Source organism: Pyrgilauda ruficollis, unplaced genomic scaffold (genome assembly GCF_017590135.1).
Source record: "Pyrgilauda ruficollis isolate IOZ18807 unplaced genomic scaffold, ASM1759013v1 scaffold22, whole genome shotgun sequence".
Taxonomy (NCBI): domain Eukaryota; kingdom Metazoa; phylum Chordata; class Aves; order Passeriformes; family Passeridae; genus Pyrgilauda; species Pyrgilauda ruficollis.
In genome coordinates this window covers 625,744-696,971 of record NW_024521428.1, presented here as the reverse complement: position 1 = coordinate 696,971, position 71,228 = coordinate 625,744, and the positions used below count along the sequence as shown (strand labels likewise).

Sequence of the window (71,228 nt, the reverse complement as noted above, 5' to 3'; positions counted from 1 at the left end):
GTGTGGATGTGGTGAGATTCGTGATGTTTTATGCATATCCCACAATTAGCAAGCAGCCCTGTCTTGGGGATGGGTTAATGGGATAGAATACGAAAAGCAAAGGCTGCTCTGCTTATTGCTCAGCGTTTCAAAGCCTCACCTGTGCAGTTGTTTCTTGGGAAGAATGGCCCTAATTAAAGCACTTGGCAAAGTCTTGTGCTAATATGTCAAACCTGGAGGTGAGGGAAGGAAAAAGACTGATTTTGTAGCTGCCTTGGGATGCAGGTACAGGACGGCTGCTGGCACACAAACTAGCCTGTCTCAAGACTGCCTTATCTTTCCCGTGCCTGACTTCTCCTGCAGGCTTCTCCAGCTCTCCGCCATACCTCTGGAGAAAAGCTGTGGCATTTGCAAAGTCAGGCTGAGTTTGGGGTACAGAGGTGCCATCCTGAGCGAGGTGAGCCAGCTCTGCTCCCAGGGTCAGTACCCTGATGTCCTGGGCAGGATCTCACCAGCCTTGACCAGCTTTCGCTCCAGCTGCAGTGCAGCCACATTAGAAAAAACATGACTTAGATAAACATGACAGTGTGGTTCAGGTGTCCATATGTATTGTGGGTAACTTGTTTCTTCAGATGTTCCAACAGCCACTTGCTTTCATAGTGGGTGGTAGATGCTTCCAGGCCAGGATTCTTTCTGCATTCCTGAAAGTGGCCGAGTTGTCAGTATTTGTGCCACTAGCGTCAGTCGGTCGCGACTGTGCATAGCTCTATGTCTTTCGGCCCCACACAGGTGCTCCGGCTGGGCCGCCTCTTTGGCCAGGTAAACAGAGCAGTTGCGTATTTGGCATCTGTTCTGCTGAAGTTGTCAGGGAGCGGGCCAGCTGCCCTGCTGGTACATGCTTCCGAGGATATGAGCTAAGCTACACCCCTGGCACAATGAGAGATTTTGGGACAAAGTCAGACTAGAGCCTCTGCTTGCAGAAACTTGCAGAGATGAAGTAGCAGGAGGTTACCTGCAGTGGCATGTGGTTGGCCAGCACCTCCCGGGAAACACTGGTGGCAGCAGAGCCACCAGTGCCACAGCTGGTGGCTCAAGCATCCTTTCACAGCAGCAGGAGCAATCATGCTGCCTCCTGGCCAAGCAAATCCTCCCGTGGCTGACAGTCAGCCTGGAGTCCTGCTGCTGGTGCTGTGCCCTGAATAAAAACTGTTTGTCCAGTAAAGACTGGACGTGGGGCCCCTTGGCTAAACTGGCTGGCTTCCTCTGTTCCTCTCACCATTCTTTTGGGGTGAATGGTTGTGTGGAGGACAAGGGGCTGTGCTGTGGTCAGGGAAGTGGAGGTGCTATGTGGCACACTGTCACAGAAGCTTGGCTGGAGGGAGCAGAGGGAGGTGCCAGCCAGGACAGCAGGGCTGCTCATCAGGCAGGGTGGCACAGTGGCTTGGCTGAGCTCCTTCGGAAGAGCTGTTTCCAAATCATCTGGCTGTGGGGGTTTTCTATAGACAGTTCCAGTCCACTGAAGTCAAAGCAAAGGGGTAGGGCTCTTGAAAGATGTACTTTGATTTTGTAAAATATAAGGAGGGAAAATTAAAAGTTGATGTGTTTTCTTGTTTTCGCTCTTTGGGTTTAAAAAACCCACTAAAAATGTGACTATTCAAACCTACTTCTTGACAAAATGTAAAGTGATCTCAAAGGCCTCCACAAGCTGAAATTCCCAAGGAGTTTTGTATCTTGACTTTTGGATCCGATTTAGAGAGATAAAGTAATCTGAGTTTTGGTGAAGAAAGAAAAAAGGAAAGAATGGTCTGAGGTCTCTCTAGATTTAGTACAAGGAAAAGCGGCAGACATCTGGTCAGCAGGTATGCACAAGGAAATACTCTGCTTTTTAACTTTCTTTTCCCCCCCTTCTTTGTTTTATGGAGGCCTTTTGAACTTGAGTCACTCCTGTGGCTTTTGTTTTGCAACTAGAGGAACTTGGAGCCTGGTGCTGTCGCCATTCCACCAAGGAAAAGCGGCAGACATCTGGTCAGCAGGTATGCACAAGGAAATACTCTGCTTTTTAACTTTCTTTTCCCCCCCTTCTTTGTTTTATGGAGGCCTTTTGAACTTGAGTCACTCCTGTGGCTTTTGTTTTGCAACTAGAGGAACTTGGAGCCTGGTGCTGTCGCTCGAACAGTCACTGAGGCACAGCTTTCTTGCTCAGAATCACGCTGGGAGACCAGCCTGTCCTGGAAGAGGGGGATTTGGGTAAGGAGGGATGCAAGAGGGTCGATGCTGGGTAGTGGTGGGCTGTTCAGGATTGCTTGGTGCGCTGCCTGGGGCTGATAGCTCGTTGTGGCAATGCCTGCTCACTTTATAAATGTCCTCTGAGTTTTGTGGGCAGCTTTTCAGCTGGTTGTGCTGAACTCATCGTGATGTGTTATCATTGGAATAAGTTTCATATGTGGTTAAGAGAAAAACATTAGTTTCTCCATTCAGAGCCATTATTATCTTAAGCTTTTGTAGTTTCCTAGAACAAAGGGAGTTTTTCTTTGTAGCAAGAAATACAGGCCAGCATGCAGCAAAATACTGGAAAAAGCCAGGTCCTCTTTACTCCAAGTATAACTACACTTGAAAAACTAGTACAGACTCATTGGATTTACAGTTCTTATTCCACTGTAGGCTGTGAAGCTGAAAAATGGGGGCACTTCATGGTGTTACTGGCTTTGATAGGGGATTCTAAATAAGAAGCTAAATGTGGTGCTGCAGTTTGGTCTCAGTTGTAGTGCACAGGTCTTTTTCTTAGAACTTGCTCCATACAGTTGCTGCAGGGGAACTACTAATGGTCTGCAATATACAGAGGGTGGTTTGCACAGTTAACAAATTCTTTTTCAAGTTGCAGTGAAATATTTATTATTGGAGCACTTAAGGCAATCTTTTCAGCTCCTGCAATTGTGGCTTCATGCTGTGTGTTAGGTTACACATCCTGATTTGTCTGTGCTTTGTTCTCCTCCAAAGCCCAGTTCAAAAGTTTTTCACTCCATAATGCAATCTCTTATTACTTTTCAATGTAGGGAAGCTTTAATTATTAGCTGTGCTAAAAGCAGCTTGATAATCAGTGGGGAAATTACTCATGTCAAGCCTTTCCATGATGGGAAGTGCTGATGGCAAGGAAAATGAAACTGACAGTCACATTTTCATAGCCAAAGCCTTCCCTTGTCTAAGCTCTGCCTAGTGTGAGCCAGGCAGCCGTGTACGTGGTCTGCTGTTCTTGTTGTGTTGGGATGTGCTACAGAGCACGTCACCCTTAACAGCCTGTGCAGAAGTGCTGCTGTTGGGGCAGAAAGGGTAAAAGGTCCTAATTCAGTCTGACAATTAGGGAAAATGTAGCAGGGGACTGTGCCCTGGGGTTAATATTTTTCTTCCAATTAGGATGCTTCTTTGCAATTATTTCAGCATTTTCCTTCCTGTGGTGTGTAAGTCTTTATGAAGATGCTGGCTTCTGTTTTTTAAGGAGATAGAAGCAGGGGGGGAAAAAGTCAGGATACTGTAATTTCCTTGTAATTACTATCATTTTGTGTACCATAGCAACTCTTTATGTCAAACAGTTTTCTGAATTTGTCTCAGCATCTGGAGGCTGTCAGCAGTATTCAGGATGCCAGAAACTGATGGTGGCCAATGACAAACTATGGACAAAGTGGACCTCCTCTACAGCCTGAAACCATGTTCCTCTGCCAAAATGGCATAGTCTGGAGCACCCTATAGTGCATGAAAAATAGCATTACAACATGGTTGGCACCCAGGAGGAGGTTTTATGCTCTGGATTTTTCATATTGATTGCTTTTTTTTTTATATGTTAAATAAGAAGTTCTTGAATTCCAGCTTGGGTGATCCTTCTTTTCATTGCTTTTTGATTTATTAAAAAAACCTCCCCAGCCACTTCTGTCGAATTCAGTAAGAAGGTGGGTCCTTAATCATGTGGATTTAGGGTTGTTTCAAACACTGCTTGCATTAAATAGTTTGAAGAACTGAGAACACACTGGTGGTTTTTGTCTGTGTAAAACCTAAACTGGTGTTAGAGTTAAAACTGGGGGGGTATTTCTTGCATCATGGGTGGGGAATTGATGTGGATCATCTGGGGAGCTAAGGCATTGTAATGACTTTATGAACATTTCCTGGGTGGCCAGAGCAGCGTGGGGTAGCTGCTGTGCTCAAAATTAGAAGGGTTTTCTGTATTAATATGTTGTTTTATTGTAGTTGGGGGCATTGGGAAAGACCGCAGCAAAGCAATGCAGTAACTCCTGCAAATATTTGGGAGGCAACAACATGGCAAAACTGGCTTCAGTCCAGGCCCCACACTGACATTCAACAGCTGTGGGATTGATGTGGGGAGAGGGAGCCATGCAGAGAATTAGTTTCAAATCCACCCTGGGAGGGAGAAAAGGGACCTTGATGTTTTGTAAGGACTCTTTTGTGGGGGCCTGGCTGTCCCCAGCAGGGCTGGGTGCTGCCTGGCCAGGGCAAGGAACTGGCTGTCAGCCTCCTGCCTCGCAGAACCACAGCATCCCCACACAGTCCTCCTTTGGTGTCTCCTGGCACACCCCACCTCTGATTTGGGAGTGAAGAATATGCTTGGCAAGCTGGGGAGCAGGGGATGCCACCAGCACTGCCGGGCAAAGGTGGCCCCCCGCGGATTCAGGGCTGAATTGGCACAGCAGCCTCTGCTTGCAAAACCCTCTGGTTTTTGTGAGGAAATGCTTGCAAATAGGCACATATTGCTGAGCTTTGCATATGTTCTCTTCTGAACTGTTGGTAGCAGTACAGACTTATGTTTCATGGCAGAGAGATGCACATTTGTGCTGTATTAAGTAACTTATTTTTGCTAAGGTCTGCACTAAGTGGGCTGAGATTCACTCGGCAATGGCCATCTCCCAGAGCCAACTCTGGTCAGTGTTATGATTCAGGACAGGTCATCTATGGGCCATGCCAGGGCAGCTGTTCTTCCCATGGGCAGTGATGGTTACAGAGATGTTTTAATTAGGCATGTTGGCTGTGCTACAGTTGCCTGGGGTGACCCACACATTCCCGTTCCCCAGCATTTCTTGTGCCAGCGCTAGGGACCTGAGCCAGCTGAAAACCTATGGTGATTGGTAGATACATGGATTTAAAACTGAGTTTATCTTAATCTGCATCGATTCCTTGATCTTGTGGGTGGCAACGATGTCCATGGGAAAGAACTTGGGAAAGGTGGCAATACCCATTTCAGCCGAGAGCAGTGTGGAGTTCTGTGACAAGATGTTGGAGATTTGAAGAAAGAGGGAGCAGTGTTTGGTGGTGGTCTGGGTTAGGTCTGGGGATTGCTTGTGGCTGCCCTGGCTGCAGTATCAGGGTTGGGAGTCCATGCTCTGTTGCACTGGAAGAAGGATCACCTACCTGCCTGCAGGTGTTGCAGAAAGATTGTCTGGGCAATTTTGCTTTCTGTTGTGGAAAGTGCAGTTGAGTGTGTTCTCTCTGCAGCTTGCTGTCCCCTCCTACTGCTCTGCCTGAAGGGAGACCACCCCAGCAGTGGTTTTGTCACAGTTCTCACTGAATCGGTTTGCAGAAATTCACCTTCAGAGGATTCAGAGGAAGGAAATCTCGTGTCCTACCTGCCTGACACGTAGTTTGTGGTTAGAAAGAGCACAGAGAACAGTGACACATCTTGATGCCTGTTTAAATCTACCTGGCATTTGTTGGTATGACAAGACTTCATGATCTGGAGATGCCCATGGGCTTTCTTCAGCCATTGCTTTCAGGTCCCAGAGGAACTGGATGCTGTTTGTACCTGCTTGTACTGTCAGAAAAAAAAAAAAAAAAAAGGAACAAGAAATGCTGTGAGGTCTTGCAGGCTGAGCTCTGGCATGCAGAGACAGAGCTGTGGGGCAGCCACAGCATACATGGCTGCTGGCTTTTTCTCAACCACTGTGTCCTAGGGACAAGGCAGGTTGTGGGAGAGTGGCTTGTTGGGAGGTGTCAGTCAGCCTCACTGGAACTGAAAAAAGGACATGCACTTCTCTAATGAGACATTTTTGTAACACTTTAAACAACCCAGAAAACATTTTTTCTCCTTTCTGTACTTCCTTTTGTGAGTCTATGCAGTTGCAAGAGTGGGGCAATATTCTGATTATATGAAAAAGGATTTTAAGTGGAGCATTTTAAAGCTGCTGCTCTTAAGAAAAAGCGGAGTTTTGAATCTTTGTTCCTTTGTTCACATTTTTTTCCTTTTTGTTAGCCAGTCTCAGGAAATGAGAACATTCTTTTGGCTTTCTGTGCCTGAGTCACATCTTATATATATATCTATCTATATATAAAAATATGTTAAAACATCTGGAGATGTTTGTTTCAGAGAGATACTTGTTTTGTATTAGAGTGTCTGAACTTTAAGTGTTTATACACAGTTAGATGTTTCCAGAATTTCCCATACTTCTCTGGTTACAAGGACATGTATATTGCTCTCAGAAAAACAAAGGGAAATGTCCTGATAACCTAGGGAATATACAAATAAGTAAAAGTAAAGCCTTTCAAGAAAGTGAGAATTTGCTATTTTTTTTCCAAAATTAAACTATCAGAGCTATTGTTTGAGTTGCAGCCAAATATGTAGTTGTTTAATGTTTGTTAAGTATGTATTAAAAAAAAAAAGGTGTGAGGAGGAAAATCAGAAAATAGCAGTATATTTTGCCTTGTTCTTTTTCTTAAAAAAAAGGGGGGGAAAGGAAGTATTTAAAAGCTTATTACACCCATCTCTGCTACTGAGTGGGCTGACACTCACTGGGCTCTGGCAGTGCTCTGAGTGCACGGTGGGGTCTCCCTGCCTCCCTCCGCCCTCCCACCGGGGTCACACGGAGATCGTGAGACCGCTCTGAAAGGAAAAACAAAAATCCATTTAGTTTAAACCAAAGGCCAAATATTTAACTTTAGCGGGGGAGGTGGTGGGATTTAGGAGAATGAGTAAAATTTCCACCCTTGGTTGTTTAACATAGCGGCACTGAAAATGATGGGAAGCCAGGGATGGTGGGTGCTGGTAGTGTCCTGTGCAGGGAGGGATGCAGGGATGGCACTGGGGTGTGAGGATTCCCCTAAGGGGCTCCATCTGCCATGACCACATAATCTCCAGGTGTTCACAGCAGCTTCTCCTCCCACAGCTTCCACTGAAATGCCCTTGAGTTTATGGCTTGGATACAAAACCGCTCACTGATCAAATATTTTGATTGCATCCTGGCCTTCCTGTTAGTTTCTTTGATCTTTTCTCATTAGTGGATTATAGCGGACTTTCAAAAGTCTTGTTTGTTGAAATAGTTGTATAAATATGATCCTCGGGGTAGGTGTTATTTAGAAAAGTACTTATCTCCCAGAAAAAAATCTACTTCCTTTTGCCCCTTTAGTGGGCTCATTTGTTATTGTGCGTCAAAGAAGTGTGATTTCTGTAATCATATCCGAGAATAGCAGTTTATTGTTAATTGTTTGAAATAATCCGAAGGCCAGTGGGTCTTGTTCTTTTGGCTGATTCCCTGCTCATTCAAACACTGAATAACTGTTTCAGGTTCCCATTAAGAAAAAGAAACTCACAGAGGCAGGACAGTCTGGGGTGGGGTGGAACGGAAGGGCTCGCTGCCCTGGGATGAATCCCCTTGTGCTGAATTCTCTCACAGTTAAATTTTTTCTCTTTTCAAAGTAGAAAGGCTCCCCTTCTCCATGGGCATCCTGGTCAGGTGATGCGCCTTCTGAAATGGCTTTGTACAGCCTCACTTAATGCCATACTGGAAGCTGGATGTCTTCAGGCACAGGGCTATCTGGTCACCACGAGGGGTTTAGCTTTGGGTGGTGGAGAGATGTGTTGTGCTGTAGCTTTGCAGTGAGATGAAGTGAGGGAGGAGGGCTGGAATATTGCTGGTGGCTACACATGGTGTAAGCCTGAAGGTCAAAATTTCCAGACTTTGTCTAAGACCGAAAGCCACATTTTCCTTATTGTCACGTGCAGGATAGGAATTATCAAACTTCACTCCAGAAGGACCTGGAGAGGATCCGAGGGTTTTCAAGGGTGGTGGGGTGTTCAATGTGTCAGGATTCTCAAGGAAAGGTGGGATTCTCCTTGGTGTCAACTCATACCCAAGGCAAATCTTACCCTGCAGCTGCTGCTCTTCAGACGCATCCAGTTGAGGTGAAGATGTCCCTGCCCAAGGCAGACCTGTCTTCCAACTCAAAACATTCTCTTATCCCCTCCACAGCCTGCATTAAAATCTGCTGCTGGACCAGACCTTCATTTTGAAAAGTACAGGGCAAATGAAGCACTGTTTTCAGGTGTCGTGTATTAATGAGGCTGCTTCATTTTGATGTGAGTGAAGCTCTCTGCTTGTGATTGCTGATGCACTGTAAGGGGGAAATAATTTGGACTTCTTGTGTCAAATTGCATCTGTCACAAATGTGAAAATCAATATTTTTATCATTACCATGCAGAGGTGGGCAAACAGTACAGTTAAGAGGATCCTTGACATCACCCTTGGGAGAATTACTAGCAGATGGCAAAGGATCCAGGAACAGTAATATTGCATTACTGCTCAGGTTTCATGAGAAATCTTTCTGCTCACCTTGGGCTATTTATTAATTTATGAATAGCTTTGTCAACTTGTACTTGAAAGAGACACTGAAGAAATTTAATGACATTGCATGATACTGGTGTCTTTTCAGGGCAGTTTCAGGCAGGACAGATTCCCAGTGAAGGCAGGATTACATAATGAGTATTTTGTGTCATCTGAGGTAAAAGTGGTCTAATAATTTTTACCTGATGGATTTTAGTAATGTTTAGCTCTGTAATGCTTTGATTTCAATAATGGATTTTCTGTTAAGTCCAGTAGCGCACAGTTAAAAACATGCAGCAGTGTTACTTCCATGCATGTACAAAAACAAGCACTGGAGTTCACGGACGGGATGGGACGGGATGGGATGGATGGGATGGGATGGGATGGGAATACTGCTGGGATCTCAGTCACTGTGTGCCCAGCAGAGCAGCTGTAGCCATCACAGCCATCACTAGGGTGGCTGAGGTGGTGGTAATGTGGCCTGGGAGGTTTTCTGTGGGAAGGAGGACTCTGTTCTCCCAGAGGAGGAACTGTGCCACTAAAAGCTGTCTTCTAGTGTCCAGCTTGTGTAAGCATGAAGGGTGTTGATGGTACAAATGTCAAGCAGAGGATTTTTCTCTTATATATTGAGTAATGTTCCTTGCTTGGTTTGCATTGTCAGGTATTTGCCAGTTGTTCATGCCACAGTGGGAGGGGAATATAGTGAAAAGCTGCTGTGTCCAGATTTTTTAATCTATCGTCAATCCTTTGTCATGAAAGCAAATGCAAAATGAGCAGAGCCTTAGTTCCAAGTGAAAAGGTTTTTCTAGCTTGGAAAGAATAATAGATCAGCTCTGTGTTCACGGTTTAAATAGTAATGTTGTTGGAGCTGGTCGTGGAGATGCAAGGAAGGCAGGGTCTACCTGAATTAATTGTGAAGAAATCCATCATTTAAAAGATGCTTTTCTTTATACCACAGAGGTCTTGTGGTATCAAGTTCATGTGGATTTAAAGCTTAATAAGGCAAAAGCATTGGTGCTGTCAGTATCCAATATTTTATGTTTTGGTTCTAAATTGGTGTGGAAGTGTTGCGAGGGCATTAACAGAATTGCATTAACTGAAAACTTTTTCCTATGCTTTTTTCCTTATGATATTAAGCAAAGTCAGGGAGGACAAGGAGATCATATTTATTTCAAGTATTCTTGCCTTAAAGTGAACATTAAAAATGTTGAAAAGGACATACTTGCTTTTCAGAAATTGATAGTGAAGTGCATCTAAGTAAAAATAATGAAGTTAATTTATTTAGTCTGAAGACAATACAGTCCTCATGCTCATGCAGAGCCCTTAACTTCCTGAGTTTGCTCAGGTCAAGTTACAAGTTTAAATTCTAATTTCCTTGAAGCCAAGAACTCAAGTGGAAAACATATGTCCTCAGTTAGCAGGACCTGGGTTCATCCCCTCAGTTCATGGCTTATGTGAGTGTTGAGTGCATATGTGTTCTGTATTCTTTATAAGCTTTTTTATAACATACATCTATCGTGAAATATTTAAACCAACCACACACGTAAGAAGAGTAGCAGAAAAAAATACAGTTTGTTTTTTTTTAAGTGATTCTGCCATAAATTTTTCCTTAACTCTGTTCATTATGTACAAGCAGGTGTTGCAAAAGGGTGTTGTTTCCAAATTACTATTAGCAATTGCCTGGTCAGGCATATAAGCAAACACAGGGTGCCCCTTCTGAAGTCTTTCTTCCAAGGCAAGAAATGCACCATCAGGAATTAAGATTTTGAAACCTCAGCAGATGATGGTGTGGCGCCAAAATCATTGTGGCAAGGAGTGCTTTGGTGCCTGTCACCTCCACAAATGGTCTTTTGACGTTTTTGTCCTGGATGCTGGGAAGTTGCACCTGCCCCTCGTTAGGATGCTGCATCCTGGAGCTGATGGTGTGGCATGGCACAGCTCAGCCAGGGGAGGAGTCCCAAATGGTTCCTCGATGGGAGGTAAAGGTTACAGACCTTCCTGCCCTGTCCATCCTCGTGGGCTTCCTGCGCTGGCATGCAAAGTTTGCTCCATGTAAGTAACAAAGGAGTTGAGGAAACGAGTAGCAGCATCGGGAAGCATCCAAACACAAGGCAGTAGTTGGCAGCCTGTGTAGTAACATGGGTGTGGGAGCCTTCCTGGCCACCTCACCAGGTGGTAATTCTGCCTCCTATCTTTTCTCAGCACCAGAAGAGGTTTTTCTTATGTACCTTACAGTTTTTTTATTACCTTATTGTGGCATACTATGATGTTTGATTTCCTAATAGCTCAGGTATATCCTGTTTCTTTGCTTCTGTAAATAATGCATTTTCTGTGCTAAAAAATGTGTACTTTTACAGAGGACACACATCTTCAGTGCTTCATCAACCTGCACTGCAGCAGTGGCTTTCTCTTCATCACAGAGGCGTGATGCTGTGCTGTGAACCAGTTGCACTCATAACTTATGTGCGGGGGGAGAAGAGAGGAAACTGCTGAAGTCAGGGGTTGCTGGCTTATTCAGTAGTTACGAAGAGCCAAACTGAGCTCAGTTTTAGCTAGCTGGCCAGGGTGCTACTACTTGCTTCACTAGAGCTCTCTGCATAGCTACTGCCTGCATGACTCCTTACAATCAAGTTCCTTTCAAATCTGCAGGGGTGTGTTATTAACTTCAATAGAAACAGATTAATGTGAAGCTTTGTGACAATTCCTCAAGACTGTATGCATATAAATGGAGAATTCTGCACCAGTTTGATTACCTTCAGCACATTGTTAGGGATGAAGAAATGACCGTATGTTTGACCTCTCACTGTTTAATGTTTCTGCTAACATGCAAATTCTAGAGGTTAGAGTGTTAAACTAATACAGTTAAGACAGCAAGTCTTAATCAATTTTCCTCAAAGCAAATTGAAATTCCACTGCCCTATTTATTGGAGCTTGATTTAGTCTTAAGGGTCCATAAGTGGAACATCAATGGCCAAATAAGACAAAATAATACTTGGAAACTAGTTCTGTCAGCTTTGAAACCTTGCTGCTTTGTCTGAGGTATAGGTACAAAAGCATCACTGTTTTGAATTAGCTCTGTATGGATGGTGCAGTAAGGTCAGCCTTGTAAGAGGAGGATATTTTCCTAATCTCTGATTTCTCATATTTAAAGAAGAGCAGCTGATCATTACACAGATGAGTCCAGCATGCCTGGCCAGTGTCACATCCCTGTGCCTATAGATAAATGTCTTCAACTGAAGTTGTCATACACTGGATTTGATACTTGGCAAAGTATATTTTGTGTACTTTATATCTTGTTTTTATAAATACTAAGGCTGTTTCAACTTTTTTTTTTAATACAAATGACCTGAATTGAATTACAAAAATATTATTGTAACGTATATATATGTGTGTGTATATATATATATATGAGACCGTGTAGTTTTACTTAGAGCATTTTTCAATAGATCTCTGTGATGCCTTTTTTCACTGCAGTTGGGTTTGCATGGTTTGGCAACTGGCCATGCAAATGTAAATGTGTGAAAGAAAACAAAAAATGGAAAAGCAGAGTGAGCCAGTGTCACCACAAGTCTGCTTGCTCGTAGGGTCAGAGCCCAGATGAGTTTGGTTTCAGTCTTAAGCAGTAGAGTGTTACGAAGTTGTGTATTAACCCAGTGTACTGCTAACTGGTATAATTTAATTTACAATTTTAGCCCAGTAACCACTTGGTGGTGGCCTGCATGTTGTTCTTTGGTGCAAACAAAGTGGTTATGGATGGGGAAGCAAGGAGGAGGTTCCTGTTCACTGGGGCTTTTGTGAATCCTCAGTCACACCCTTCTGAAGTGTGAATTTTACAGCGAGCTGTGTTCATGAAAGGGAACTGAGCTCTGGGTTGGCAGTGGAGTTTCTGCTGCATGTGGGTAGGGTTTGGAGTGGGCTTGGTGTCCATGGAACTGTGGATTGTGGGGCTCCTGGTGACCTGCTGAGAGGCAGGCTCTGCCTCTGGCAGAGGTGAAGTCGGGGGATCTCTCGGTCCACTCCCACGGTGTGGTGGTGTTCTGCACTAGTTAAATTTTGACAAAGTGAGAACACCCATTCAAGAAAGAGAGAGCAGGGGAGAAGTGCTGTGCCTTGTCACAGCAGTTAGTGAATGATACACATGAATAAAAGAGCAGCAGGGAAGTTGCCATCTATACATCAGCTTGGTCAGGAGGATTTTAATAACTTATGATGCATCCCACAAGCTGTGGGGCTCTGAATCACCTGAGGGCTATGCCAGCTGTTGGAAGACTAAAGGTAACTTCATGGTGATGTGTTTTATAGCAGGACATGTTTTTTAAAACATCTGGTCAGGGTAAGAAAGTTTCTGTGGACTGGAACTCAGCATCATCCTGCTGCAGCATATTTGAACCCACCCAAGAAGCTGTGAAACAGGCTATCTGTAAACTGTGTCTCTGAACTGTGACTTCAAGGAAACGGCAACTTGCTGAAGGTCAGAGAGCAAGCCAGGAATGGTATACAGATTTTGTTGTTGTTGTTTGTTTGCAAAAAAGAAAGCTTAAAAACAAACACACACAACCAGCAAACAAAACAAAGGAAGCCTTGGCTTTCCCAAACGTGTTGCTCTTAAGAGCATCAGCAATGAGGTACTCTTTCTTGAACTGGCATTTCATCTCGTCCTTTTTGAGGGAAAAACAGCCCCTGTTGTTCCTTAGTGGTATCTGGTTTATGAATCCTTTGTTTTTATACTCTCACTTCCAGGTTGATTGGACTGATTATTCTGTGTTGGGAAGATTCCTTTGAGCACTCAAAGCATACATTAATGACTGGCTTGAGGATAAAGCAATCTCCTCCCTGAGCAGGGGCTGTTGCCCTGAGCCCAAAAGCAGGGTGTTGTCCTCCAGCTCCTGCCTGGAAGGTGATGGCAGCATAGCACAGTCCCCTCAGTAACATTCATCCCTCCCTTTGGGTAGGTATGTGCCATTGGACATGGTTGGCCTATCGTAATTCCTTAAAATTTAATAAAACCATGCATTTCTATTGTACTTTATCCACATACAAATATTAAGATTATTAAGATTTATTAAGATTTCACTAGCTGAAAGGAATTCAGTGGGAAATCCTGTGGCTGTTCTAGCAACAAGAAAATTTTATCTTCATTTCTCTTTCTTCCCTTTTCCCTCTTCCACTATATAGTTCTATGGTTCCTGGCACTGGTGATTAAAACTGAGTTTCATTTTTAATTTTATTTTTAATAGCTTTTGACATTTATAGGCTGAAAGTCATGGACGTGGAAAAAACAGAATTTAAAAGAATTTTGGGTCACTTTGAACACTTTTTTTAGAGTAAATCTGATTTAATTTCAAGTCTTATGTACAGAATAGTTCAGGATTATTTAAATCTGGGTAATTAAAAATCTGTTTTTCTGTAATGAGCCCAGGAAGAGAAGGCAGTGGATTACAAGTCCTAGTTTGGGAACCACTGAGCATCTGAAGCTGTTCTCATTCATGTCAGCAGAAGTTCAGAAACATTTTACCAACCATTTTTTTTGAAGGTGCTCCCCTGAGTCTTCCTTTCATTTCACATATTGTATTTCATATAATACTGGTGTATGTCATCTTCTCTGGCTTTGAATTCATTTACTGGAATTCCTGTGCTCTCTTATAATCATCTGCTCTTAGCCACTAATAAATCTGGAACATATTCAGACTTGGTGGGATGTTGGACTTTACAGGATGAAACTTCATTGTTTCCCTTTATGGGCTGTGGCTTCCAGAATACCAATTATGGTAATTGCCTTCCCCTCCCTCCCGTCCATCATCTGAAGTCCTCTCTTACTGCATCAGCTTTTTCTACCCAAACTGTCTCTGCCTATTGCTGCCTTTGTCTCCACTTCCTGCTGTGGGGAAAAGATTCCCTGCAAATCCCATCTGAACTGCTTCATCTGCAATGACTGCAAGAAGTTTTAAGTAACTTGAAATGGCGCAGAAGAACAGCCAGAAGCCCAGCCTGAAAGATAACATTTGAAATCACATATTTTACTGAATTCTTGTTTTCACCTTTTTTTGTTGTTGTTGTTGGGTTTCTCTTTTTGTTTCATTTTAAGTAGTTAGCATGGGTAGTGTCTTTTCACATTTCTGTAACTGCCCCCCCCTAATTTTAAAGTTCAAAAATTAGTAATAAATGTGTCCCATGAATCACAGAATCATGGAATTCTTAAGGTTGGAAGAGATCTCTGGAGATCATTTTGTTCAACCTCACGACCAAGGCAGGGTCAGCAAGAGTAGGTGATGCAGGAATGCATCAAAAACCAGATGGGTTTTGAATGTCTCCTGAGAGGGAGATTCCACAGCCTCCTTGGGCAGCCTGTTCCAGTGCTCTGCCACCCTCAGTGTAAAGAGGTTCTGCCTCATGTGAGGTGGAAATTCTTACATTTTAAATCTCTAGTTGTTGCAGACACCAGCATTAATTGGTGGGTTTCTTTGGCCCCAGTCTGGCCAACTGTCTCTTCCCGGGTTGCATGTTCACAGTCACGGGGGAACTAAAAATGGCAAAAACCCTCTGCTTTGCTCCTGGTTGTCCCTGCTCACAGCGTGGCAGTGATGGGGTGGTCTCAGGGGTGAGGCAGGGAGCAGGGCACACGGGAGATGTTCTGGGGATGTGAGGAGCTGGACTCCTATGGCCAAGCTCCTGGCTGCTGAGTGTGGTTGTCTTGGGCTGTTTTGTGGTTTTTTTGTGGTTGGTTTTTTTTGGTTTTTTTTTTTTTTTTCTAATTAAAACTTCCTCTGCATATTTCCCCCTGTGAATCTGAAGGAACCCAAATTGTTTTTCCATATGTGCATTCAGATGAAAATGCTTTTCTTCCTCCTTTTCTTTCTGTCAAAAGAACTATTTGATTTTTTTGGAGTAATATTCAAAGACTTTTTTTTCCCCTCAGGCTTATTCTTTACATTGGACTGATGCCTCATTTTTCAGTAGCAGATCACAGCTACTAAAAAAGGAGTCTGATAGACAAGCAAACCTCTTAAAATTTAATTTGGTACTTTCTTAATGCATCAACATTATTAATTGTATGTTACTGGTATTACCATGATCTAAAAATGGTAGTAAAATAAAGATAGTTTAAGCTGGCTTTTTTTTGTTGCTGTCCTGAATGAATTCTGTTACGGGCTGTGTTCAAAATACCTTGGGATCCTTGCAGATCTGTATTACTTCGAAAGCAGGAAAGTCAATTTTGCAAGTAATTTCTTTCTTTTCAAATATCTAGTACACAGAATTCACTTCTACTTTTTGTCAGACACAACATCTGGGGATTTCCATTTCTTCTGCTAAGTCTTATGCTCAAATTAGGGTGGCGAGAGTTATTCTGAAAGATGTGCATCAGGCTTTTTTGAGCTGTATGGCAGCACTGTTTTCAAATAATTTCATAAGTTTTGAGTGCCTGTGGAAGTTCCAGGTTAAAGCAATGTCTGTCTAGGACTTACATTTTCCTTATCTATTGCTATCATTGATATAAGCATGTAACTTACCATAAGGGAATTAATTAAGAGAAAAAATAAGCATATAATTGTAATACTAGTTCTGTTACTGCTCTTGTTCTTCTAAGCTTGCTATATTTTCCACACAAATAAAAATGACCTGTACCTTACCCCACACCTAATGTTGTTGATCTTTTTACTTATTTATATGCTGAGTATTTGATGTACTTTATTACTTGATGACTTGCTATTTTTATAGCAGTTAGAAGTAAATAGAAATTGAAATGGGCATGCCCATTGTCAGAGGAATCGCGAATGACATGCCAAAAACCCACTGCAGGTTGGTACTGACTTCAGACCTCTGGGGTTTTTTTCTGGTTGTTAAGGGTAACCCATGACAGTAATTATTTATATGAACATGATTGTTTATATGCATATGTTATATGTGACCCATGTTTAAGTTGCGTTTAGAATCTCTGTGAATGCTCCTTTCTTGCATTCTTTCATGAAGGGCGTGTGTCCACAGAGGCTTTAAAAATTACTTCTAAGGGAAAAAAATTCTTGAGAAATGGCACACATTCTTGCTTGTGCTGTTTTTCTTTTGGTTATGTTTCCTTTTGTTTTCTTTTTCCTTCCTGAGACTGATGCTACCTGAAAGTTGCCCTGGAGTATTTGATGGTGGTACTGGCATAAGAGCCTGTGTGATGGGCCGATACCAGTGAGCAGATGACAGTTGCTGTAACCAGCTCTTCAACCCCTGCTGTCTCCTGGTGTGATGTTGGAACTGTATGCACATAATTTATAAATAAATAAAGGTACTGGGGACACGAGCTTAAATTTTTTTTTCTGATAGAAGTACACAATCAAAATAATTTGGAGACCATAGCTCTAGCAGACAGAAAATAAGTTTTCTTTTTTTCCCCTTATTTGCCACCAGATTATGGCTCTGCTAAATTCAGCTCTCTGCAACTACGGCCTCCTCCCAGCTTTCAGAGACTGTGTAACGAGATGAATCCCCCACGTAATTTGGCTGAATACACTGCCCCAACAGAAGACATAAATGAAGGGGTCTGGCTGAAAGGGAAGCCTGTTTGCAGCCCGCCTCACCAGTGCAGTTAATTGAAATGCATCCACGTGATCCCTTCCCTTTGATTTGAATGGGAGCTGGCTGGTTTCCCGGTGCAGGCAAGAGAGTTGTTTTCATCTGAAGTGAATTGCCTATTTCTGATGCCACATTTACCAAGGACGGTTAAGTGAAGTAAAGGGGAAGGGGCACAGCCAGCCAGTGGGGTGACTGAGGCCAAGGGGTAGCAAGTGTGGTGCCATAATTGTCAGGGCTGGCAGGGTGCAGCAAATGTGGAGATGAGGTGATTAGAGCCGTGTTCCCACTGATCCACCCCACTGTGCCTCCAGGCCTGGATTCCTTCCGTCCTGCCGCTCCTTTTCTCTTAGAGAAATGCTTCCCTGCCCTCTCCAAAAATGAAAATGCAAGAGCCTGCCAAGGTGCTTTGGAGGATGGCCTCTGGTGGGCTGCAGGAACATGATCTTCCTCCCCATTACAGATGAACAATCTTCAGGTGAATCTTTAGCGTCACCCTGTGTGGAGTTATGAATGTGAATTCATCCTAATGGCCACCATAGGAGCACCAAGTGGGCCACTGGTGCAAGGGAAGCAGATCGCCCTCTTCAGACTGCCTAGTGTAAAAAACACAGGAAAAGGAGTAGGAAAAGGAGTGGGACAGACAGACAGATGGACATCTCCTGACTAGCTGTGTCCCCAGATAGCGCTTTCATATCTGGCTCTTAAATGCCTGAGACCCTCAGCCCAGCCAGCAAACAGACTGCAAATCCAAAGCTGAGGTGGCACTGTGCTGCTAATGAGGGCTTTGCTTGAGAGCCTTGAAATCCTTCCCTTTTGTTCAAGTTAAACTGCTCCATTTCTTTTCCCTTCATTTTTAACTAAGCAGCCTTTCTTCTAGAGTGTGTCTCCAGACTTCATGTGGTCTGAGGCAAGGATGCAAGTCCAGAGCAGGACTGGGTCTCCTGTACTGCACCATCTCCTGCTTCTGAATCTTTGATAAGTGGTGTTCCCTCTGACCCAGCTCCGGAGCTGCCAGCTGAGTTCCACACCACGTTGTCTTACAGGAGTGCTTGAGGACAAATAGTGTAAGGACCGTGAGATGCTTACACACTACAGAGTCAGATCTGTACATAGCAGAGGGAAGGAGTCAGTGGAGGGCTGATAGGTAAAGTAGTTAGTCATCTGGGGAATGGCAGACTGCCTTGACACCCCCTTCTTCCTTCCTAAAATTAGCAAAGTCAGGTAAAGCTGCAAGAGGAATACAAATCTGAAATTACAGAATGTCTAATATTCCACAGGTGGAATTGCAAGCAAAAAAAAATGTTGATGTTAATTATTTATAATTTATTATTCAGTACCAAGCAGTAGGGTGATTGAATGTGATTTATCATAAAAGTGTTCTTGTTTCTCCTTTATGATTTGTTTTGTTACAGTGAGCAGAATGGAGTAGTACCTTACTTTATCTTGCAGATAAGACTTCCCTGCTTTGCTGTAAAGTACCCTATTTTTCAGGGGAAAAAAAAGAAAAAAGAGTAAGATGCTGATGTCAGCTTGGAAGCTTATTGCATAGCTACTGTCACATAAAGCAGAATTAATAGCAAGTGCTTTAAAATATGTACAATATGTGCATTGACTTCTTACAAACTTCTTCACAGTTCCTGGTAGAAGTTACACCAAAGCTTATGTTTGTAAGGTCAAAGACAAGATGTTTATGGTGAATAATTACAGATAAGTTGTTCTGGTTTTATCTTCTGAATGGTATCTTTTTTCTCCTTACAACAGGGAGCACACGCTTGTGCCTCTGTGTTGCTGCATAGAATACTGCCCATTCCTGCTTGCTGCTGGAAAAGCACCCATACGGAAAGTCCCTGGATAAGCCACTTGTGAGGGAAGAGGAGAGTGCTGAGGAAGGAGGGGAGGGTGTGCAGGGACTCACAATCCTTCTGGGTGACAGAAGGGGAACTGGATGATATACAAGGGTGATTTCTGTAGATCCATGACCTCACTGCTCTTGACCTGAAGGGGTGGAGTAGTTCTTGAGGTTTACTGCAGTGATACACAAGACAGATATGTGGACTAGGAAGGGCTATTATGACTTTCAGAAATAAATGTTGCATACATTTCTAGTTGTTTATAACATTCTTCTGCTTGGAGTAGATGAATTCTGATACAAGTCTTTACGCTGTTCATTTTCTCTGTCTCCCAAAATAGGGTGGGAGAAGGGCAGGAGAGGAGAGCAGCATGGTGGGTGAGGTGGGAGGGCATATGGTGAGCACAGAAGTTGTCAGTGCCACATATATGTGGTAATAATATCTGTTTCTTGAGAAATATGCCAATAGGTCAACCAGTATGTAATAAAAAACTTGAAGGCAGTTTCATGTTGGAACACACATTTCTTCAAAATGGGATCCAGCTAATAATGTGAAGGAGGTCCAATAATCCAAACACTTATTCATAGGTGGGGTTTTTGAATTGGAGAGCCTGCAGACTCTGAGTCTATAAAGTGCTTTGGAGTCTTGTGAGAGATTGTACTGAGAACACTTGAAATTTTAAAAGGTGACTCACTGTATTCCCCTCCAAACAATTAAGTTGTTTCACTGAGCTCATCTTCACTGGTCTGGTATGTAATAACTTGTTTTTCCCTCTGCTGATGCCTACATTTATTCCTCCAGTAGAGTTCTTAAATGTGCAGCTTCTTTATGAACTTTTTTTTAGTGCTACAATTGATCAGTAATCCAGAAGTTCATAGCTGCATGGAGGATTGCCACAGATAACATAATTCTGTGCAGCTTCTTGGCCTTAGCATTGAACAAACTGTGCTTGAATGAAATCCAGTCTTTGCAGTGCGTTTTCCCTCAGGCTGGGGCAGGCATTTATGCCCCAACTCTCTTCTGCCCTGTGGTCCAGCCCTGGCCAGGTGGGGCAAGTCCAGACAGACATCACCTTGGCTGATCCTTCTTCCAGAGAATCCTGAGTTGGCTGTGAGATTCAAGGATGAAGTTAATGTCTGCGGGTGCTGTGGATGCAGGGCTTCCTTTACAAGCTGAGCCACTTGCCTGCATTTTGTGAAGGCTGGGGAGTGGGGCAAGCCCCTGCAAATGCCCTGGTGAGACAATGCCAAGCACAAGTTACTTGGTAGCATTGGGAGGAGAGGGGGAAAGGAGTCATTTGTATTCCTGACTCCTGATGGGTGGAACAGCGAGTAGCAGAAGGGAGGTGTGACAGAAGGGAAGCAGGGTGGCCGGCGGCGGCCAGCTGGCCCCGGGTTGGTGGCAGCACGCCTGGGAGGGGAGATCCCTGGGCCCCTGCCAGCGAGTGTGGGAGGAAAGCAGCTACTGATGGTGTTAGTCAGTGTGACTGCTGAGTGCTGTTCAAAGGGCTGTAACAAGGACCGACTGGGCGTTATCTCATTTCCTCTTTCACATAACCCCAGGGAAAAGGGAGAACATTAATGAAACCCTGGAGGTGAATGGAGCCAGATCCAGGCTGAAATGTGTGAAGAATTTCTCACAAGAGATTTGTCTTTTTGGTCCTTTTGTACCATTCCACAGGCACAACCTTCCTGGTTGCAAGTTGTTTATTTTCCCTTGGCTGCCACTGTTCCTGTTTAATCCTTAAAAATAATAATATACATTAGTAATGGTGAGAAAGAATGCTTTTCCTAACATTAATGTCAAACATAATATGATAGAATTTCTCTAATATTTTGGCTTAATACTGTGCACATTGTGCCAGCAGTAGTACTGGATGATTCAGAGACTGCTGTTAGGCCTATTAGGGATGCTTTTTCAGAGCTCAGGAGGCCCCAGAAGACAGCCAGAAGATTGCCCACAGTCTTTATATTTGAAAATGGTGACAAAAACAGCCTGCTCGAGAACTAAAGCTCAGTCAGCCTAACTTTGAACCCTAGCAAGTGGCCTAGCAAGTCATGAGTACAACTAACAGTCAATATATAAGCACTTACTGAATAATACAGCATTAAAAGGAGCCACATGGATTTCTAAGAACTGATCGTTTCAAAGCAGCCAGTTTTCCAGGTCTGGCAGATGAGCATGTCTTATAAACAGAAAGGAGGAAATAAATTAAGTGTATCTGCTGATGCTGTCTCACACAAAATTTCATAAGCAAACAAGAGAAAGAGGCTTTAGAATTTGAGTGATGGTGATTGACTTTGTTAGAGCGTAAGCCTTGCAAATTCTCTTCTGTGTATCCACTTGTCTTCTCTTGCCGCTGTTGTTGTTGTGCACCATTCACATGAGTGCTGCTGATACCTCCTCCTGTTCCTTCATCATGCCCTTTTAAGGCATATTAGTGTGGACTCAGGGCTTGGTTTCAAGAAAGCACATTGCACATTGGAAATAACAGTCCAGGTGAAATTGCTGGAAGGGAGGTGTGCAACTGTATGAAAAGAAGCATTTGGACAGGAATTGAGGTTTTAACCCAGAGCCACCAACAGGATCCCCCTAAACAGAACCTGCCTGATTGCACCTTGCAGGAATTCTCTTTTATATTATTTAATAACTTGATCAGTGACTTGAATGCTGCAGCTGAAAGTTGGCTTACAAAGTTTGTGGATGTCCTTGACTTGGATAAACCTTTAGGGATACAGGAGATTAATTAAAAATTATCTTGGCATAATCAAGAAGCTGAAATTTCATGAAGAGAAATGAAAAGGGTGGTGCTCACGAAAGAGAATTCAAATGACCATGGGCTGGGCCATTTGAAGGATTATTTAAATGCCTTATCATGTTTTATGATGTGCCTGCAGAGAAAAACAGATCTTATTTTGGAAACGCTGTGCATTAAATATAAAGGAAGGTTGACCTAGATTGTTTTGAAGAGACTCTATTTATTACTGAAAAAGCCTGAGAGTTGTTGTCCTGCCAGAGGAGGATAACAGAGAGGCCTTGTTAAAGCAACAAAGCACTTGAAGAAGATTGGAAATGAACTGACTAGTGCATGCTTCTTTACTGAAACCTAGGAACAGGGTTGTATCCATGGATGGCAAATCTATTTTGATGGTATTTTAGTGCATCTGTAGTCTCTGTAAGTGAAATAGAAGGGATATAATAGCCCTACCCAGGAATTAAAAGCACTTTTTTCTCTGAAGCAGTATTTCCTCCTCCAGTGTGTGCTTGTGTCAGAAAGGAGACAGGTACAGCGATGTAGGTAATTAAGTCAGAAATCCTGAAATGGGGCTCATGTCCTGACATACCTTTGATGGCTGTGTTAGTTTGGCCCATGGCTGTGCTGTCCATGAAGCAGGGTGTGTGCATCTCCCTGCACATCAGGATGCAGCTGCAAGGAACCATCCAGTTGTGCTGGGCATTATGTAGCCATCCTGTCTGTCTTGCCCTGTCATGGGCACTGTGGAGGAGGAGGCTGGGCGGAATGGCAGGGGTGTTGTCTTACTTCTTAACAGCAGTATTCTTGTGGAAAGGTCAGGACTTTCTCCTGTTTTTCATGAGCATTTTAGAGGAGGGGAAGCTTTTGACAGCTCCCAACATCAAATACTTCCTCTGATCAGCTGCTGCAACTCCAGTCCTGCAGTGCCAGGTGTGCCACCTGCTCGTGGCCAGCACTTGGGAGCCTGCTCCTGCTCCAGTCAGCTCTGCCACTGCCACTGGCCCCAGGAGAGGACACGCGGCAAGGAGAGCGGGTCTGGTGGTGGAGCTGGTGTTTCCCATCACTTCCTAGTGATGGACCCTCAATTCAGCAATGTGCAGTGTGGTTCATCCTAGGGCATTGCTCCAGGCCTGGCTCAGATGTAGCAGTAAGCCTTTTGAAAAATTTGTCTTTAAATATTGCAGTGAGTTCAAGAGAAGACAAATGGCTGGCTGTCCTCTCATCAGTTTAGAGCAGACTGTATTAATTGGTGCCATGTCATAGACTATAGAATTTGCGGGGGAAGGGACATTTAGAGGCCATCTAGTCCAATGTCCATGCAATGACCAGAGACATCTTCTACTCCATCACGTTGCTTAGAGCCCCTTCCAGTCTGACCTCCAATCTTTCCAGGGTTGGGGCAGCTACTAGCTCGATGGGCAACCTGTTCCAGCATTTCACCACCATCGTAGTGAAAAATGTCTTATTTGAACGGCTGCAATTGTGACTTTTTACCTGAGCTTGAGTCAGTCTGGCTTGGAGCTATGGCTCTGATTGACAGTAGATTTGCTGTTAGCTTTTGGTGGCCTGGTCTCTGCTTTGAACGGCAGCTGTGATGGCACTGACAGCAAGGACTGCAAGGGGAAGCCCAGGGGTGTTTGGGACTTTTTTGCCCGTTTCTTGAGCAGGCTTCGCCTTTCCAGCCTGGCGGTGTGGGGCGGGGAGGGCGCTGCGGGCAGGGGACCCTTCGCGGCCCGGGAACGTGCGGAGAGGCGCGGGCTGCTCGGCCCCAGCGCGGCTCTCGGGCTCCGCCTGCCGGTGCGAGCGCGGCCGGGCCGCCCCACGGCGCGGGTCCCGGGCACGGCCCGTGGGGCGGGGGCGGCTGCAGCCGGGGGCTCCGGGAGCAGGATGAGGGAACATCTCACTTCTGCTGAGCTGGAGTGATACTTCGTGCATCTTCCTCCTTTGTGCTGTGTATGGCCTTTGTGCTGTGTAAGTCTTTGCCCTACAGCAGCTGCATTCACTAACCCAGCCCCCCCAAACCCAGTCTTCTCCCATTTTGGTGGCTGGGAGAGAGCTCTTGCGAGAGGAAGACGTGGGCTGCTCCTCGCAGCTGGGGTGAAGGTGAGGGAGGAAGGAGTGTATGGGAAAGGGGAAGGAAGAGCGTCGGAAGCAGAAAAGAGGAACTTGGTGGTGAGCTCCAAGGTCAGTTCAGCCGTCTCTTGTATACACCCTCAGCAAACTGGAACAGCTGAGGCATGAGTACATATTTCCTTCTGCTTGTTTTGCCCCGGAGACGGTGATTTCAGGGGGTGATGAAGCAGACAGCTGCAGGGTGTGACTGTCTGGCTTCTCTACCAGCTCCTGGTAATGCAGGCACCTCTCCTTCCAGAGGGTGGCTTTGGTGCCTGGAGCAGAGAGGACACTGACTTGTCCAGAAGCTGCAGTATTGAGCATCCTGGAGCAGCTCTGGGGTTTTGGCTCTACCTGTGTTCTGCAGTTCTACTTCATGTTCCTCTGGCCTGACGAGCAAAGAAAAATACTGTGTATTTCATATCTGTGGAAATGTGGATATGAACCAGTGGTTCCCTTCCCTAGTTAACTTTTGCTTGTAGACTATTTGGTCTAATTCTAGGCTTCGTGCAGGTCCGGCCCCCTCTCTGTTACCTCAGGAGCTTCATGGTCACTGCAGAGCCACATCTGCTGACCTCTTTTGCAGGAAGCCCTGGTGCCAGGAGCAGCTGATGGGCTTGGCTGAACCGTGTGACTTTGTCTAGAGCTGTTTGTGTGACTCTGCCTTGCACTTCCCATCAGGCCTGATTTGGGCAACCACAGACTGCAACGGTCTGTCAGTGCCTATGAGCATAGTCTCTCTGGGGCTGGTCTTGTTCTGCTCTCATTGGTCATAATTTTGTTCACAAGTTTTCTTTTAGCACGGCTCTTTTGGATAAGTTGGTGATAAAAGAGAGCCAAATATTGTGATGTGAACAAAACTGAAAAACATGGTTTAGCCAGGCCAGCTGGTTAATGAATTGCTCAAACATGCTTTAAAATGTTGATTGAAGAGTTAATGCTTATTTTCCTAGTTCCCTTTTAATGGATGTTTATTCACATTAACCATGAAGTGTTGCAGCTTTTGCAGTTATCATGAATCAACAAACTGTCCTCGCCTTTTTATAAATGCGGAACTGCTGGCATATGAGCAATATATTAAATAATATGAATTGCAGTAGCAACCAAGGCCTCTCATACTGTATAACTGGGGTGTTTTTTGTGATTTTCTTCATGCTCAAGAACAAAACGCTATTACCTTGACGTTTGCTACATTATTTTGAGTCGCAAAGCTGTAGTGCATTCTTTCGCCTGGGAGGGTAACTGTCCAGTGATAAGTTTAATGAAACTTTACTGCCGCTTTTGTACTTGAAGGGTCTTTGCAGGAAGAGATAAGAAGTTCAAATGAGGAAGCATTATGTGACAGTATGGGAAACAGCAGCTTGGAAAGATAACTTATATTGTTAATTTGTCCACAGAAAAGGGTTAGCGATAATGTTAAGTGGCCTAAAGACAGAAACAGGAGCAAGACACAGGATGTAGAGACACCATGAAGGAAAAGCAAAATGAGGCTCTGTTGGTATGGCATAGCATTATTTTGTGTGTATGGTGAAAACAGGTGGTAAGGAAACTTTCCTGTCTGGCCACTGGGGAGGGTGCACTCAGGGCACCGGAGCCCGAAGCTGTACTGCTGTACAGAGATGGGGACACTGCTGCCTGCAGCATGTCCTCTGTGTCCCCTGCAGAGATCGGGTTGTGGCCTAATTTTTTTGTCACTGATGGTGAGCAAGTTTTCAGGCTCTGTTTTTTACAGATCTTTGTAGCAACTGTCAGGGAAACATTGTTTATTTTAAGGGTATTCCTGCTTTAACCTGCAAAGAGCTGCCTGAGGCCCTTGAGGTGTCCCAGGGATTCAGATTGCTTTAGAAAAACTGAGTTTGAGTCTCTGTCCGTACAAGAGAGACATAACTCTTTTTTGTCTGGGCAGGTTCACCACCCTAACCTGCTCTGTGAGATGGTGGTTTTTGTCCCCAGTTAGTCCTTGTCCTGTGCTGAGGTTGTCAAAGATGGCAGTAGCCTTGCAGTGTGTGACACTGTCTGCCCCACCATCTCATAAAAGAAGAAAATCAGAGGATATTCCTCTTTCTCAGCAGGTGGGAAGATGGAGAGGTGCAGTCTTCCACTCTGCATGCTTGTGATAGGTTGAAGTGGCCCTGCTTGACTCTTTGCTGCTCATCAGTGATTCCAGGGATTGCTGTTCCTATAAAAGGACCTGGAATGCTTTCCTGCTGTTCTTATGGTTCTGTACTTCTGTACCATACACCGATGGTATATAATGAAAGCTTTAGCCTTTCCTATGAGGTGAAAGGTTTGCTTCCTTCTCTGTCCTTGGTGGTTTTGAGATGGAGAATTGTCATGACACAATTTGTGGAGCTGAACTGTGAATTCTCTTAGGTTTATTCTGTTCTTTACAGGATCAAATTTTTACAGGGCCAAAGGAGGAAGTGGTTTACTGAGTCACTTAAACTATTTTTTTTTTTATTTTATCACAACTACCAGTAATAACCACAGGGAAAACATACAAACAGTGGGCATTTGATATGAAGCTTTATATGGGAAAGGCTGCTCATTGTGAATGTGCTGCCAACGAGGCTACAGGCTGACAGGGCTGACAGTAAGTGTCCACCTGGTTACTAGGGCTGAGGGTCTGGCTGAGGCATCTGCTGGAGTCCACATTGTGCTGCCTTCTGAGCCAGCAGCCTGGCTGTGAATTGTATGGGCTTTTAGTCATTCACAGGGAAATTCCTGGGAGCAGGAGCCATGCATGGGAATGGTGATAAATATTGAGTTAGGAAGAAGACAAATAATAGTTTTACTTTCTGGGTTTTATTACTACAAACAGCAAGCAGCATGGTAACAGAGCTTTTAGCAAAGTCCTTTTTTGTTCTGGAAATGCAGAGGTATTCTGGTATTTCCAGTAGTTTTTTTATCCTTTGCTCACTGGGAGTGTTTTTAGGGACACTATTTTGTCCCCACCCAGAACAGAGGATTCATGGTCAGTTTGAAGATACATCCCTGCTGATGGGTTTTCTGCTGGCTGAGGAAGAGGACACTGCAACAGAGTATTGAACCCAAAACTGTAATTCTAGTGGAAGGAAAAGATTTGTCCCACCTGTTACAGAAATTGTGTCGCTTCTGGTGTGGTTGTGTTCAGAAGTCAGTAACTTTGCCAGCGAAGCAAAGCTTTTACGGTAGGGCAGCTGTGCATTTTTTATTTAAGGCTTTTGCTCTGATTTAGGAATCTTAGAATCTTAAGTATGTTTTTCATGTGCTTTAAAATATTATGAAAAGTCCATATGAGATCATATTCTTATGTTTTATGCTGAATCTCAAAGTAATCTCAAAGTATGTTTTTCATGTGCTTTAAAATATTATGAAAAGTCCATATGAGATCATATTCTTATGTTTTATGCTGAATCTCAAAGTAATTTTTACAGCATTAAGGGAAGGGGAGGGGGATGGCTTTTCCATTTTACATCATACTCAATGTCCAGGTTGAATTGCTGTCATTTCTTTTGCACTGTTTTTGTTTGTTTGTCTGTTTGTTTGTTTTTGTTTTTTGGGGTTTTTTTCCCAGTATCGATTTTTCTGCTTGGATATGAATTACAAATTTTAATAATTTCAAAACCAAAAATGGAAATACTTAAAAATGCTAAAAATTGCACCTTGACTGTGATTTTTAAGTGTTTTTACATGTGTTCAGCTTCATTCTCTGTAGACACCTGATCTACTTTCTGTATTTTGCTTTAGAGAGTATATTAGTTCTTACATACAAGAAACCATCATACTACAAGTTTCTGAGCATTTAAAGGTGATACACTCTAGGGACCCACCATTTTCTACCTTTCTCAGAAATGCTGGTCAGAGTATAGAACCACTTTTCAGTATGTCTGACCTGTGCTGTCTCAAGTGTTTTCTGAGTGCCCTCACGGCCTCCTCCCCTTTCCTCTGTAATGTGTTTTCCATGCCTTGGTTTTTTGGGCAGTAGAGACTGTGTGAGGTGGCTGAGGGATGTTTTTACAGGCGTAGAGTCAGGATCATTGCTTCTTCTGAGCTGCTAAATTCACCATCCCTCACCATACAACCAGCAGCATTCAAAGGCTCTGGTGCTCTCTTGAGAGCTCAGGGTTGGACTGGCCTCCTAAAACAGCAGCCCTTGGAGCTGTAAAGTAGTGTCACCTACTGCTTTCATGTTTGTATTTGTTTGTGTGCCAAGAGGTGCTGGTACCTTCCAGCCACATGCATTTTGTCAGGGTTACCAGCTGTTCCAGCCTTCTCAAGGGGATTGTACTGTCCTCTCTCCTTGGTATTCATTTCAGTAAAAGGAGACAAAACCTTGATGAGAAGCTTTTCTTTCTCTACTTTTAATGAAGCGTTAGTCATTTGAAAAGTATTTGTAAGACAGAAGGCAAAGGGTCCAGGAGAGTAATTGCTGGTAATCAACAGAGAAAACAGTTTATAGGCTGCTGTAGTTTTGTTTGCATTTATTTAACCCTGATGAGTGATGTTTGGAGAAAAATTAAGATTTCCTAATAGTCCTGTTCCTTCTCTGAAAGGGCAGAGTCAGTTTGGGACCTGCTTTGAGATGTCCTACTAGCTCCCCACCCAAACCAGGGCTCAGCAATTGCCCATCTGATATGTCTCAAGTCAGCTTTTCTGCACCCTGGAAGGGCTTGCTGGCTTTCAGAACACAATCTGACTGCCAGAGCTGGTAAAGCTGGTAATTCCTTGGGGTATCAAGGCAGCAGCTCTCTGGGCAGTTTCCTGTTTCCTTCATTTGCCACCTGTTTTCTAGGTGTGGTTTTTTTGGTTTTTTTTTTTTTTTTTTCCTAACTTGGCGATATCTTCAAGTCTTTGTAGCATCTGCTGGGGAACTTCTAACCACCCAATAAGCCAGCTGGCACCTGAGGCCTTTTGCCCTTATTTCTAGAGTCAATTTATCTCATCATAATAGAATAAAGTAAACCTTCTGGACATATCAACAGTAGCAGAGTGCAAGTAGAAATTAGCTTTTTTAAAGATAAGACTTTTCAGCTTAGGATCTTCATGCATCATAACCATGGTGCTTAAATGTAAAAGGTGGGTTTCTAACTGGCTTTCAAAATCTCTGTTGGGAAGAGGTTTATAATTCCAAGACAGTAAAGATTACTCAGAAGGCTAGGTCCTGGATCTAGAAATGCAGGATGGGAATTCCTTGTGTTTTTTTCCCCACATGATCTGGGCTGTGAAAATTAATCTAAACTGTGATGTTATTTGCTTTAAACTATCCTTCCCCTCGTCACTTTGGTGCAGGGTTTTTTTTCCTTTCTCTTTTATGTTACCCCGTCATACACCAGGTCCATATAAGTGATTTTACCCATCTTAGAGCATCAACTGTTTGCCACCTTGTTTGTCACTCTTTTTTTTAAGAGGCCTATGTACAAATGGCAGGACAAACTGATTGATGCTGTGTCACGCTTTCTTCTTTGCACACCTACTCACGCGTGGATCATCTGCTGATTAACAGCATAAATTTCTGCCTACGATGCCAACCTGCATCTTCACCCGCTGGTCTCTCATTCATCTCTGCTCTCAGCTTGGCCCCGGTCTGAATTACTAAAGTGTATGTGGGTTAATCCTTACCTCCCTCTGGCTGTAGGAAGAAATACTGGCACGAGAAACAAGGCAGTATTTTCCCAGTAGAGGGAGGTATTGTAAAACTCAGCCAAAGTAGGTTTCTGCTTGCTGGAGGTAGTGTGCTTTTTGCAGGGTTTTTTTTCTGCTTAAGAGTTCATGGAGCAGCATGTGCAGAGACCTTGGAGAAGGAAAGCAAAATACCTTGCTCCATGTTCAGGCAGACAAAAGATTTTCCCATACTTTTTCTTTTTTTTTTTTACTATTTGAATAGAATATGTGGAATGAGAGCAGGGATCTCTGCCATGCTTCACCAAAACCTTGTGGGCTGCCAGCCATGGAGGTGGATATGCCTTTGGTACTGCCAGAATCAGGCAGGACCCTTGTTCTCACCACAATAACCCTGCCTTCCCTTTGCCCCATCAAATCCCAGAGGACTTCAGTGAGTTGAGTGCATCAGTGCTCTGGAGAGTGTTGAGAACACCATAGAATCATTGAATGGTTTGGGTTGGAAGGGACCTTAAAGAGTGTCTGCTTTGGACCTCCCCGCCTTGCAGTGGGCCAGTACACCTTGCACTAGACCAGGCTGCAACCATCATGTAGAACCAGGCTAGAACCATCATGCAACCATTTTACTTTACATTGTATGGCAGGGGTAGGCATTTGTAGATGAGGTTTAACAAAAACTAGTAACTACTGTTAAATTGCAAGAATCTCACTTGGTCATCTGGAGCATGGGCGTAAATCCAAAACTCTGCTTTGTAGTGTGGACATAGATTGATCGAGGGCCTCAGTGCTTAGCCTAATCCGCAGATTAAATTTGCATGCTTCAGGATTGATTTATCACTAAGTGGAACACGGGAAGAAACATCAAAACGGATGTTGGAGTGACATCAGACAAGGAAGGAAACATGTAATTAATTTAACTCCTTGAATCCACACTTTAGGCTCCCATGAAGCTTTGAAATTCTAGTTTCAAGGTGTGTGTCCTTAGCATTTGTGCTTGGTATTCTCTCTGTGCATTTCATTTTATCACTGCCTGTCCCAGCAGAGACTCACAGTGTGGTACACTGTTCCTTGACACCCAAACCCATCTGTGGGAATTTATTCTGCAGGTCCAGAAAGCTGTGAAGCTTTGTTGGCATCAGCACATCATTTGGGTGCTTCAGGGACTCTTGCAAAACTGCCAGAAGGGTTATTGCCACCTTCCTTCATTTTCTGCAGCAAGTCCTTCGCTGATGTAGGAGCCTTTTCCTTCACTTTAAAGTGTGCTTTCTTCCAAATCTTGTGAGAAACAGTAGAAAACGGTCACTCTTGTGCACATTCCTCTGGAAATTGATTCCAGTGATAAACAGGATGAAGGAATGTGCTCCTTTGAACACACAGCCACCTTGTAACTGTGAGCACACTACAGGCATTCATGGTGTTCTTAGAATACTCTTCTGATTATTGTTTTGACTGGCTGTGCTGCCATGAAGACAACTTTTTCTAACTATTTGAAAATCTTAAACTAAATTTAATTGAGATTTGGTAGTTTTTTCAAAGTTTGAAAAAAACCCCAAAAAACAAGAACATGCCACTAGAGGGAATTGCAGATGACACACATCAACTTTTCTGTGTGGAATGAGACCTAAAACTTCATATTTTCTGGTTTCTATAGCTAGTGTGTATTCTCTGTAAATATAGGCTTATGAAGAAATGTTCTGAATTTGAAGCACTTGACATTTATTATTATTCCTAAATTCAATTACATAATTACATGTTTTCCAGCATCATGAATTGCTGTTCACATCCCTTTGAATGTAGTATAAAGTAGCCAGGCATAACCTGTCTATTTTAAAAGATTTTTAAACTGGAAAATTCTGCTGAATACCTAGAGTCACCAGAACAGCAGTACTTTCACAGAAATTTAAGGGAGAGCACTGGAGGCCTGGAGTATCAAGATAGGACTCTGTAGGACTGCTGTGAAAACTCAGCCATGAGCCTTGACCCACATAATAAAAAGTTATTTACTGCTTGTGATGAATAAAGGACTGCATACGCTGTCTCAGTTCCAGCTTGTGCTGGTTAGACATAGGGGAATATCTTCCTGTGCTGAAAGACAGGTACCACAATGGTTATGCATCACATCACAGTAGCAATGTTGGCTTTCTCTGGGGGCAGGAGAATGGTCAGTTGCATGAGAGAAGAGTCACGCACTGGAAAATGAAGAGAAAACCTTCAAAGTACAGGATATAAAAGGAGGCTGTGCATTACTGGTAATGAGAAAATCTGTGGTAACTTGGCTGGTCCTCAAAAATTCTGATGGAATGTGAAAGGTCCAAGTGGCCCCATCCCACATGAGAAGAATGTAATCTCTCAAAAAAGGAATTATAAACAGCAGATAGGGGCTAGAAGGTAAAAAGGGGTGTGGGGAGCAGGAGGCACTCGCTGGGAGGGCTTTTCTTGGAGAGCCATGTCTGTCCGAGTTGCTTTGTGGAAGCATTTAAGTGAGTTAGTAGAGAAATAACATTTGTGTTCTGCAATATCTCTGCAAAAAAACACCCTTATAAATTGTATTTGATGCTCAGAACCTAGAGTTTGACTGCTTGGGTAAATTCAGATTTGAAACCTCATTTCTTGTAAGGATTCATGGGCAATCCCATAGGGCAGAAAACAAGTCCAGTTTGTATTTTTTCTTGTAGAAAGCTTTTAGCTTGTTCAGAAGCCCTCCAAGGAAGTGTTTTCTGTATCAGCGTAGATCCCTGTTGGAGTTTGCTGAAGAGGCAAACTGGAGCTGAGTCCCCGGTCTTGCTCTGAAAACCTAACCATCTTGCCATCCTTTGTATTTAGGTGGATTTGATCTGTATAACAACTCATTTTTGTGTCTGGGCTTGCTGTATTCCTTTAATTTGCATGCTCTATGTTGGTGCAGCTCTGGTTTCCAAGGACATTTGTGTAAAAGTTGTTGCCCAAGCACAGCAGCTGCTCATGGAGATAAATAAAAGTTTAATGAAGTGATGTGTTTCAGATTAATGCAACGTGCAAAGTGAGTGAAGAATTGTCCTTTTATTTTTTATTGGCTTGTTTCATGTTTAATATGAAAGCATTTGGTATATGCTTAACAGATAGCTACTGTAGTGAATAAGAATCTATGAGCAAATTTATAGGTGAAAGTTTAATTTCGATAGTTAACAAAGAGCTTTTTCACATTAAAAAATGTACTCATCGCTTTTTAGATTATTATCTAAAGTGGATCATTTGGACAAAAATAAGTCATTTGTACACAGATATTTAAAGCAGAATATAAACTGTTGGTAATGTATAAAAGCTGCTGTGCCATGAACATCTGTCATCTGCCATCCTGAACCTCCACTCATAACAGTATTAACTATTCATTGGATCGCTGATTGACTGACGGCAGGGAATTGGCATTTAATTATGTTTAAGCTTATCCTACTGAGTACTGAGAAACAACTATAAGTACTTAATTTGAAGCTGGAATGCAGCATGTTTAGGCAAATATTGTGATCGTTTTTGCTTTTATTTTCTGAGGATAAGAGCTCAGATGTGTATACCTTGTTGACAGTTCAGTGTGCACAACCCTCTAACATCGTGTAAATCACTTTGAATTTTTCCAGCCATTATCTATTTGGCATGTTATGTGAATCCTTTTCCAAAACAATTTTGTTATTTTTCCATTGTGCGATGTTTCATATTATGTGCTGATGACATTCCAGACTGAAGCATATTGATAGTATTACGTAAAATTACCGAGTTTGTGTTCAGTCTAGTAATCTCTACAAAATTGGTGTCATATGATATACCCAGTATTACCTATTTTCCATGTTACACTTTTTTCCTTTAGAGAAATTAAAAAATACTCTTAGATATAGTCTGCTACAAAATAAACCCTTTAATAATGAACTCTGTAATTCATACCAGATAGAACTTGTTTCCTGTTGTAGTCAAAACAATCCTTGCAAACTGTTAGGTTTCTTGGCTTTTATTAAATGCAAAGTCATTTAAAAAACACACCTTCCAAATTCACCATGTAGAATGTAAAATCTCTGAATTAAGTTTTTATGTGTCAAGAATAATGTCAAAGAAATAGTAAACATTTTTCAAAAACTGGTAAGCTTTTTTGAAGCCTGCTGAAATGAAGTGCTTTATTTACTACTAAAAATTTACTAAGTGAAACGAGACACAGAGCTTGCAAAATTGCCTGCTAACCGCCTTCCTGCCTTGCAGGAAACTTCAAGCACTTCCATTCCTGTTTTACAATTACACGGGACACTCCATCACTACCAAATGTGACAAACTGGTATAGTAGTTTGCGTTTGATAGCTGAGAGCAGGAAGAAAATTACTTTGTGGTTTTCTTCTGATTTTCAAGGCAGAAAAAGAAAAATGCAGAGTGCTGTTGCATTTCCAAAAGAGCATTTTAATGCTAGTTACTGAAGTTACTTTGCGGCACATTTTGCTGCGTTAACCTCCCTGTCAGAGCTTGCCAAAGTGCTTGAGTAACTCTGAATTTTCATAGCCCTAATGACTTTCCTTTTGTCATAAATTAGAACAGGAAAGACTAAACAGCTCATTGCAGTCCTGGAGATGTGTAGCTTTTCGCGGAGGCGTTGGGAGAGCCGCCTGCTTTGCCCAGCGCAGGGCAGGGTCGTGCCTGTCGGGGCGGTGAGAGTTGGAGGAAAGCTGGAGAGATGGGGGTGAGCTTGTCGCACACATCCCTTAGGTGTGATCAAGTGATAAAGGAAATGTGGTGCCCTTTGGGAGGGTGTGTACCTATGAGAAACAGGAAGCAGCTCGGCGGGTGCCTGCCCTGCCTGCCTGCAGAGGTTGGTGGCTCCGGCGGTGCAGGTGTGCCGACACACCGCCCAGCCGCTGCTCTCCAGGCATCTTGGCAGGCGCGCTCCTCGGCACCCACAGCTGGGAGAGGCGGGGGAAAGAAACCCAGCCCAAAGCCAAAACACCCCCCTCACCTTTTAAAAAAAACCAACCCTCCTCCAGGTAGGGGAATATGACGGCCTTGCAGCTGAAAGAGTTGTCACATTCAGGTCTGTACAGGAGGAGACGGGATCGTCCTGACAGTGTCCTGCCCGGGTCACAGGAAGAGAACCTGAGGTGAGTGCAAATGGATGGTACTGCCAGGGCACCGAGCCCTTCTCTGCTGCCCGCTTGCTTCGGTGGTTGTAACAAACAAAATGCAACCATAGCTCTGGAAAGTCGCTGCAAAACACATGCATTGAGAAGCAGCCCCGAGGCACGACAGAAAAACCCCTGAAAGAGAGCTAACAGGAGCCATACGGTGACCTTGCAGGTTCTGGCGATGGTGTGAGAGCCTTCCCTGGCCCTGGGAAGGGCAAATGTTAGCCGGTGTTTACTTTGGGATCCCTTCTGACGGCCAGCACTCGCAAGTAAATAAACATTTTGGAGCCCAACAACTTTGCTCCGTCTGCTTTGAAGCTGGTTCTGGGTCACCCAGGTTCTGTGGGTTATGCTGCCTCTTGGGTCTTGGCACAGTCCCTGTGCCAGGCTGGTGGTGTGGAGCTGGGGTGGGGTCTTCATGGGGTGTTCTTTGTTGGAAAGGGCTTTAGACAAAAGAATGCAGCAGGGCCACTTAGCCTGACCTTACTCAGGAAGGGTGGCCGAAAGTTAGAAAGCCATTTAATGTCTGGGGTTATCTTCCTGCTGCTGTGAACCTTTTGAAAAAAATTAACAATGAATTTGCAAAAAGCCTCTGTTTGGAGCAGAAAGATTAAAGATCTGTTTGTAACTTGAGTAAGTGCAGACACCCCCCCAAGAAAAGTAAAAATGCTAGGATGTTTTTCTAAGTGTGCTCAGCATGAAAGCAATCCATTCCCACTTCAAGCTCCTTCGCTAAGGAACCTTGTGTATCTGCTAACAAAAGCCTCAGTGGAGAGGAAGTACTTCCTATCTCCGAAGGCCTGTCTCATTGTATTTTTAGATTATTTTTCCTTGGTAATGGTTGTGCATCAGGTTGGAGTGCTGTGTAATTTGAAAGGTTGTTACTGTGTTTTTTTCAACTGCATTAGTGATTTCAGAAGAATGGTTATTCACATCTGGGGGATTTGCTCTTTTGTTACAACTAAGAACCATAATTGTGGCAAAATGTATGATTGTAATTTACAGAGATTATTTAATGAGATGTCAGAAATATATAATTTCTAGGAATGTGTTAACTTGCAGGTCTGGTACTGGTGTATTTGGTATCCCTTTGTAGTATTAATTCTGAATTGATTTCTGAGATGGATTTCTAATAGTATTAGCAGTATATATGTTATATTCATATGACTGCAGTTGGAAGAATAAGCCAAACTTAGTGTAGAGTAAGAGATAAGTGCAGAGATTCTTGACATTTTTACATTTAGTTTATTTTGTACAAAATTAGCAATGAGGAAAAACAGATTTATTTGGGGAAGAGAAAGCCTCTTTTAAAGCATACACATAACAGTGAGTACTAGCTCTGTGTGGTTGTGTTGCTGTTATTACTGTGCATATCCAAGATGGGAATGAGACCATTTTGGAGCTGGATAGGGGGAAGGGGTGTGTTTACTGCACCAGCAGAAGTCTGGGTGTTTTAATCTCCTGAGCCTCTTCCAGTATAGAGATGAGAAATACATGAAACGGGAATTAGTCTTGAGAAATAAAATCCAAATTGGAGGAAACAGTGAATCAGGGGCTTGTGAATCAGTGGAAGGCAGAGTGTTGGAGGTGCAAGAAGATGAATAGAGCATGGTCAGATGATGCTTGTAGAGCAGGCAGATAGCCCGTACCTCTAACCAGAGCTTATCTTATGTTTGCTAATAGTTTAAGCTGGTTCTTATTCAAACTAAACCTTGCTCCTTCCTAACCCATATTGTGATATTGCAGTGTGTTGCAAGGCAGGCTTATTTGTCATTTTTACTGCATTCTCCATGACAAAAGGCTATGAGATTATAAATACAGAATTATGACATATCAACAGGGCAAAGAGTAATCGGGAACAAAGAGAAAAAGCTCAGTTTTCTAAAAATGGAAAGCTCTAGTTTTTTCCATACATTCTCCCAATGCCACTTAGATGCCTGCCCTTAGCAAATACTTTCAGAGTATCTAGAGTCCACAAGAAAGACAAGAGGTTTCTTTTATGTCTGCTAAATATATCTTGCCATCCATGGCTTTTTAATGCCCTTCCATAGTATCTCTCTCCAGTTTTTTGTTCTAGTGCCTTTGTATTTTGTTTTACATACATATTAATCCAGATGTGTTAAATAATATCAGCCCCCAAGCAACAGTTCACTGAAACCTGCTTTCTCAGTTGAAGTAGTTTTCTTCTAATCCTGGGCCAAAATGTACTCAAGATGCCAGCGTCCCCAGGTCACCCTTTGAGAGCTTCTGTATTTAAAACCTTTAATTTCAGCTGGGTTCAGCCATCACAGCAGGAGCCAGATGTGCTTGGTAGGACAGGGACCTGTGTACCTGCAAACTGCAGCTGAGACATAGCCAAGTGTTGGCATTACAAAGCAGCTCAGCAGGGCTTGGTGCCAAAATTCTGCCTTTTTCTTTCCTTGGAATGTCAGTGTGATTTGTACTTAAAATGTGTGAGATTACTAATAATTGGGAACTCTGAAACAATGTACTGAAACTCCTAAATGTGCACCAGAACATATGTTTGTCATATAATGTATCACATACATTTAATTTGTCCTGACAAATGTGGGGATTTGTGGGGATGGGAAATTTGACTTCTCTTTCTGTCTCACCCATGTATCACTTAACAAACTTCATAACCTTTGTGGCAGCCTTTTAATCTGTTGCTAGAGATGCAACTTGTGCTTTACCTTTTAGGGAGCTGCAGTCTGTCTGTGCCACGTAAAAGGTGGTCTGGATAGCTCATCCTTTTCTTGAACTTGCACAGTACAAAAATGTGCATGGTTTAGACCTGCAGTAAGGTTGGGGTGCTAAATGCAGACCTCTCTTTGCCTGTTTGAGCAGATTCACCAGCTCATAAAGCTAAATTATACAGGATGCTCCCCAGCTGCAGAGTTCAAAATGCAGGAGGATGCCAGGCACCTTCGTCTCTCTCCTGTGTGCAACAGATGCAGCCATCCTTGAACTAAATGCAACCTTAAATGCATCCTTGAACTAAATGCAACTGTTCTGAAGACTTGTTCTTTTCAGGCTATATTGATTTAGTGGGAAAACAGTGATATCTTGTGTAGGTCTTGACTTGCTTTGTCTTCAGAAGCAGCACGTAAAAAATTCTGACTGTATTCTGAGCTATTCTTTCTTGCTTTTCTCAGCAAACAGGATGCAAAGGAAATTGTACACATATATTTATGATTAATCATTAGGAGCCACTTAGCAATGGCAGTATGCTTGCTATTTTTGCTCTTTCCACTTCTCATCCCATGGGTTTTTGTAAAAATAGAATGATTCCTCTAAAAGAATTGATTCTATTAATTCTCAAGGCTCAGTACAAGGTACTCACAAAAGCAGAGGCAATTATCTTTGAGGGTTTTTTTGGCAATTATGCTTAAAAATTAATTAGATCACTGTTAACTACTATCTGTAGCTTTCTTTCCCAAGTTCATGTGCATTCAAGTGCCACTAAAAATGTAAACAGCTTTTAAAGAGGTTAGTCTCAAGTTTTTTATCAAACAGTAAATTTCAGCATTTACAATAAATAATCATTGATGAGCTTCCATCAGTGGCTGTCAGTAGCTCGCTGCTCTGTTCTGTGCAGAAAGCACTGTAGGTGTTTTCTATATTAATAGTTTTAATTTATAGTTGCATTCCTTTTCCTCTCTTCTCCTGGAGCTGATCTGCTGGATCTGTTCAGGCTCCTGCCTGCCTCTGTACATTGACTCCAGGCTGGAAGGCATGTGGATGTGCCTCAAAATTTCAAGCACAAAGACTTCCTTGCCGATGAGACAGGAGGCATAAGCACACTGGTATGTCCCACTGAGCCTTTGGGGGATAGACTCTGCACAGCAAGGCTTTTAGGTGAGTGTAAAAAGAAACGAATAAAATTCCCCGCATCAGGAACATGCTGGGGCTGTCCCCCTTTATTTGTGAGATGCAGCATTCAGGAGTTTTGCAAGCTCACAAATCTCCTTAACCTGCCATCAAAAGCACATGTGTAGCGGCCAGACAAGGTGTACAGCTGCTTCCAGCCATACATCAGCTCTGAAGACCAGCTCTTCCCAAGAAGGAATGAAAATGATGGTCAGGGACTGTCTGGGAAACCAGGGACCTGTTGGGCCTTCAGATGCTTTGGGGTACCGAGAGCCAGTTAAGGTGAAAATAAAAGACCTGTCTGCACCTGAAAGCTTAAATTTGATTTCTCCTGGTAATGTTTCTTTATAGCATCACCAGTGTCAAAATTTATATGGCTGCTTTCTGTGAGAGTTATTTAACTTGCTCCCCCTGCCAATGTCAACAGGTGAAGCAGTAATTATTCCATACCTTGGTAAAAAAAAAAAAAGAGATTAATTTATTAAAGCAGGAAAAACTTTAAAAGAAGTGCTAAGACCAAAAAAAAAAAAAAAATTGTGCTTCTCCCTAATAACTCTGCTAGAACAGTGGAGAGCTGGGTGCTACAAATACTCATTTAATCAGTGCTTGGGAGCTCTGAACTAAGAAATACTTCAGCTTGTCTGCTAGCTGCTCTAATTGAAGAAGGAATTTGTCCATGTAAATGTAACACTGAATTGGTACCATTAATTAGAGTAACTTACAGTCAGCAAAAATATGCTTTATGGTTAGATTTAAATATTGGGATACCTAGCATTTGCATTGTGCCTTAGTTTGAGGTATCCACATGACTAGAGGCTTTACTGTTGATTTGTGCTGTACTTTTCATTGCTCTAGGGGTTAAAATAACTCTGAGGAACACACCCTTTTTTGCTTGCCTTCTCTCTCACCCCTTGTCTCCTACATTGCATAACAACTAAGCAATTTTGTTTGACTTGCTCACCCGGACTATCACCTCTCATGACTCCAAATGACTAGAGATAGCTGCCTGTGTAACATCAACCAAAGCAGTAATTGCTTTTCCTCTTAAATCTATGATTTTAGTCAACATGTAAGCTTCAATTAGGATTTTAATTCTAGCAATTAGGATTTTCGCTGTTCTTATTTACAGGATTAGCTGACTAAAGGTAAATTGTACATTCTTTTCTTTTGCTCTTGTTTTCTTGTGTCCTGAGATACCTAATCAGAGGTGTTCTATGATTGCTTATGTACTGTGATTGCTTATTATTCTTCATTATAATTAAGCTACCCTTTGAATGCAGTCTGTCACACTGAAGTGAGTTTACACACAGAAGAGAAAAACTAAATTATGCCAATGTTACCACTTAATAAAAATTTCTAACTTGCAGGTATTTGGGAGAAAAGTTTAAAAGGTTGTACGTTTGGATTCCCTTTCTGTATATTTTTTATTTTGTTTTCCTGAGGTCTCTGAGCTGTCCTGGGAAACCTGACGGTAGCTGATACAGTGTCCTCGAGAGGACCATGAGCCTTTTACATGATGCTCTCCAGGCATGGGAACAGCTCGCCAAGTATGCTGCTTCTGAGGATGGCCAAAGGCTGATGCCTGTGGAGGGAGGTAGAAGGAAAGAGTGAGCCTTTTATGGGATTGCCCTTGGTAGTAATCCCAGCTTGCCACCAGCTGTGGCTCACAGACTTCCTACGGAGTTTGTGGCGTTCCATGTTTTTTCCTTCAATTAACTCCTCTGGTCTTGCCTTGCACCCAGTAATCTCAGAGCATTGAGTGACTTAATAAATACCCTGAGTTTTCATGTGTATTATCTGATGGTGTAGTACACATAGTTATGTGTTATTTTTTTCCTTGCTTGATTTGTCATAGCAGCTTTAGGCTGCCATTGTTCAGTTTCATCTTTGTATCTTCCAGCTTTGTAGAAATTCTCATTTTAGGTAGTTGTGGTAGAATTCTGAAACTATGTTTTTATATAAAGTACTCTGTGAGCAGTGTTTTTTCATGATACTGCTCAATTTTGCCAGCAGATTCTAAGTCATCCTGTGATGTGTTGTTATGGATGAACCTTTCTGATCTTTTGGAGCCTTTTGTCCAGGAAGAGAAACTTGGGTTCTGACTTTTGTGACATATTTCCTTGTAGCTCTTCTGCTGTTTCTGGCTGCCCTAATGGCCATAATAGAGCTAGGAAAAAAAATTAAAACCTTTTTACTATTAGCATCAAAGGAAGTAGCATACTGGCAGACACAGACAGCAATACCTGACAGCATTTCTCAGCTTGTGCCTTTTTAAATTAAGGATTCAAAATATTCGAGCTGTTCCAGCCAGGAATGAGTGGACAAGGTAGAGCAAATGTGAAATGATGTTTGTCTTTTCTAGCATGTGAAATCCATGCATGCCACACTCTTCATAGATCATAAAGTTCTTGATCCTGAGGTGAGTCTACCTTTTGAACTCTGTTTCTATGCAACTATTGGACTCCCATTCAGAGTCATGCCTCAGAACTGCCCTGGCTGGTCCCCTTGTTCCAGTACAGGAAGTTTGCATTGAAAGCTATTTGTCCTGCACAATATTTGGCTTTTCAGTTTTTGTTTTGTACATTTCTTCTCACTGACTTCAGAAACTGAAGTGAAGCATATTTCTGATACATTGCAAAGTTGGTCCTAATATATATACTTTTTAGAGGACATTGTAGCAGTGCAGCTTCAGAGTGGGATAACTCCATGAGCTGCCAAGTTGCAGGTTATGAATTTTACCTGAAATGTACAAGTAATTCCATAGTTTTAAACTCAAATTCTTTCTAAAGCTACTCCTCAGATTACACCAGGGCATGCAGCAAAGCAGAAGGAGGCTTGGCAGTGCTCGAGCCCCTCTGATTGAAAGCTCAAAGCCCTGTCATCTTCCCTCTTTCCTTTGCTTCTCTTCTGTCAAGCAAAAAAACTCACTGTTCTTTTTGGATGATTCCAACAGTATATTCTTGTGAGGAGTAACTTCTGTATCTACTTCCCTCATAAGTGATATAATAGATACTCTAACTGTCCACTGCTGCTTTACTCATTGAGGATTAGTCAGGTGTTGGGACAGAAACCATTACTTTAAAAAAACATGGCAAAAAGGTTTAAAAAAACCTTGCCAAACCTTCTGCTAGAAAAATGCATGGAAATCTTCCTTTGCACAAGCTGCTACTGAAATTCATTCATGTTTACTTGACAGGTGTGCTACTAGCATTGAATAGCTAATAAATGTAAAGTACAAGATGAAGACCTTTAGTTTGCATTACCTTAAATTTAAGACTGCCGTAATAAAGTTAAAATGCCATTTTGTGTTAGCGTTATTTGTTGACATATTACTCATTCTTGAGTAGTTAGAAACATAAACTACTTATGGTTGTTCTCTTGGCAATTGAATATTAGGGCTATTATTATTTCATGCTGTGAAATAAAAACTGCAGATGGATTAGCTGTCTGCCATCCCCTGCAGGTTTTAAAGCCTGGTGATGCTGTAGTGAGTGTAGGAAGAGAAAAATGTGAAATCGAAACCTGGAATGACTAATAATTACAACTTGGTATGTGTGTGAGAGAAGAGGAACAGCTGAGATGTTTTCTATAACACATTGTACTTCTGCTCAAAATTAATTAATTCAGGCAATAAAAAACTTCGTACTTCATCATACAGAAGCTCAAATTAATGAAGATGAGAAAAGATTATGTTGCTGAAAGTGTAGATTAATAGTAATAAAGTAATAATAAAAGATGTGCGTGACGTGCAGGTTACTAAAGCTGAAGGTCAGTCCTCAGCACGGTGTCACCAGTGGAGATGTGACTATAATAAGGATGTTGCTGTGGGCTGGGAAGCCTGGTTTTGCAGTTCTCTCTGCCCTACAAGGAGCTGCATGAATGTACTGGAAGTCTCTCCTGATTGCTGGGGTGTTACATTGAGTCATGGTATTAATTATAGTTCCTGGATGAACTGCTCAGGTCATGGTGCTCAGCTTGTCAAAACATTGGTTCCACATAGTGCAGGCAGATGACTCAGGCAGAATCAAAGGCTGGCATTTGCCATTACTCTGAGGATTCAGTGGAGGATTTTTGGTGGATGTCAGTGACAGATGACATGAACTGAATATTGGTGCTAGGAAACCACTACCCTAAAGAGAAATATGTTACTGCATCATTTTAGAATCATAGAATCATTTAGGCAGTAACAACCTCTTGCGGTTATCAAGTGCAACCAATAACCCATCACGGCCAAGTCCACCTCTAAACTGTGTCCCCAAGTGCCACATCTACATGTCTTTTAAATAGTTTCAGGGATGTTGACTCTACTCCACTTCTCTGGGCAGCCTGTTCCAAATGCTTGACACCCCTTTGCATGGAAAAAAAAAAAATAAATTTAATGTCCACTCTAAATCTCCCTTGATGCAACTTGAGGTTGTTTGTTCTTGTCCTGTCACTTTTTTGGAGCTTGGTGGACTTGATCTTCTCTTTTCAGGCTTGAAGAGATGGTTCTTTTCACAGCGAGTGTCTCAGGGACATTTGATGTGCAGCCCCTAGTATTGAGTGGCTAAGTTTTTTTTATTCTTAAATTGGAAATGAGGATGTGTTATATGAAATGCATCAGTGCAAATGCATCTTTAAATTCTATGGATTTTAAGGAATTTGGATGTAGAATTTGGATACCATAATGAAGTAGGAATGCAGCTGACTAGGCAGGGTGCAAATTTCAAGAATAACCAATAATATGCTGTGTCTCATGCAACACAAAATCATTGGAGTTCATGAGCTTCTTATACATGATACTGTTTGTTTTGTTTTTCCTGTCTGCACAGGATTGAAAGAAACAGTAGTGGGGGAGGAAGAGATGAATGTTTTAAAGGGTATCAAATATCTGTACACAGAAGTCATTACTTGGTTTACACAGAGCATGGCTTCATTTGGTAATAGATGTAACCAGCAGGAAGAAAACACGATACTTTGCTGAACTATTACTTATAACTGAAAATGCTGCAGTTGCATATTGCTCTCCCTTTCTACAAATTCTGTCAGAGGCTGATATTTCACTGTGCCTGAATGACTGATAAACATTGTGTGGGAAGCTGCTGCATACCTGTCTATTCCAGTTATATTTACTTCCTTATGGAGAGGTGGAATGTGAACCTTCTCTGTTTGCGGAGACCAAAGCATTTTTTGGACATGTTTATACTAGAATAAATTTATACTGGAGGATATGAAGCAACTAGAATTGCCTTTTTGTTTGCCCTGTTTAAACTCCCACCACATAAGCTTAATTACACATTTTGAAGTGAAGACTAAAGAATTAAACTTTCAGGAACACTCAGAATTCACCTGATTTTTACTGCAGTGGTTTCAAGATGGTTTTCCATAATTTTTAATAGAAAAAGTAGTTAGAGCAGTGCTGAGCACATGTGAAAATCCTATCTGTAGAATGTGCATTTGAATTATATAAAACTCATACCTTTTTTCAAACTGCCTTTCAGACCAGCTTAACACGGAAAGTATTTTATTGCTTAAGAGATAAACAATTGCAGCAATCAGAACCCAAGAGTGTTTTCAATTTCAATTTTAAAAACCCACAGAAGGTCAACTAGTGCTTTAAAATGTTGGTGCAGAAATCAGAGCAGGGCATTGCAAGCCCACGCGTCTTTTGCAGCCAAACTTCTGTTCTAGGTTGTTCTGTATTTTGCGTGTGAGAGTCACCGCGGAGCATCTGTTAATGCATCACTGAAATGGAACCACTCGTACCCGTGGGGGAGGTAGTGGGATGCGCTGTCCTTACTCATCCCCCGTCCCGATGTTGAGCCTGCCGGCGCTGCAGCGATGTGTCACGGTGGCACAAACAGGTTGCCAAGCAGCAGCTGCTTTTGCCGAGCACCTTGTTTGGAGCCGTGACTGCTCCGCACACGGCTATTTGTGGCACGGAGTGAAATGCTCAGCGGGCTTGGCTGGCCACAGAGCCGTCTCTGTAAGAGTCCCTCTCTGCCCCTGGCAGCCGCCGGTGCGGGCAGCCAGGTTGGAAAGCTGTGCAGAGAAGGCAGCGTGGAGTGAGGCGGCAGTCATCCTTCAGCAGGGATTAGGCAGTGCGCCTATTTTTGCTATTGTTTACCAAAGTCCTTCTGGTAACCGCTGTGGAACACTTCTCCCTCCCTCTTCTACCATTTCCTTGAGCACCTACCCTACCGCCAGTTTTGGTTTCTGATAAGATCCTCAGTGTGCCAAGAGGAGACTGTCTTTCTCTTTCATATCTACCTTTTCTAGTTAAACACTCAACTTCTTTTTTCCCTAACACTGCATCTTTAACAACAGGCTGCTTGCTATGTTTTGTCCCATATCCCAGGGAATGCCCTTGGGAAGCTGCTGCTGCTGCAAAACAACCTCTTACATACTTGTCACTCTCCATGGACAGCTTCACCTCAAAGTAACCTAGAATTCCCTGATGAAAATGCAGTGTATTTTTAACAATGTATTTCAGATCTTGGCAGCATACCTCCTACAAAATGTCAGAAAAGAGAAGGATGGCCAGCTGCTCCGTATTTGTGGATTACCAGACCTCCACAGTAGAAGCTGGGTTTTGCTTCAGTAGCATAAAGGCCCTTTTTAAACTCCTGTCAAGCTCCTTCTTGTTTAATGGAAAAAACTGGGAAACTGGAGAACCAGGCAGCTTCTACTTATTGCACATAAGGAATCCTATGACTTTGAAGGACTTCTTCCTGACAAAAACTAGGAAGATAAAACCAGGCTTTTTGGATGGACATCTTACTGCAATAACTTGCTGTACTACTTGCTTTGCTACAGCCATGCAGAAGACTGCACAGTAGCAAGCTGAAGAAGCAATCAAATGTTTTCTTGTGGATCAAAGAGGGTATGAGGCAGCAGAAGTGGCTTCCAACCACACTGGTCACCTGTGGATTTCAGGTTACTGCAAAATTGTAGTAGTCCACCAGGAGAAAGTCTCTACAGGGCACTTTTGATTTGCAGCAGCATCTTCCCTGGATAATTGTCTGTGATCTGGGACAAAATATAGGAAAAGAGTTGGGAAATTGTTGAAAAAATAGTGATAAGAGGAAGAGATAGGCTGACTTGCTGTTTGTTATCTTGGTAGTTTCATGCACCTTTACTAATCCTGGATGAATCAGCAATTTTAGTCCACTGCAGTCAGTCTCGCTGAAGTTTTTTATACCCACAGAAGCTCAGCACTGACCTGTGCAAGAAGTGTTGGGAAGCAAGACGAAGAAGAAGAGCTGGCATCACTATACCTGCATGTCTGTTTGCAGACACTGCACATTTTCATCACTAATGTTTCAGAGAATGCAGAAATCTTTTATTCCAGGACTGCAGTGGTGCTCTGGCAAGATCTTTGTGCCCTTGGGCTACAATCTGAGCATTGCTTCATCTGCAGCTTGCCCCATGACAGATAAAAATAGGGCTTGAGCTGCAGCCAGGCTGTGTCAGTGGTGAGGGTGCAGCCTCCTTAGCCTGTTAGAGCTTGACTTCTGGTAGCTCTGGCATAGGGTGAATAATCACACCTACAGACAGGCAAATAAGAAGGGTCATGCTGCCCGGGTCCCACCTACACAGGGAAATAGCTTGCCTAGGGCCTTGCTCCTTGTTGAGGGGAAGTGAAGGAAAGACACTGACCAAACCCATTCCACAAATTTGTCAGCAGAAGGAGCAGCGTAGGACTGCGTTGGCTGAGCTGCAGGAAGGTGGCTGCCTGCAAGCTCAGGCCTGCATGGAGGGTGGCATGTGGGCTGCTGTATGCTTGCTGAGCAAGCTGTCCTAGCTGATGGTGAGAGATATGGCCAAAAACCATCACCAACCAGACCCTCTGTGGTAGGTCCTAGGGAAGGTACAGGTATATTAAGAAATTGTAGCCTTGACTGGACATTCTGTCATGTCCTGTGACAGTGCAAGAGGAAATGGTTTCAAGTTGTGCCAGGGGAGGTTTAGATTTAAGATCAGGACAAATTTCTTCACGAAAGCGTTGCCAAACACTGGAACAGACTGCCCAAGGAAGTGTTAGTGTCACCGTCCCTGAAGGTATTTAAAAGATGTGTAGATGTGGCACCTGGGGACATAATTTAGTGGTGAATGTAGCAATATTAGTTTAATGGTTATACTCAGTGGTCTTGAGGTCTTTTCCAATCGAAATTATTGTATTATTCTCTGATCTTAGTTCTAGTTTCTCTGTTTGTTCCTGTTACTTGTCTTCTTGCTGTCCTCTGCTTCCTCATGCCCCCTCACTGACTAGCAGATTCTTCAGCTACCAGTGTGTTGTGTGTCATGAGCACAAAGTGCATGCAGTTCTGCAGTTCAACTGATTGCTAACAAGGCTGAGACAGTTCAACACAAAAGTTAATTACTCAGGAGGGCTTCCCAAAAGCCTTCCTTTTCTGCAGTTAGAAAGTGCTGGAAGCTGAGTATCCCAGATCTGCGACAAGCACTGTGCTTCAAAGAGGGAAAGGTTGAAGGAGTCTGAATTATTAGCTGCAAGTCTTACTTCAGTTAATGTTCTTATGTTGGATAGTTGTTCTACATGCAGCACATCACTGGAAATAAAGCTTTGGTTTTCCTCCTTCATATATTGTCCATTATGGCATGCCTGTCAGTTTTGTTAATGGCCTGAGAAACACAACAGAAATTAAACCATTTGCCTGTACTTACTCCTTGTGTGAAGTACTGACAAGAAGAAAGACACAATAGATAAATTCAATACATATGACTTAGAAGACACAAGTGGAGAATTGAAAGCCGTTTTTACAATGTAATTAACACACTATAGCATTAAAGCAATATTTACCTGGAGTCAGGACTCTTCTGTTCCTGCTTTCCACTATTGGTTTGCCCATGATAAAATATTGTTGGACTGCCTCCACGCCCCCTCAGCAGAAAGAAGGTGCAGCCAAGTTTGGTGGTGAACTTATTTGCTCACATAGGTTACTCACACCACCGCTCTCCTGGGTAGCTTCTGTCAGCAGCCAGCAGCAAAGACCCTTTCCAGCATCCGAGTTTACATGAGGGCCTGGCAGGGGAGTGTTCTCCTCTGTGCACAGCCAGCTCAGTAAATCTCAGCGTGACAGGCTCACAGCCCTGCTGCTGAACTTTTAACTTGAAGCTCTAGCAGGGTGCTGAGTAGCTCCAGCTACATGACACGAGCTGTGAAAGTAAATCACTTTGCTGGGAACAAGGGGAAGTCCAGCATATTGTTTTGCGGACTTTGCCTACAGTTTGCTTGCAGTGTAAGCATAGAATATATACACCTGGGAAGGCAGTGAGAGCGAGATGGACTTCCAGCACAGAACTCAGCCGTTCCCCATCCCAGAGGATGAAGAGGTTGCGTACAAGGTCGCTCCCGATGCTCACAACTCCGCAGGAAATGAAGGCGAGAAACCGGTGTCAAAATTGCAACGTAGGCACAGTGAAATAAAACTCTACAAAGAGTTTTGTGACTTTTATGCAAGATTGTAAGTTTATTCTGTTCAGCTTCGGGGTGTGACTGCAGTGACATTACTGGTGTACTGTACATAATGTGTTTTATTATCTGGGGCTCAGGCTGTGCAAGCTGTTCTCTCATCCAACCTTTGCCACTGTTCTGCTTGAAACATTGCCAGTTGTAACTGTCAAGTAAAATTTGGATTGTTACTTTAAATTTCATCATTAATTGCATCAGAAATTTTTATCAGCAGTAAAAATGGTGTTGGAATTTTTAAAGTAGTCTCTCTGCCTTCAGGTTGTTTGCCAGTTATTCTGGGCAAATGGAAACCGCTTCATTAATTAAGAAGTATTACATACTTCACTAGTTTTACATATATGACGTGTTTCAAAGTGAAGCACTTTTTCCTGTAGAGGGAAACTGTTTTTATTTGGTTTTGAACTTTGTTTCATGTTTTTCTTGGATTATACTTTACGTACAGCAGTGCTTAGCATCCTTAATGCTCGAGCACTGTTGAAGCGATGATGAAAGATCCCAGTTTCTCTTGTGATTATTCTTCATTTAGATTGCTAAGGAGGCTGGAGAAATTGGCTGAGGTTTTTCCCCACAGAAAGCATACACAGTCCATGAAGACCATTGGCGAGCTTTATAGTTGATCACAGTTTATGGGTATAGTCACTGCAGTTTGTCCATAGGTCTGTCTGTTATGTATGGGTTAGACCATCCTGCATCCGATCTTCATGTGAAATTTGCCTGCTCATTCCACTGTGAGGGCAGTGGATATTTGGATTGCAGTTGCTGTTTTCCTCATCTGCAAAGATCGAGAGAGAAAAAAAAAAGTGACAGCTAATAATAACATGTCAGATGTGACCTTGTGTAGGGCTCTTCTGTGAGACAGTGTAAGAAATAGATAAAACACATTCCATTTTGAACCACGTGCTAGGTGTTTGCTTGCTCCCTTGGATGGTGTGCAAGGAATGCATTCAGTTCCTATTGAACATGGTGGGAGCCCAGAGGTCTTATCCCCTTGAAGGGATAAGAAAGAAGGCTTGGCATCTTGCAGGGGACTGTGGGCTCTGCACTTACAGGCACAGCATGATAGCTGTATCAAAATGTGTGCATGCATGCACATGTGTTTCAAATAATGTCACTTGTCTAATAACCTTCCAGATAAATTTTGAGTCAGTGGTTTTGTCAGCTGACATCACATTGTAATGAAATTAGACCATTGCCCTAAATTTGCTCTCTGCTACCACATGGTATTAGGGCAGTGGGATGATCCTGAAAGCCGGAGCTTTGAGAGTCTAGATATGAGTGACAAAATGTTTGCAAAGGAAAACTCAAAAGAGCCTTTTTCTGGCTTTAATTAACTGAAACACATCTGTACTGTCTTCTGCAGCTACCACATTGCCATTTTTTTGGTCCTGTGCCTTTGAGAAGCAACCAAGGTTGCTGTTTCAATATTTCTTTGCATCTCCGGCATGGGTTTGCCAGCTTGTGTTGGCTTGTGTGTGGGTTGCAGTGGGGCAGCCGGAGCATTCCCATCCTCCCCCTGGGCCCTGGAGTGAGCTGGCACATGATGAGCTGACCTCCCTGAGATAAACCTTAACAAACCAATCAAAAATCCCATGACTTCAAATTAAATTTGTAAAATTACTTCAAGCTATGCAGAGCTCATATAAAGAATAATTATTTAACTACTCTGTTTTTCATTAATATCTGCCAGACTAGATCCTGCACACTCTATCACATTTTTTATTTGGAGCTCTGAACTAATGCCATTATATATATGTATATTTTAGAACTTATATATGTATATATTAGAATTGGTTTGCAATAAATTGTTATATTTTCCTGCATGATTCCAGTCCTCCATCATTAATATTTGCCCTTGTTTTCTGTAATTTTAATGTATATCATAATTTTTATAGTACTTTGAATTGCCTGTCTTTTTTCATCATAAAAAGCCTGTAAATGTGTCTGTAGTGACAACGTTTCTCTTTGGGGTTTTCAATTAATTAGAGAATATCACAGGGATTTTGTTTCTAAAGAAATCAGGGAGCAGGGAGAAGTGGTAGCTTTATTTCCAAGGAGATGCCGCAAGCCATGAAGTTCATTGAAAAACTTGTCTTGAGCAGCTTAGCATTAGGTTGATGCAGTTTGGCCTGGTGATGGGGGGGAAGACCCACAGCCAGTGTTGTTGTGTATTTAGGCTAATTTTCTGTTAATTTTCTTTTTTTTTCAATGACAGCAACATGGCGAACGCTCTTGCAAACGCCATCTGCGAGCGCTGCAGGGGGGGCTTTGCTCCTGCCGAGAAAATTGTCAACAGCAATGGTGAGCTGTACCACGAGCAGTGCTTCGTCTGCGCGCAGTGCTTTCAGCAGTTCCCTGAGGGGCTCTTCTATGAGGTAAGCGGGGCAGAGGACCCCTCCTGTCCCCGTGCCCCCTCCTGAGCCTTCCTTATCATAGCAAAAGTAGCTACAGGCAGGTGGATAGCTTGGAAAGTCCCATGGGAGGATCTGGGCTCTGAAAGAGTATGCCCAGGAAAGGGAGAAAAAAACCAGGAGGATATCAATGGATATAATGTTCTTTAAATGTGGACCTTAATGTTATCAGTGCTGAGAGAAAAATTCCTGGAGGTCTTTTTCTCAGTGCAAATTTTTTCCCTGAAACTTATGAATCTGATGTATCATACCAGAAATACATAGGAAACATACTTCTTAGAGGAGAAAGTCATATAGAGGGAAATCCCAGCATCCTGTGGTCCATAGGAGGTTTATCACTGAGTTGAGTGAGTCCAGTTTGGCATTGGAAAAGAGATGATCTGTATGTGTGCATGCTGATGCAAACCAGACCAGTGTAAGATCGACTCTTAAGTTAAACAGTCCAGAGCATTCGAAATCACCAGTTCTTAACACATTTTCAGGGGTTAAAACCTGATCTTATTCATATTTCTCAGCTCCAGGTTGATTTACTTCAGCTTAGGGAGGGTATTTTGGAATAGGTTTAATTTTCTGTTTCCCTCTCATGGTAATTCAGAATGTGACTCACCACCAAGTGGCTTTAGTGAAAGCTCTAGACTGGTTCATAAAATTCGAACTGATTAGTATAGGGAACAATAGATGGTGTGAGACAGGGAGTTACTGTCAGAGAGATAAGGTCCTGCTCGAGTAGTTTACAGTCCATCTTAGGGTAGCAGTTACAGGATTTGTGTCATATGATGATCTGAAAAGGAAAATGAGCAGAGTATAAAAGGAGTAATTCTGTGCTCTCACATACAGGTGTCATCCTTTGGTACGAGCACAATAGTTATCTTCCACAGGAGCATTTCTAATTTTACAGAGCCGTGGTAATGAGAAGAGGCTGAGGGAGGAGTGTGGATTGCGAAAGAGACTGGCTAAGGGGATTTGCTTTTTCTCACCTTGTTTGAGGATCAAAAGGCTCCAGAGATAGTGTTACACAAATTGTAGTAAATTAGCCTCTAGTGTTCCATAAGACATCAAAAGGTGAGCTGCGAGGCAGAATTAATTAAATAGAAACAAAAGAACACCCCCCTAGATACTTAACAAGTTGCATTACAATTGTTAATATATACTGAGCTGACTCTGTAAAGAGTCCATCCTGACATGTTAAGACCTGAGGCAAATGTGAAATGATATGAACATTTCAAAATTAAAATATTTGTAATTATGTTAGTAAAATTGTCTAAAACCAATAAAATTTATTTTCTCTAAATAATGAATACTTTATTCATTCTTTTTCTGACTCAAAAAGCAATGAGTCATTCCAAGGACCTCTTTCAGAAAGTTGAATGGTCCTTAAAGGTAAAGATTTGGGAAATCATGCCCTAGGCAGCCTGTATTTTCTAGAGAAGACTACTGCAGAAAGAAAGACCTACTTTTGGATGTAGTTCAGGAATGTTACAATCTCTCTGTGTTGCTCATGGCTGGTCATACCTGATTCTCCGTGGCAGAGGCAAGTATCCTAGTGGTGCTTTGATATTCTGGATGTAGGCATTTTGCTTCCTACTGCTACCTTGTTAACATTCATATTCATGATGATTGGTCTTTGAGTGCTCTCTTACTGAAACACGAATTGAAATAACACTGTGTGCTAAACATGTTTTGGCTAATGTTGCTAGGGTTTTTTTTCAGGCTGGGTAGCCTGAGAAATGTTACATAGGAAGTGGAAAATTTCAGTTAAGGATAGACACTTCTTGCCACAATTATTACAGAGGTAAAATAATGTTGGATAGGCTGAGGGTGCTGGGCCTGTTCAGACTCAAGAGACGACTGAGAGGGAACCTCATCAATGTATATAATTATCTGAAGGGAGGGTGTCAGAGGGGAAAGCCAGGCTCTGCTTGGTAGTGCCAAGCAATAGGACAAGAGGCAACAGGCAGAAACTGATGCACAGGAAGTTCCACCTGATCATGGGGAAGAACTTCTTTACTGTGCACTGGTACAGGTTGCCCGGAGAGGTTGTGAAGTCTCCCTCACTCAAGATTCTTAAGAATCATCTGGCTGCAATTCTGTGCAGTGTGTTCTAGGATGACCTTGTTTGAAGAGGGAGGTTGGACCAGATGACCCCACCTCCAACCTGGCCCATTCTGTGAAGGAAGGAAAGCCCTGAGCAGGTAGAAGGTGGGCTTAGGTTGGTGAGTGCTCAGGAGTGGCTGACAGTGCTCAGAGGACTTGAGATAATCTATCACTATCAAAAACTGTGGCTGGAGAAGAGGGGCAGAAAGGACATCTTCCTCAGACTGGCTTAATACAGTCTTTGAGAAGATGGATGTGTTTGGAGGTGTGGCCAGGTAATGTGTTTTTCTGAGCAGGTTCCTGTGGGTAAACACAGGTATTGTTGGTTGCCCAGCATGAGCTTGTGTTTACTCTGTGCCTGGTTTAGCTAAGCTAGTATTTCTTGGAAATGATTTCCAGCTCTTAGCAATTAGGAAGGCAAATACTGTTCCCCTGCCTATTGCAAGCCTTGCAGGGTTCCCCCGGTTAGTCATTAAGCTTCTTATCACACTTGCTGTCAGACACTGCCATGATAAGCCTTCATGCTGTGTTCCACAGGTGGGGGTGGAACTGGCCAGGTCTCCTGTGCTGCAGGACTTATCTCTGGGCTGCCTTCACGCACCCCCATCAGCACAGCTCGCTGTGTGTGGCACTGGAGCCAAGTCACTCACAGGCACCAGTGATACCCATCCACTGCTTAGAGTCTGCACAGCATAGCAGGGGTTTTGTGGATGTCCTCTTGAGCCTGTGTTAGAAATGATAGTTTGGATTCCTGAGACCTGCACGCCTGATGTGGCACAGAAACTGTGGGTACAGTGTATTTGATTTGTGTTCCAGTTTGCTCAGTAACATCATTTCATCAGGTTTTTTTAATACATTCAGTCGAAACAAAAATTAGCACAAGCCCATTCCAGTAGAGTTCTCTGTTCTTTGCTGTTAGGTGTGAAGTGGTAGCAATTCTGGTCTGCTTCTACTCTGCCACCTGGAAGGTGTGTATTCCCTAGAGGTGCTATTGTAGAGTTTGTCTACAGGTAGCAGTGCACAGTCCTATACTAATAGCAGAACAGATGGTCATGTTTGTTTTTGTTCGCGAGTGTTTTCTTAAAATGGTTTTTACCAACAGCTGCCTTAGAGAAACAACCTCTAAAGTCTCTGTTTTTGTGCGTGACTTTCCACTTAAGTTAGCTAAAAACATGTGGGTAAGCTGGAGGTTATTTCACAGTGAGATGTTTTATGCAGAGCCATTTACCTCATGGGCCTTCAGCATACAAAAGTGAAATGCTTGCTTCTAAACTATGTACTGTCAGATTTGTTACAGAAGCTCAAGGCTTTCTGTGATAATAACTGCTGGGTCATCCACAAAGGGCAGCACAAAGGAGCAGAGGTTGAAAATAGAAACAAGACTGAATGGAAAACAGCCTGCCTGACGCAAACAAAGAGGGGAAGAAAACCTGTTTGGTCTGTTCAGATGAACATGTGGTGGCTTTGAAATCCAAGCAAACCTAAGCATCCTCCACTGGACCACCTGTTTAAACAGAAGAGGAAGCTTTCAATTTTTTTTCAGATTGGAAAGGATTTTATCATGCAGGAAGCAAGCACAATTCACAATGAATGAGTAATTTCCATTACTCCTTGAGAAAGTAATAGCCCTGTACCTCTCAATTATTACTTTTTTTAAAAGCCGAAATGAAAAAGTAATCTGTTTTAGAGTATTACACTGGAAAACACTTGATAAATTTCTGACAGAGACTTCTGAAAAGGTCTGTACTGAGTTAATGTCTTTCTGTTCCTAATAGGTGCAATTCATGTTTGGCACAGGAATTTTCTAACCATAAGTATCTAGTGAAATGTTTTATTAGATCCCCATCCTGCCAGTTGCAAAAGTATTTATAATATTTACATTGTATTAGATCTTTGTCATTTCATATTATACAATAGGTGATCTTGTACCACATTTCTGTATTTGCTGTCCATGCACAAAACCTTACTTTCCGGGTAGTATTTTATACTGCTCACTTGGTTTTGTCTTAGGCTCAGTGAAAAGAAAGGAGTGAGATTTCCTGTTGTCCTCCTTGTTCCATTGTTTAAACTGAGACATTCAAATCCAAACATTTAATGGCATACCTAATATTGTCCACCTGGTTTTGACATGCTCATTGGCATTTGTGTCTAATAATAATGGTGCCTGAAGGTATCTAAACATTTCCCTTCATTTCAGCACATATTTGCCTACATGTTTTTACATATTCTTTGGCTAAGCTACTAATGCAGTGCTGTTGAGTCTTTTTATTCCATATGGGTTTTTTTTTTCCAATGTCAGCTTGAACTGTAGCTGAACTTACATAAGCTGTGATAAAATTCAAATCCCTTAGAAGCAATTTAACTTCATTAATGTAGTGAACTCTGCTCTTTAATATTTGGACTTGATTCTTAAGGGTCTTTCCCAACCTAAATGATTTTATGATTCTATGAAATAAGCATCATGAAGGAAAAGGCTTATTTCTCTTCATGTTTTGGCTGAACTGCTCCATAAATTACAAAGATTTCTGCCCCTGGGTGTTCTTCCTACACCAACCTCCACCCATTGGTATGCTGGGTCATTCTGGCAGGATATGTAGAATGAGGAAGACATCAAATAGGTTTGGGAAAAATGCTTCTCCCCTCCTGCTGGCCAAGGCTGTTTGTTAGCTAATTTCCTGCTCAGAATGTGTTTGGTTGCTTCAGTTTCAGTAGTCTGTCAAAATTCAGATGTCTCTTGTGATGTAAATGGGTGACAGAAAATGCACTCTCAGCAGTACTGGAGAAATGGTGTGCTATTAGCACTACATGCTAACTAGTAGGTGAATTAAGGTGGGTGGATGTACTACCTACCACATGTAGCTCATGGTCTGGTTGTTTTTGCTCAGCCCCTCATGTTTTACTACCTAATTGTATCTGGAAACACACCAGGCTGTTACAGCATTTATGTTAAGTGCAAGTTCCTCATCCGTCTTTCTATTTGCAGTTTGAAGGGAGGAAGTACTGTGAACATGATTTTCAAATGCTTTTTGCCCCTTGCTGCCATCAATGTGGTAAGTTTAAAGGTGAAAAACTTCACACTGATCACAAATGGGAGTGTCGCTGGGGGAAGATGCTGCCCTTGTATCTGTTTCCTGGGAGGTGCTTATGTTCAGCTGAGCATCTGTACTTCAGGAATGAGCTAGACTTCAGAGAAACTGGGGAGTTGCTTTTTCTAAAGGTCATAAACCAGTAGGATTTAAAAATAAAAAATTTTAATAAATAATTTTTTACTAAAATTCTTTTAGTAAATAATTCAGCTGTTGAGCCGATGATCCAATGAACCATTGCTAAATTGACCATTGACCATTCATAAACTCCTGATTGTATATACCATTATATATAATACTCCTGATTATTTATATCTGTATTTATATATGTGCTGACATTTGTCCTTTCTCATGTAGCTGAAACCATGCAACAAGACTTTGTCATCTGCTTTGACTCTTGTCAAACCCACCTGTGCTGTCCTACTTCACAGAACCTGAGACAATATTCATCATCTAGTGTTATAATCAAGTGATGGTCAGCTGGGCCCCCGCTGATTTTTTTGAAACAAATACCTTTCAGGCTTCAGTGTCTAATGTCCATCCTACATGATACTGAGGACTGCTTTTTATTTGCCACTGTTGATTTAGATGCTTGTGCATCTGCTGCACTGTAATCACTTGCATGTTTTCTTTTTCCCCCGTGTGTGACGCATTTTGCTGGGCCAGAGCTGGGAGGTTATTATTTGACTATTCCCTAAACTGTTCTGGAAATCCTTGTGTTTCTTTGGCACCTTTGGCAAGGTGCTAAAGCTTTAATTTATCTCAGTGAGGCCTTTCCTTTTGTGGAGGGAGGTGTTGAACAGCAAGGGAGAGGGAAGCAGGTGCTATGGAACTATGAATTTAAGGCTGCAGATTTGAACAAGTAGAGGAAGAGGAAGAAATGGGTTGGTGGCAATTTGTGAGGAGCTATGCTGCCTATCTCTAGGATTTCTCCTGCACAGTTGACACAGCTCTACCTTCTCCAGTCCTCTCTCCTGTTATTGCCAGCTCCTTTAAAACCTCATCAAGGTCCCTGCCCAGAGCTGGGCTTTTGCACTGCTTGTATTTAATAAACACGGATGAAGTTAATGGGGCTGTTGTCAATGATGAGGCCTTGAGCATTCCTGACATGTCTGGAGTCCATTGGATTTGTTCTTGCAAAGCCATGACTTCATGGGAAAGCGACAGAGTCACATGCTGGATATTGTTGTCCACACCGTTACCTGCCTGATCGCTCCCCTTTGGCAGCTCTTGGAGTTGTTCCCCAAAGCCAGAGCTCAGTCTCTGACAGCACTGGGAAGCTGAGCTCCCAACACATTTTGCACTGCTCAGAACCCCTGGCTACACTGCCCAGCACGAGAACAATTAAGTCACGTGTGATGGACATCACTCCACTGCCTGTGCAGTACAGTCACACTGCATGCAAAACACTGGTTCTTACACTGGTTTTTTTAATGCCTTATGGGGCAGCACTCCTTGTGGTAGGTCAGAAGTTGTGTGTGTTGGATTTACTGTTCTGCAGCTTCACTGCACCTTTGCATTTGGACTCCATGGTAGTTTTTTTGCAGGATGTTCACAGCCACCCAAGCTCAGTTCTGTTGTGCCTTGAGTATAGAATACATTCAAGGCTTGGTCCTAGTGGAGTTGAAACCTCTGCTATGTATGTGGCAAGTTAACATTGTCATACTCTTAAAGAAAAGAAGGAGAAAAATTCTTTGGACACAAGAAAGCCCTTATTATATTAAGTACTCCATAAATTTCTTAACAGCTTGAGAACAGATCAGAAAAACCAGTGAAGGGACCAAAATAGGTTTATTGCAGAGAGAAGGTGGAGTGGGCATGTAGAAGGACTTGTACGTTAATAGCAGAAGTCCTATATCAGCAAAAACATTTTCTTTTAGCCCATAACCAAAAACAACAAACAGCCCCAAATTTCCAGGGTTTGGAATCAGAACTGGGATATTAAAAGCAATGTGTCAGATTTTGGGATAAGGAAAGGAATGATGATTGTAGTCATTGTAGTGATTCATTTGTGAGTTACTTTTAAGTTTGTCTAGTATGGTGTTTTACATCCTGGTGTTGTGTTTCTTACAGGTGAGTTCATTATTGGTCGTGTTATTAAAGCCATGAACAATAGCTGGCATCCAGAGTGCTTCTGCTGTGATATCTGCCAAGCAGTATTGGCTGATATTGGATTTGTCAAGAATGCTGGCAGGTAAATCTCCACCCTCCTTCTGTTAACTGATCATAAATTAATGAACTAATAGTGGGACTGAGAAGTTTTGGTTCCTGAGGCTTTCCAGCTTAAATGGAGCAATTGAAGTATTTTCTGTGGTATGGTCTAATCATGCATCACAAAACTACAGGATCTTAAAATACTGACATTTTGACTGCTTCGACACCAAGTTTCATAGTAAACATTTTCTTTACCCAGTGACCTTTTGGGGTCATTGTAATATGTAATAACAGAGAAAACTTTCAAATACAGAAGCATTTTATTTTTTTTTATAAAAATGTTTACTTTCTTTTTCCAACTTGGTTCTCCAATTTTGGTCTAGTTTGGCACCATATTTAATAATAATTGCTTAATGTTCAGTAGGACCCTTCAGAGTAGGATATTTTTGCCAGCTATGATCAAAAGAATGTTTTACAAGTTGATTATGTGGCCACTGGCTTCTTATGTGTAATACAATATACAGAATTATCTGCAGAAGTAGGACCTGTGTGCTCATACGTCTTCTAATCTAAATTTTTAAGATTTTGAAAATAAAATGTTCATCAACGAGAATCTATAAGAAACATTGTTTTCTGTGTTTCATAAGGTTTAACTCAGCTGAAGAAATTGTATTTCTGTGGTGGCAGAAAAATTGAATGATCACCCTGAACTTGGGCAATCATTGTGGTGCTTTGAACTTGGTTTGCCCTAGCAAGGAAGTTGTTTCAACAAGGCTCAAAAAAGAACTGATTGAAATGAGGTTCTGAGAGATTTTTGGTTTAGATTTTGCACTGTAGTACCTGGTAGCAATACTTACCTCTCTTTTTTTTATGCCGTTTCAGACATCTCTGCCGTCCTTGCCATAACAAGGAAAAAGCCAGAGGCCTGGGAAAGTACATTTGCCAGAAGTGTCATGCTATTATTGATGAACAGCCTCTCATATTCAAAAATGATCCTTATCACCCTGATCATTTCAACTGTGCAAACTGCGGGTAACCTGAGTTCTGCAAAGGGAAACAGGATAATGCTGGGCTTATTTGCTTCGTCAATTTAAAGTGGAAACTTCTCCTGTACATCTGACAAGAGGGGGTGGGGTTTGGATGTCTTGTGGCCAGATGTGTGTTACTGCTTTTGGCTTGTGGGTTCAAACAACAGCTGACCTGCTGGGGAATAAAGAAAGATTCACTCTGCAGAACAAAGCAGTACCTTACAAAATACGAAGTATTGACACAGATACCATTTCTGTGGTAGTGAAATGACAGCTCACCATTCTGCTAGGAGGAGAAGTGGTTCTTTTTTGTTGCTTGAATTACTATCTTGCCTATGGTTTTTTTTTAGTTCAATGGCATCCAAACTTTGTTCTCTCTTTTTAAAACCGGTCTTTTTTAGAAGCCTTCTCCCATCTCATTTTATCATCTTCTGCAACTGCAGCACATGAAACTGCACATTTCTACATCCTGCACTGATGCAGAGGTATAGGATGAGCATTGGAGCATGGAGCAATGTAGGGCATAGCATAGATTCTTAATTTATTTCTGCTGCAAAGGAAGCTACTATTTCAGTGCCACAGCAAAGGCTGATTTGAATAACAGTATGTAGAGTTATATCAGTGGCAACCAGTTGAGAGTATTTGTGATTGCAGTCACTTTTAAGGTTTAGCTGTTCTTAGTATCTAACCATGCAAGTTACTAAAAAGTGGAGTTTATAAGATTCTGCAATGGGAAATGAATAAGCCTAGCTCATGTGGGTCTGTAGTTCTCTTTCTCTGAAGTTTGATACAAGGAAAATGTAACTAGATATAGAGGACTACATTTTACTTTCAGTTGCAGTTATGCAAATCTAAAATAAACTGGTGATAAGTGCCAGAATGTAAACCAAACATGTGCAGCTTTCACACACAGATTTGTGCTGCTAAAGCAGAATGACAATAGCTCAGTAGCTGTTTCCAGAGAGACTCGGTGCACCTTGCTTTGCAGCCTGTTCTCAGCTTACTGAGACCAGGGGTGAACTGTGTTGAATTGTGTTATATTTGATGCTGCTGCATTATTATTTGTAGTATAAATATAATTTCTGAAGCATTTTTGAGCACCTTCATTCATGCTCTCAATTCATTAACTTCTGAACAGGAAGGAACTTACTGCTGACGCTCGTGAGCTGAAAGGAGAACTCTACTGCTTACCCTGCCATGACAAAATGGGTGTCCCCATCTGTGGGGCATGTAGGAGACCAATTGAAGGCCGTGTGGTGAATGCTATGGGCAAACAATGGCATGTGGAGGTAAACATCAGATGCTAAACCATCGCTCTTACAAATGTAAACCTTAGCATATTTATCTGTGATTTTTCTGTTCAATTTCAATGAAAGGATTCTCAAAGTTTGCAGCAATGATTATAAATGCCTTCTCCAAATCCCTCTTCAACCTTATTGGGGCTGATCTTCCACCGTGACTAGTTACTTGTCACCTTACAGAGAGCTTTGACTGTGAAACTAAAATAAATAATTCAAAGGAAGCCCAGCGAGGTCCTTACAAAATAAAATTTCAGAACTCAAAGCAGTACATGTGGAAAAGCAGTCAAATCTGTGACAAACATGTTACTAGGCATCATAATACCCCTAGGTACATATTTCTTTAACAGTTCATGTGAGAATTCATATTTCAAGGCCACATACAAGATTTAGTTCCACATCTTCCATTTTAATTAGATAACTTGTTTATTCCTTCTGTTGTTTTGAAAGCCTCCTCTAGGAAATGCTTTCTTCACAAGGGTATAATTATAATGCAGATTATTTAATAACTCTTAATTCTGTTTATTGATAAAAATGCAGAATCCATTGCTTGATTTTGTTTTGTAACTTTTGGATTGAAATGTTGAAGACATTAAAAGAAATATTATTTTAATGGTCTAAATATAGAAACAGAAGTTTTAACTCTGCTTTTCAAGATGGCTTAGTAGATTTCAGCCATGTTTAAGTAGTGGACATGGTTATTTTGCTTTCCAGAAAAAAATAATGTTACTTCCAAAAGATAAAAAATTTTATTGTTATTTTCTTTGTAGCATTTTGTTTGTGCAAAATGTGAAAAACCATTCCTGGGCCATCGTCATTATGAGAGAAAAGGCCTGGCATATTGTGAAACCCACTACAATCAGGTAAGGTTGCATATTTTTTAAAATGGCATTAATTGGTAAACTCACAAATTGGTTTTATTAGACAGAGATGGAAAACCATGGACATTCTTCTGTTTTGTTAAAGGCACCTCTGGGTGTAATGGCAATTAGCATAGGTTCTGTTGCAGTTAATTTATACAGGTTTCTCTATTCATCTGTGTGGCATTAAAAAAAAAAAACAAACCTGCAGGTATTTCACAAAGGCTGGCCAGGACAATGAGTATCAAGTTGTTCTTCAAGCTTATTGGTACTTAAGTAGAGCTGTTACATGGCTTTGACGTGTCTGTGGATCAGAGCAGCTAATGACAACTAATCTCTCCTAAGAAGTTAAAGAAGATTTGCCACTCACTAACTGTTTGGAGGCCTCAGTGAGTGGGTGGGTTTCCCTGCCGCTGCTGCTCTAAGGCACTGTGTGTTGATGTATGCTGTTGCTCAGTCATTAGGCTGATAAAAGACTTCCAAGACTAAATTTGTCAGAAGACACCCTCTAGTGACCACTTGCATTTATGTAGAAGTTACATGTGGCAGCACCACCCCTCTCCAGACGCCCTTGGATGGGGAGTCCACCCCATCAACAGGGCACAGACATATTTTTCTTTGGAAGCCATCTGTGTCATGTCACATTCACCTCCCTTGCCTACATAAATACACGAGGAGGGGTTACACCTGGGAGTTGTATGGCATCTGCTAATTACAGATGGATTCTTAATTGGTCATTAGTGATGAAGGGCAGATGATTGGTGCTGGTACACTTGCAGACTGTAAATGCTGTGACGTTTGTAGTAATAGTGTTGCAGCTGGGATGGGCCAGACAAGAGCTGTATGTAGAGTGGATGTCTTTTCCAAGGTTAACTACTACAGGTAGAAAAGATACATTAAGGTTTTAGCACTTCTTGTTATATATTGTGGACAAATGTTAAGCCTGGAAAAATGTTTTTTTTTTTGTCTGAATTTTTTTTTTTTTTAATAAAGATAAAATTTTGTTACAGTAACGCATTGTTTTAGTCATGCATGTTAGTCCAAATGTTACATTTTTCTGGTTAGTAACCATATGTACATGACACCAACTGCTGTATTTCAAATCTTCCATATTAGAGAAATCTTGAAACAAAACAAAATCATACTTACAGAGAATCAAAGGTAGATAAATGTTTTCATCTTTAATATTATCAAGACTTGTTGTGATGAGGTGATGCAAAATGTACTTGGAAAACCAAACCAGACTTGCCAGCATTTTCTTTATTTCACTGGAACAAACAGGAAAGTGATTGTGCCCATCAGCTGAAACATAGTTGTTTTGCTAGTTTGATAAGTTACCTTCAATAAAATCATTATATTAAAAATTTATTACTTCTCTTTCCTCTTCAGCTGTTTGGTGATGTTTGTTTCCATTGCAACCGTGTGATTGAAGGAGATGGTAAGCACTTTTCTGTTTCCTTAAGGTTCCTTTTTGATGGAAGTTCTCTTTAGAAGTGAAAGTAAGGGGGAAGCAGCCCAGTTTTCATTAAAACAAAACCAGATGTTCTCTTGACCAGAAATTAAATTAGAGTGGATTAGTCAGAGACCAAATGATAGGAAAACCTGACATCATATCATGATGGTAGAAGACCACCCCATGGCCAAAGAAAACTGTGAAACCCCTTAGTGACATGCAGAGGCCAGGGATGCTGGAAGATGCTTAGAAGTCACTTCCTGCCACACCACCTTCAAAAAAGAACACATGCAAGGGTAAGAAGGAGCATACAGGCATCTCCACAAATGAATTTGTGGATCATGAGACAAAATTGAAAAAATATTTAGATACTGAAAGGCATAGGTGGGCATTGTTAGGAATTTTTTTAAAAATGCCTTGTTCCCGATATGTCTCTTTGAATCCTGGAGATATTTACCTATTTCAAGCAACTGTCTTTTGAAAATCTAGGCTTATGATAATGTCACAAAACCAGGAATGATCATACTTGGAAATATATGTCCTGTAAAGGCAGAACTACAAGTAATTTGTTGGTTTTGTTATTGTTTGATTGGGTTTTTTAGGAGAAGGAGGTGGGTTTGAGGGTTGTTTTTTGGGGTTTTTTTGATAACTAGCTCTGATAAAATGCCAAAAGCAAATTATTCTACCTGAAATAATGTGACATTATGTACCTATTTACCCCATCCAAAGTAAGCACTATGTTAGCCTCATCTAAGCCAAAGGCATTAGCAAAGTAGGAGGAACCTTCTAACATTCAAAAAGAGACATAAAATAGTTTACAGTCATGTAACTACAGGGTAAGACATACATTCTGTAGATGTGCTTTCCCTACATTTTCTGGACTGCACTGTGCCTTCAGAATGACAATACAAAATGTTTTAGAGGAAAGAGTCCTCATTTTCAGGAAAATTTTACAGGAATGAGCAGAAATTGAACTTTTCTGATAACTACATCTCTGTATGATTCTCATCTTTCACCATATATTCTGACACCAATATTGTAAGTTTTGGTCTCTGAACTGAAAATAATACAGTATACACTAATTTCTTTATTTTCAGTGTATGTCTTCAATTACATTTCTTCTTTCATTTCTGCACACAAATTTTGAGTCAGCTGTCACAAATTTGGTATCCAGTATTTTTCTCTGTTGGGTGAAACAAATATCTGTAGCAGCAGTTTTTCAGGAGGGTGTCTATGGCTGCATTACTGAGGTTGCTTGGGAGCAAAGAACTTCACCTGCCTAGTATTATTCTGGAAAGCAGTGGAATAACTGTGTATCTGTGAACATGCTTGCCCAATAGTGCAGGAAAAACCCTCTGTATGACAATATTTTGGTTCTCCTTGTTGTTGACAAAATACTGTGAGAAAAACATTGAGAGATCAAGTGAGAAAAACATTTATAAGTAAAATATTGTCCCACTTCCTCTAACTTAGGAAAATATTGGCAGGGCAAACTGGAAAGCTGTACTGTAAGAGAGAAAGAACAGGAACCTACAGAACAAAAAGGATATAGTTACTTTCTCTTCAAAGCCAAGAATAAAGAGAGTCCATTTTTTTTTCACCTTGGTAGTGCTGATTTACCAGAAGTGTCTGGCTGCTGGCTTTACATTATTTTCTTCAGATGGGCAAATGCAACTGTTGATTGCAGTGCAGTCTGAACTGGATCTGAGAAATGAAACTGTATGAAAACATAAACACAATTGTGCTGGATTGCTCTTCAGCTGGAAGCATTTCCTGATTAAGTTGGAACCTGGCCTCACAGAACCATTGCTGAGATCAGCTGGATATGAGATGAAGTGGAAGCGAAAAATAGGAGGCAGAAATAGGTTAAGCTGGTCTTGCCCCAGGGACAGCTGTATCAATGCTTCACAGTCCTGCTCCTTACACTCTAAAATGTGCCTCGCCAGTCTGGCCATGTTATTATGGTCCTTAATACTTGATATGAGAATCAATGAGTGATCTTCACACCTCATGAATATGTAAACTTAAAATTTTTGTAATAATTTTTTTTTTCCATTGGTAAGGCTAATGATTTTTTTTTCCCATCTCCCTAGTTGTGTCTGCTCTGAATAAGGCATGGTGTGTGAACTGTTTCGCTTGTTCAACTTGCAACACTAAGTTAACCCTCAAGTAAGTTTATGGATAAGTGTGATGTCTTCACCACATATCAGCAGTTCTCTTCAAAGTGTAGATGTTGCTATAGTGTAGCTGTTACTGTATGAAAAACATGTAAGCAGCATCGAGGGAATAAGTGTCTCTTCCTCTTGCTCCACTTAGTACTTTCCATCTCTTTCCACTGTTTCTTCAGGTCTTCCTTCAGTTAATCTTCCTAACTCTTCTCCTTTCCCATCCTTTATTTTTTCTTGTTTAACTCTAAAGGGATAAGTTTGTTGAAATTGATCTAAAACCTGTCTGCAAACACTGTTATGAGAAAATGCCAGATGAATTTAAGCGACGACTTGCCAAACGGGAACGTGACGCAAAGGATAAAGAGAAGCAGAAAAAGAAAAAGCCAATCTGTTTGTAAACTTCTTTTCCTTCTCATGGCCACCTCTGCTCCTTTCTTCTGTGGTTAGTCCTAAGGATGGTTTTTTTTGCACTTTTGCATGAATTTATGGCAGTCAAAACCAAAACATCTTTCACGCAGCTGCAACTTGAAATACTAACTTGTTATTCCATTATCTTATGTTTAGTCTACAATTAGATTTGAAAGGCTTTCTAAATTACACGGTTAATAAACATGAGCTTTTGGGTACAATCTGCATAACTTGCTCAACAGGGTGTTGTAATCACTGTCTGCAGTGTATAGAACTTGTAACTTAATGTATTTGTATAAATTGGGGGGTTAATTTTTTGCTTGTGCACATTTAATAGGAGATTTTTAAAAAAAAAAAATTTCACTATTTCATCTGCTAAAACTTTGTCTGTTTCTTTTGCTTTGTTGTTTTAGGAATAAATTTGTTGAGTTTGATATGAAGCCTGTCTGCAAAAAATGTTACGAGAAGTTTCCCCTAGAGTTGAAGAAAAGACTGAAGAAATTAGCTGAAACTTTGGGAAGGAAGTAAAGACTTCATCTGCTCTCCTCTTCATTGTGAAAATCTTATAGATACTACTTGTGGGGTAGGGGGGAGTTGCTGCTTTGAGGCTGCAGTCAGACAACAGATGCTGATGCATGCCTTTTATCAACCCAACATATATTAAGATTCTCTCTTCTCTATACATGTATGCTTACCTGTTGACAAACAGACCATACTTCCAAAATAAATACCAGCTCACTTGAAAGGTTTCTGACCAATAATGCCATTGTACCGATGCAGGTGGCCCATTCTGCACACTAATTCTCTGTGGAACTCTTCAGAGAGAGAAAATTTGCTTCTGCACACAAACTTTGCAAATGTGCCCAACTTTAGGGATGTGTATTGTCATTTATGTTAGTGAAAATATTAACCTTCATATTAAGCATGCAGACAAAACTCACCCAGCTCAAGTGATTTGGGCAGGAAACCAGTACACTTTGCCTCATGGAAAAATTCACACTTGGATTTCAGGCCAAGTCACCTCATTAAGGAGCCTTATTTGAGATGGTTTGGAAACGATCAGATTTCTAAATACATCCACTGTACAGATGACATACATAAAGTGATAAAAATGACAAATTATGCTTATATGATGAATGTTTCTACATCAGGCTTAGCATGAGATACTTATATAAAAAATGTATTCCTATTGCAAGAAACGAGCATACTCAGAACTACTTGAATTTTGCTATATTCCACTTAAAATAACACATTAACTTCTATATATGCTTTTGCATTCTATTTACTTTTTGTGCCTTATTCTGCTGGACCATACATAACAGTATACCATTAAATATATATAGTTTTATATTTTATTTCATATTTTTATGCAAAAACTATTATAGAAGGTATTTTCAAAAGATAACATACTTTGCCTTAATTATACAGGATGCAAGAAGTATTTTATTTGAAATGTGAACATCTGCATTTAAAATCTAGCTTCTAGACCTCATTGATTTTCAGAACAATACTGAAAATGCGTATTTCAATTAACTGGCAATATTACTTTTACACCTCTGTGTGTAAATATGCAAGGATTGATCCTGCTAGGATCTACTTCTTTAGCCATCCTCAAGGACTGAGCTTACAAATAATAAAAATTCTTTATAACATACATTTAATTGTTTTATACTATTGAGTTTTGTCCATGCAAATTTGTTTTTATTTTTTCCTTTGTTATAGAAAATACAGCTACTTAGGTCTTCTTCATGGTACGAAGTATGCAAACATTTTTTTTTTACTTTTGTACATTAGTGACTTAAACAGATTTTCTGTAATTATGTAACAGGAAGTAAAATTTTCTTTCCTGTTTATGAAAAATTAGTTACTTTAAAACATCTGCTTTCCTGTGTCATCAATAAAGGCCATGTTATTAAACCTTGTATTGCCTCTCTGAAATAAATGCTTGAGATGGGTGGGAAAGCAGTAAGGCTCTCTTGGGTCCCTGAGCTTTTACCCGTGACTATGTAAATACTTCCTTATTATCCTAATTTAAAGGAGACATATGCCTTTCCTAAAGTTTTATGTTTGTATGTAGTTCTAAGGTTCATAAAAGAAACCACAGTTTGTTTCATAAAGAATAGCTTGATTCTTCTGGATATTTTGTGAATTGGCACAGGCACTAGGTTTTCCTAAAGAATCTTGTCTGAGTGTAAAACATATACCCTCCTGTTAACTTTTTCTCTCCTGTTTTCACTGTAATGAAATTGTCATTCCAAACTTTCAGTTTATTGCTAGGTATGGCATTTTTTGGCTATTTCATCCTACATAATCATTGAATGCCATAGCATTCATAAATGTAGTCAGTCCCTGACCCTGCTGAAGACTATACAAGCTTAAAATGTCCTCAAAAATTGTTTACTTAACAATTTATAGTAGCTAGTAGGCTACTAGCACAGTAGCCCTGTTGGAATTTTGGACTGTGCCGTGCATTCAGTAGACTACACACACTCTTGCTTCCTCCTGCAGTTATAACTAACTTCTAGGTTTTCATGTTACACTGACTGTACATCTCCTCCTTCAGCCTGCGTGCCCAGCCTTACTGCTTAGAGTTGGGAAGGGTCACTAGCCCCAAAGCTGAATGACAAGACCTGGCTCATATCCACATTGCTCAGGGTTATATCCATCTGCAGCACAGTGACCTCAGATTTTCTCTGGACTCTGGTGGCCCTTGGGGCCTGGCACAGGCTGGGTTTTTCCGTTTCCAAGTTCCTGATGGTGAATGCTGTGCTACTGTTCACCAAGGCAGCACCTTCTGTTTCATGAACTCTAGTGTGTGTATGTCAGACCCCACGATGTAGCACTCAAAGCATCTGAGGGTACTTGAGGGTTCAAAGCCTGATGAAGTATGGAAAAATGTTGGATGGAAGGGACCACTAGAGATCAGCTAGCCCAGCCATCTGCTCAGAGTGGGTCTAACTTCAGAGTTGCATCAGTACAGAAGGTCTTGCTTGGCCAAACTGAGAACATGCAAGGAGATTTCACAGAGCTTTTTGTGGATGTTCCAGTGTGTTCCAGTATGGTCCAGTGCTTCATCACCCTCGTGGTGAAAATATTATTACTGGAGTCCTATCTCAAGTGGAGTGTTCCCCAAATCCATACTGCTCTCTTGGGAACGTTGTCATGAACTGTCATTAGTATAATACCCCTGCACATGGTCATGAAGAGGATTAGTTAAAAGCACTGCAAAGCAGAGCCAGGGAGCAAGCTAGCAATTAGGCAGCCTGGACAATTACACGTCTGGTGTTGAAGCTCACTTCCTGGCCTGAAGTATTATAAATGTTTGAGTAGCTGCACATAATTTCCTAAAAGATGCAGAGCCTAGAACTGTTTTTCTATCCATGGTCCCTGTAAGGTCTGTCAAGGAATCCCTGAGCCTGGGATTTGGGAATGGATGCCTCAGAAGCTTTGTCCCTTTCTGCTGCATGGATCAATTATCCACGGGCAGGAGAGGTTCCTTTAGAAAGGCTGGCCAGGCTTTGACAGTAGGGAGCCCTGCAGAAAGCCCAGTGGATGTCGCTGCCGGGGGAAGAGCTGAGCCTAAAGCCTTTCTGCTGCCGGCGGTGGCACGTCCTGTGCCCAGTTCCAATGAGCGCAGTGAGGCCGCAGGGACAGCTCTGGAGCCAGTGCTGTCCTGCCCGCTGCTGCGACCACCAGGGACAACACAGGGAGTGCCACTTCTACAGCGCTGGGTGAGACTGACCAGAGCCAAAGTACTGGACCTGGTCTATATGAAGGCAATTTTCCATGCCTCCCCATCAGCTGAAGTGCAGAAATATTCTCCAGTGAGTCAAGTAAACTCCAATGTTCCTCTCTGCACCAACACTTCCATTACTTAGCCTGGCAGGTGCAGATAATAAATTTTTTGATAATCCCAGCTGTAGGCACACCATTAAAAGTACAGAGAAAAAAATTTTTTTTTTTGTGGAATTAAATAAATTAAATCCAAATAAATCACCATTAATACAAAAAAGAATAAAAGAGAGGATTAATTCTTTCAGTCAGGGTCTTAAATGGATGTTGCTGGTCTAAAAGAAAAAGTTGGCTATGTTTCCTTATTTTTCCTGCAAGAGGGTAAGAGCTGTGGGGCTGTCAGTATATTTTAGGTGTAGCAGGAATCCTGTGACTGTCAATGGATTGTTTGAGATTGAGAACTGGAGAAATTTTTAATTACACTTCTTCAGAGACATGGCCCAGTGGCCTCATTTTGACCAAAGCATCTGAACTGGCAGGAAAGATGGCTAATTCCAGTGAGTAGAATCTGAGGCTTCCTGCTGGGAATTTCACCACAGGACTCATCCTCAAGCCACCAAACCTGTAAAACTACAACTTGCAAATCTGTCCTGCCTTGAGGGTTGCTGGTCTATCTTTTAGTCCATGTTCCCAGCTGTGTTTTAGAGCTTAATCGTTTAATTATACTATCCACAGTGCCTGGAAAAAAAAAGTTTCTCACTGCAGTGGCTACAATATTTAGAGACTCATTTTCTAGAACATTGGCTCTCAGTAAGAAGGCCCTTATGCTTACAGATTAAATTTATAGTTCCTCTGAACTACAAAGTCTAGAAAAATAGAATATTACAGGTTGGAAGGGACCTTAAAGACCTAGTCTTTAATGGGGGACACTTCCCATTAGGCAGATTGCTCAGAACTCCATCCAACCCAGCCTCAAAAACTGCCTGGGATGGGGCACCCAGAGCCTCCCTGGGCAGCCTGTGCCAGTGCTTCACTGCCATCACAGTGAATAATTCCTTCCTTGTATTTAACCTAACTAAACTGCCCCTCTTTTAATTGTACCCATTACTCCTTGTCCTATCACTACAGTTCCAGACAAAGTCCCTCTCCTGCTTTCCTGTAGGTCCCTCAGATACTGGAAGGTTGCTATGAAGTAGTTGTGGAACCTTCTCTTCTCCAAGCTGCACAGCCCCAAATTCCTCACCCTGTCCTCGAGGGGGAGATGTTCCAGCCCCCCAAAGCAACTTCATGTCTCTCCTCTGGACTTGCTCCAACAGCTTCACATCCTTCTTATGGTAAGGGTGCCAGAACTGTTACTTAGCTTTAGGTAAAACCTTGTTACCTATATATATATATATATGTATGTATATGTGTATGTGTATATATATATATATGTGTGTATATATATATATCTTTATATATACGTATATATATCTTTATATATACACATACACACGCACATATATATATACACACACATATACATACATATATACATACACACACACATATATACATATATATCTACATTTACAGAGTATATTATTTAGGTGATAAATATATTATCATCATATATATTTTTATATATTACTGAGGTGAGTTTATTGTATTTTTAGTTGAGAAAACGCCACCACTCGCTCTCTCACAGTTTTCCATGACAAATTTCCCCCCCCCCGGTGCCGGTGCGCATGCGCAGGCCCGGCCAGGTCCCCGCCTCCCCCCGGCCGTTGGTATGGGGGCGGGAGGCGGCACGCGCTGGGGCTGCGCGCGCCGCGTGGCTGAGCGGGAACTTGCGTAACGCGCGGCGGCCGCGTCGCTGCTGCGCTTCCTTCCTCCTTCCCCTCCGCCTTCCCCTCCGCAGGCGCCGGGCCGGGGCCGCCGGCCGGCCGGGAAGGCGCGTTCTGCCGCCACAGAGGCCGGGCGCGGTCTCCGCCGCCGCGGCGGCGCCATGATGAGGCGGACGAAGCCCGAGGTGGAGCGCTACGTCGCCTCCTTGCAGGCCGCGGCGTCGTCGCCCAGAGAGGTGAGCGCGGCCTCGCGTTGCCCGCCCTGGCCGAGCCCGGGGGGCGTTGCGGCCGCTCCGTGCGGCCGGTGCGGGGCCCCTTCCCGCGCCCGCCCCGCGTGGGGCGCTGGAGGCCCTGCCGCGCGTCCTGAGGGAGCGCCGGCCCCGCGCCGCGGGGAGGCCTCGCTGCCGCCGGGCCGGGGGGCGGCTGCGCTCGCTGCCCCTGCGCTGCCGGGCTGCGGGCGGCTGCTCTGCGGGCTCCCCGCGCCGAGCCCGGCGCCTCGGTTTAGGGGCTCGGTCTGCTTGGCCCGTCATCATCCTTGGCGGTAAGAGGAAAAAGGATCCCTCTCTGGAGGGATGTCTTTCTGGAGATATTCAAACCCCACCTGGACGCGCCTGTATTCCGTGCCCTAGATGACAGGCCCGGCCAGGTCCCCGCCTCCCCCCGGCCGTTGGTATGGGGGCGGGAGGCGGCACGCGCTGGGGCTGCGCGCGCCGCGTGGCTGAGCGGGAACTTGCGTAACGCGCGGCGGCCGCGTCGCTGCTGCGCTTCCTTCCTCCTTCCCCTCCGCCTTCC

At 42.3% G+C, this 71,228-nt stretch overlaps 2 protein-coding genes across 11 annotated transcripts in view; both read left to right on the top strand.

The window, feature by feature from the left end:
• Positions 1-26,394: 26,394 nt before the first annotated feature.
• LIMS1 (LIM zinc finger domain containing 1) lies at positions 26,395-66,795 on the top strand. 5 transcript variants are annotated; one of them, XM_041468471.1, is made up of 11 exons: positions 26,395-26,442; positions 50,134-50,293; positions 55,407-55,473; positions 57,583-57,703; positions 58,546-58,695; positions 59,830-59,980; positions 60,760-60,852; positions 62,239-62,287; positions 64,396-64,471; positions 64,721-64,912; positions 65,292-66,795. In XM_041468471.1, the coding sequence occupies exons 2-10, from the start codon at positions 50,138-50,140 to the stop codon at positions 64,866-64,868; spliced, it is 1,011 nt and encodes a 336-aa protein (XP_041324405.1). In that variant the 5' UTR covers positions 26,395-26,442; positions 50,134-50,137; the 3' UTR covers positions 64,869-64,912; positions 65,292-66,795. The 5 variants fall into 5 exon arrangements, with proteins under 5 accessions (XP_041324405.1, XP_041324404.1, XP_041324403.1 ...); XM_041468470.1 differs by lacking the exon at positions 26,395-26,442 and adding an exon at positions 26,790-27,019; XM_041468469.1 differs by lacking the exon at positions 26,395-26,442 and adding an exon at positions 34,437-34,555.
• A 4,324-nt stretch (positions 66,796-71,119) lies between these two features.
• LOC121354046 (E3 SUMO-protein ligase RanBP2-like) overlaps positions 71,120-71,228 on the top strand; it is a 33,704-nt gene continuing 33,595 nt past the window's right edge. For all 6 annotated transcript variants that reach the window (XM_041468364.1, XM_041468362.1, XM_041468361.1 and 3 more), the window contains exon 1: positions 71,120-71,228. This exon is cut by the window's right edge and continues 171 nt beyond it. The gene's annotated coding sequence lies outside the window, so the exon portion shown is untranslated.

What these genes read in the sequence shown, in the direction of transcription:
- LIMS1 (XM_041468467.1), top strand. Translation starts at nt 47,732, where the DNA reads ATGGACTTCCAGCACAGAACTCAGCCGTTCCCCATCCCAGAGGATGAA. An exon ending in CTGAGGGGCTCTTCTATGAG is followed by an intron (nt 50,294 to 55,406) that starts GTAAGCGGGGCA and finishes TTCTATTTGCAG; the next exon opens with TTTGAAGGGAGGAAGTACTG. An exon ending in TTCAACTGTGCAAACTGCGG is followed by an intron (nt 58,696 to 59,829) that starts GTAACCTGAGTT and finishes ACTTCTGAACAG; the next exon opens with GAAGGAACTTACTGCTGACG.